This window comes from Dipteris shenzhenensis, chromosome 20, assembly GCF_047967505.1.
Source record: "Dipteris shenzhenensis isolate YYH24624 ecotype China chromosome 20, Dip_SZ_1.0, whole genome shotgun sequence".
NCBI lineage: Eukaryota > Viridiplantae > Streptophyta > Polypodiopsida > Gleicheniales > Dipteridaceae > Dipteris > Dipteris shenzhenensis.
The window spans coordinates 43833771-43899351 of NC_141615.1; the positions used below are offsets into that span (position 1 = coordinate 43833771).

Here is a 65581-nt window from a genome sequence, read left to right on the forward strand (position 1 = left end):
CTTGTCAAGCGGGAACGCCACAACCTCCTCAGAGAGATAGATAGTCGATCGACGTATTGTGAAGAGGTGAAGAGCGGAGGCTTACAAAAGCTCAAACTCGATTTGCATTGACCCACGAGACATCAAATCCTGACCCTGAATAGACAAAAGATGAGCATGAGGTTATGACAAGTCATAGGCAAAGTGTAGAGCTTCTTGTAAAGCTTAGCTTCTAAGATATCATTTTGCTTGGGATCCAAGGATCTTATACAAGTTCACCCCTAGCGGGCTCAGCTTTTGAAGTAGGGAAAGGGCAGGGGGAAGGATACGCATGTCACCATCAATAAAAGTACTTTGGACAATGAGAGAAACCTCTTAAAAAACAATTAAGTCCACGTTCTTGTAGAGAGTTGATAGTGCTTGAAGTGTTTCGGTAGAGAGGCATTTGTATGCAGAGGTCATGAGTGGGAAGTGAAGTGCTGAGTGTATTGTTGTCCCACCAACATTAAATGCAGCTTTGCATGTGTACGCTAGTACTAGAATCCTTGAGAGAATTGAGTCTAATGTGTCGTGGTGATGGTAGTGCCTAAGCAATGCATAGGTGAGGATGAGCAACATGAATATTTTCTTAGTGCCTGCATTCCCTGACTTGTAGAAACATGTGGATGGGGGTGGCAGGCCTTAGGTGTTTTTTGAGCAAGATGTCTTCTACTATTGTGTGTTGACTATCATTTAACATGTGTACCCATGCATGGTAATCATCATTTGTTTGTGCTTTGTATGTGAGGTGCCCATGTTGAATGAATAGATTTTGTTTAAAAGTTTTGGGAAACCCTACTTACAAGTCAAACTCGTTTATTTTGTCATGCTTGTTGCAAGACAAAGTTGTTGATGAACTTTACATATTTTCCTTGGAACTTAATGCCTTGAAAGACAATATTTTGCTGAAGTTGTTTCTATTTATTTCTAGTAAGTCTGTGTTCATCTAATAAAGATCGTGCCAAGTTGGGATGCCATTGCTAAGTGAGTGTTCATGCTTAAGGAAAGGCAAGTAAAGCAAGCACAATTCTCTCAAATGGTTCTCTAGGTCCTTTGTCCTATAATTGTAGTTGTTGAAGCGGATGGTTTTTCTTTGTTTACCATTTCGCGTATCAGTAGGCAGGTTGCACAACAAGCTGAGACAGAGCCGCAAATTCCAGAGGGATCTAGCCTCTCCTTATTGTTGCAGATTGCAGGTGGGCTGTCACGCGCATGCGGAGTTAGAGGAAAAAGGCACGTGGCACGTGGGCAGAGAGAAGAAGAGCTTGGAGTTGGAGGTGCACAGTCAAAGGTGCAGCATCAAGAATTCCTTCACAAATCTTCTCTTTCCAAGGTGTCCTTTTTGAGTACTAAACTCAACCTTAATGTCGCGAACTTTGAGGCAAGCTCTTTGAAGACTCTTATAATTCAACCACTCTTCTTCCCCTCCAAGGTAGACCACTCTGAGGAGCTCTTGTCCCACAATTTTTCTTTTCTTCCCTCCACAAGAGCGCGACCAACGCTCTAATACCACTGAAACCAAAAAGAAGTTCTTTCCACACAAAATTCACCACTTAATCAATTGGAGAAGAAGAACACAAATCACACCACGAAAGCGACAATAGACTGGGTACAATCTCCCCCCTTAGATGAGTGGCTCACGCTTCCTCATCTAGAGTATTTATGATATTTCATAAAAGCACAAGAAGCCAATATTTTCCCTCTCTTCCAAAATGAGGGATTTGCTTTACATAGCCATTTTTTGGCCCAAAATTGAATTATGTCCACTCCAAAATATATTGCTCAAACTTGCAATAATAAAGAAATATAGCATTAACTCCAATCCTCGCTATGAGTTCCATCACCTGTACTCAAGCTGCCAATTACATTAGTTATTAAGAATCGATTGCATAAATCACCGAATCAACCGATCCCAACATAACCATGCTCAAAGCACAATAATCAGGCACAACACCAATAACAATAGCAACATCAGTAAACATGGAATCACCCACAATGCCGACCATCTAGCACGGCAAAGAACAAGCTAGTCAGGCGTCCCCAACTAACCACACAAAGTATCCACTGGGACCTCCGCCACGTCCGATGCACTCCTATGGAGTACTTTGCCATAGTCACATGACTAAAATAATAATATCCTAAGCAAGATATATCAGAAATATAATTTCCATAATAGTGATGTTGTTCTCATGCAAAAAAGTTGTAGGCCATCTTCTGGTGGTTCTAGTGATGCCCTATAAGCCATGGTATGTGCCTTGTAGGCATAAATATAGGCACTTGTAGTGTTAGTGCCTTTTAGGCTGCATAGGACACTTAGTCCTATGTGACACCTAGCACACTTAGTCCTAGGTCTCGGTACAAGTACCTTGTACTCTCTATTTTCATTATCCTAATTTTGACGTGACAGTAGACTCTATCAATTCTTTGTACCTTGCTCTCTCTCTCTTTCTATTCATTGATCCTACAGTGGTATCAGAGCCCGCGGATCTACTTCCTGTCCTCGTACAGTCCGTACAACTGCCCGTACATTTTTGTACCAGTTGCTCATACATTAGTCGTACCTGCTCAGCGGTGTACCTACAATCCGTACACTCACCGTACATTGATGTACATGCGATGTCATAAAATGTACCTACGTCGTACGTCCGTACCTGCATATAGTACTATGTCGTACTGTGCTCCATTGCGCTGCACTTTTCGTAGAGACGTACACTGTGTTCTGTACATGTCCTATACCTATATCCATACAATATTACTACACCGTATAGTTTTCGTATAGCGTACCAACACTGTACCTATTCAATACACCATATTTACCTCGTAAATGCATCCGTACATCCGTACATTGCATTCAATTATCTGCTTCGTACTACATTCAGTACATCATACTTGTCCAGTACCTGCTTCCGTACAGGCATCGAGTATGTTTCCATACTGGCATCCGTACAGTTGTATTTGCTCTAGGATTTAGTATAGCATTTAGCACGTGTGAAATTTCTTACAGTCTTTTACTGTTTTTTTTTTTTAGTTTTTACTGTCAAACCCTAATTTCCAATAGAAAAATGTAAGGCTTTTGACATTTAGACCTTCAACCTGTCAATACAATACTTTGGACAAGGTTGACAACTGAAATCCTTCCAAAAATTGAAGTTTTTCAGTTAATTTCAGGTTCAGGACTGTCACATTGTGCCACCTCATCACTCAGGTCAACAAAATTTGGGGCTTTTGTGTTGGAAGCTCAATTTCAACTTGTGTTTGGGATAGTAACTCATACTTTTGCAGTTTCAAGCCTTGAGGCTATACATTGGGTCATATTAGCATACATTGGGTCACATTTGAAAAAAATTCAGCAAAATTTGGGGCTTTTCTACATTTGCCCTCTTTTTGGCCTATTTGCCCTCATTAAATTTGGGGCTTTTGCCAAATTTGTTGTTTTTGCAGTGAACATTGCCTACCACAGTCACATTTGGGTTAGATCTGCATTCGCCCTTTTGATTTGGGTCGGAAATTTGCAGATATTTGCTATCATTTTTGGACAAGCAGCTTTTTTCAGTGATAGCCTTGAGGCTTTTGGGCTTTCACGTCTTTTTCAGGGTATCACATTTGCTATGGCTGGGAACAATCAAGATTTATTTGGCGTTCTTCGTGAAGATGATAAGTTGGATGGCACCAACTATCCGATGTGGTCTTATCTCATGAAACATATTCTTGTTGCAAAACATTTGTGGAATATTGTTTCTAGAGTTGATCTGAGGCCAGCCAATGCTAAAGTGGTTGCCTCTACTGCTGGTCCCTCTGCAGGGGGTACTCCTCCTGATGCCTCATCTTCTAGCACTCGTGCTGCTGCTCTTCCAACTCAGGAACAGTCAAAATGGGATGCAAGAGATGCAAATGCGCATTCATGTATTGCTTTATCATGCAAGAGAATCATTATTCCACACATTTGGTCTTGCAGGATAGGAAAGGATGCTTGGGATAAATTGGCTTCTCTCCATCAGATTCGCAATGAGGCACGTGTTGCATATTTGAGAAGGCAATTACAGGAAGTCAGCATGAATGAAGGTGACTCATGGATGCATACCTGACAAAGGTCAAGGACCTCATGGAACAACTTGCCAACATTGATGAGGTGGTGCCAAATTCACAACTTGTCAGTACCACATTGAATGAACTGCCTTCGATTACTGGCCATGGGTAATCCAAACCACTATTCTTTTAATCAGCTAGTTACTTTGCTTTTGCAGGAAGAGCAAAGTAGAGCTAATAGACAAGCCATTATTCCTGATCATGCATTTGCTTCACAGCAGACAGGAAGAGGCAAGGCTTCCAAGCCTATGGGTAAGCCAAAATCTACACATAGCAATTGCAATTCCTCCCATGCATCTAAAAATACAGCTGATAAGTCAAAGAAGAAAAGATATGCAACTATTGTCGCAAGCCTGGACATGACATTTCAAAATGCAGGAAGCGCATTGCTTCAGAGAAAAAGAAAGCAGGATTGACAGTTAATGCCTCACATGCTATTGAATCCCATGAGCCAGCAGATGCTTCACATGCACATGCTCTTTAAGATGATTGGGCATGGGCTGTCCATTGCTCATTTGATCCCTCCAAAGCTGATGCACTCTTTACTGCTAATGATGCTCAGTCTTGGTACTTTGATAGTGGTGCTTCCAAGCATGTCACATCTTGTAGACAGTTGTTTCACTCTTTAGTTGATGCATCTCGAGGGGGGACTGTCACATGTGCTAATAATGCTTCATATGCTTTAAAAGGAATTGAAGATGTGCAGCTCACATCTATTTCAAGTCATCCTGTCACTTTGACAAATGTTCTCTTTGAGCCTGGAATTGAAGTCAACTTGATCTCAATTTCAACAATTGCTGCTTCAGGTTTCAGAGTCATTTTTGATGGCTACATATGCCTAGTTTATGATCTTCGTGATGACAATGCCATAGTTCTCACTAGCACTTTGCAAAAGGGGCTTTATCACCTTGATCATCACTCAACTGCACTTTCTATTAAAGCATTTGCTATTTTAGATTCACAGCTTGTTGAAACTCATCTTTGGCATGAGAGAATGGACCATCTCAATTATAGAGCTCTTGCAAAGCTACATTCACAGCAGATGGCAAATGATGTACCTCAAACTCACACAGTTTCCAAACATGTGTGTGAGGGTTGTCTTTTGGGTAAGATGCATCTGTTTCCTTTTCAAAAGCATTGTCCAAAACTCTCACAAAGGAAATTACAGCTAGTGCATAGTGATGTCTGTGGCCCAATGAGGACAAATGCCATTGGAGGATACAAATATTTCATGACTCTCATTGATGATTTCACAAGATATTGCTGGGTATATTCTTTAAAAGCCAAATTTGAAGTTTTCTGATGCTTTCAGAGGTGGTTGAATATGGTTGAGAATGAATCAGGATGCAAGCTTGTCACCCTCAACACAAATAAGGGAGGAGAGTATATGTCTAAGGAGTTTGATGCATTTCTATCTTCACGGGGCATCATTCACTCATGAACTACTCCTTACACTCCTCAGCAGAATCCTGTTTCTGAAAGGAAAAATAGGTCCACAATGGAGATGGCCAGATGCATGCTTAAGGCCAAGTCTTTGCCCAATAAATTTTGACTTGATGCTGTGATGTGTGCCAACTATGTGCTAAATAGATCACCTACACGGGCATTGAAGACTGTTACACCTTATGAAGCATGGAAAGGTAGGAAGCCTTCACTTTCACACATGAGAGTTTTTGGGTCTCTTGCATATGTTCATGTACCATCTCAGCTGAGACATACGCTTGATGACAAGGCAATCAAATGCATATTTATTGGTTACAGCCAGGAGAGCAGAGGGTATCGGTTATATCAACCAAATACTAGAAGGATTATTGTCAGTAAAGATGTAATCTTTGCTGAACATTTAGCTTCTCCTCTTGTGGACTGCAAAGCTAATCCAGATGTTGACATGTTTGGTACCTTTGAATCTTGGTTACCTCTGCCATCCTGAGAAGAGGACTTTAACCAGCAACATGAGCCTCCTACAGGCCCTCCACAAAGCAATAATCAGCCACTACCCCATGCTGATTTGCAGGTTTCTCTTCCAGCACGAAATGATTCCACTATTCATGATGAAGTCATTGAAGAAAGAGTTGTCAATAGACAGCAAAGTCAAGTTCCGAGATGGCTTCTTGATACATTGAAGGATAGCAAACAAGATCAGCCTTTTGCTGCCCGGACAAGATCAAGGAATAGACAGCATGGTCACTTTCTTGAATTTGCACTCCTTGCACCAGAATGTCACATACTGGCAATTGTTTTTTGCTTGGCAATTCATGTATCTCTTGGCTTAGTAAGAAGCAACCAACACTTGCCACATCTAGCTGTGAGGCTGAGTATAGGGCAGCTTTCACTGCTACAGTAGAGTGTATTTGGGTTCGACAGTTACTTACAGATCTTGGTATTTGCCAGACATCCTATTGTCTACACTGACAGCTAGAGTGCTTTGGCCATTGTGCATAACCCAGTGTTTCATGTGCGTACCAAGCATATTGAAGTTCACTATCATTATGTTCGAGAGCGGTTGTTAGTAAATAGAGTTGTCCTATCTTCCCACAGAGGATAACATAGCAGATATGTTTACAAAGGCACTTCCTCATCCCTAGTTTGAAGTCTTCCGACAGGCTTTACACTTGGTTCCCTTTGTTATATGATCTGACATCCCTTGTACATTCATAAGTGGCTATATCCTTTTGGATGAACATGTGCCACCATGACCAGAAAATACCAGGCATTCTGAGACGTTTCCAGAGTACTTCAGCCCATCCCATGGAGGGGGGTTTGTAGGCCATCTCCTGGTGGTTCTAGTGATGCCCTATAAGCCATGGTATGTGCCTTGTAGGCATAAATATAGGCACTTGTAGTGTTAGTGCCTTTTAGGCCACATAGGACACTTAGTCCTATGTGACACCTAGGACACTTAGTCCTAGGTCTCGGTACAAGTACCTTGTACTCTCTATTTTCATTATCCTAGTTTTGACGTGACGGCAAACTCTATCGACTCTTTGTACCTTGCTCTCTCTCTCTTTCTATTCATCGATCCTACAAAAGTGGACATACCCGATTTCATACCTCTCAACTTTGAAAGGAAGGCTAAAGTGTTGCAGCTTATGCAAGCTTTCCAGAAGGAGTGCATGGTCCATCTCATCTTTCTTTTCCCAAAGAAGGCTTGTCTCGTCAAGAAGAATTGTATGGTATTTTGCACTACAAGGATAGTCTACATGAAAGCTTTTGTAGATATTTGTTGGGGTTCAACATATTGTTTGGAACGAACAATGCAATTGTTTAGACAACTTAGTCAAGCAACTACATCTCAATGCTCTTGAAGTAGAAACATTTGCAACCATATTTGCAATGCTATTTGGCCTATCAATCTCATTGTTCCAATCGACATCAACATTTTTTAGGGCATTGCACGCGCAATTGCTTGAGTTAGCATTGTTTACAATGGATTTGTGACCATGATGAGTAAAGACTACTATGTTTGTGAAGGAATAAGATGAATTAAACATTTCACTATGTTTGTGTTATTTGGGTTTTCAATCACGAACTTTTCATTCGCTAGAATATCAAATGTATTCAAATTAGGAACAATTTCTCTTTCTAATGAGATATCCATGTAATCACAATGTATGTTTGCAACAAATAGTCTTCTTTGGAATGAAATGAATCCCTAAGTAGGTTGTGTTTGCTATCGTTAGAGGTTCTCAAAGGCTTTGCTTACTACTTATAGTATTCATCATGTGGAAAAGAGAAATATATTCCAAGTACAATAATTTTATGAGACTCAAATGATGCAAAAGAGAATAATGACTTCACCTCCAAACAAATTACAAGGCTTTCAAAAAGCATCAAACACTAGCCTTAAAACTAATAATGTGCCATGAATTGTTCATAGTGGAAGTTCCACTGCGTTTGGTGCAGTGTAACAATGAATGTATACAAAGGGTGCTTTCACTGTGGAGGTCTAGGAAAGGTGCCTCCAATGCTAGTATGTTGTCCACATGGCTACCACAAAGCTGGATAGTGACCTCGTTGTTGCCACTACGACATACTATCTTTCCAGTCAAGGCTGAGGTTCGGGCAATAGACTGTGCACGATTGCAGGTGTAGCAAAAAGGATGGCTATGGTCACGGCTCACATGTGTGCCAACAAAAACTTCGCAAAATAATATTTAATAAGCTGTATGTTGAGGTTTGTGAATTCCAGCAATCCCCTCACATACAAAACAATGACATCATTCCATTAAAAGTGTAACTAGCCAAAACATATTCAAAGCCAATTGGATAGAAGTTACCATGTGACCGTATCCAAGATTGTCAACTTGCATTATGAAGACTTGCATGAGATCCTCCTTCTTTGTGTTGTTAGGTACGTTTTCCAAGATGGTGAAGTCAAAATCACACAAGGTGTTTCTAACATATAGGAGACATTTTTCAATGTGTACATGGCACAATTCCTTCTTCATTGTACTCTTACACAAGCCGTGTGAAGAAGCCCTTGCGCTCATTGACAAAAGTGAGCTACAAATGAAAGTGTTTGTAAGAAATTTTCCATGCAAGGTGGAATGAATGGTGGTCAAGTACAATTCAGATAGTGGATTGACTTACTGCTACTCGGTCTTCGTTCTTAGGGCCATCTGCAATAATCGAATGGTCAGCAGCTCCTCCATCCATGTCAACTATGATGATCATGAATGAGATGGTGTCCATAGCCATATTAATTTGCTTTAATGACTTGAAATTCTTGGTGGCGACAAATGGCACATATGTTGTAAGCTTATGGTCATTCAAGAGTGTGGTGGTTCCTCCCTTTAGAACACTTGTTGCATCAAGGTGAATAGAGTACCTAGAGGTGCCTCCTTCTCCAATGTCGCGCTTCAGTATGGTAGGACCTTCTATCCTATAGAATCCATCCACTTGTAGCCTTTCCTTGAATTGATCTACACATGAATGGGGAACAACAAATGTCACTGTATCACAATTCTGCAAACATTTATCGTCTGGGACTATGGCTTGCAAGTTTTGGTTATCATAATTGAATGGCAAGGGTTTCACTCCATCTTCAATTGGCGCAACCATTGGGTGAACCTCATCATCACTATTTTGCTTTGGAGTTGTTGAGACTTTACTTGGCTACAATTAGGATAAAAAATTCCAACTAGCAAACACATGTGGAGTTCAAACAACTTTAATAATAATTAAGTGTTTTTACAACTTTAATAATAATTAAGTGTTTTTAATTAAGCTTTTGCACTATTTTCGCACAATCTTCGCACATGAATTTTGAATAAAGTAAAAGACATCATCACACTAAAAAATAACACAATCATAAACAAATACATTTTCCAAAACAAAGGCCTTAAAGTTCCAAATAACATAGTTTATACGATAGTTTAAAATGAAAACTCACTGCATACTTTCACGATAGTCAAAAAAGGAAAACTCTCTGCAGTTATTGTAGACAACAGTAAAGAGTGAATGAAGTGCTCAACGAAAACACTCAACATCTTCAACATAACGTTGCCTTCTAATGCCCTTCGTTGAAAATGGCTATTGCATCATAACGAAAAATGAAAGAAAACTAAAGGCGAATTACAAACGGCGTAAGCAAAAGTGCAGCATAGCGTCAACCAAACTCACAAATACTCGATCCATCGTTCATGATGCAATGTTTAAGTCACACTCTTTTACTTTCATCAACGAAACTGAAGGAATTCTAGTGCACTCGTTGTATGTACAACAGTATGTCCACACAGCCAGCTGTTTGAATAGAATGTACTAGCAGCAAACATTTACAAATGGTCGCAAACCTTACTCATGGTCAATCGCGACATGCCTACTTGCCTTCTGCATAAGCTTGCTTCGCTTGCAAGATGAACATTGAAAAGCCTTATGCAACGATCGTTTGGCAGGGTTTTCCAATACTCGATTGGGCCGCCAAGTGCGTTTCTCTCGGTGGTTTCCCTACAGCAGTAATCATGACGGGTGTTGCATGCGAAACGGCAGGAAGAGCACGGTCAATATTTCCTCATTCGATGGGCTCGGCGACTCTGCAAATCATAAAACCAGATTAAACATGCATGCTGGAATACAATTGACTTACAGATCGAAGATCTGCTTCTGCATGCAAAAACCACCTACCGTCAAACACACATTGATAGACCTCTGTGTCCGCTTCTTTGCCCTTGCCATATCACTTCTCTAACTCTGTTCACAATCGAAGGCCAGTGAAAAGCTTCGTTCAGCACGAGTTCGACAGGAGGGAGAAGCAAAGAAGTCATAAGTAGAAGTTGAAGAAGGAAGTAAACAAACCTCTTTTTGTTTCCATATCCATCGCCTCTGGTGTAAACTCCAAATCTGCCATCGGAAACAAACAAATGAATGCAAGACAAAGACCGAACGTCTGAATCCTAGCACAAACATACGCCAATTTATAGGCACTCCACAATGTCCACACACATTCGCTTCTATGCGCCTTTAGAGGTAAATCAAATAATGTTTCAAGATCTCGATCTTCGATGTAGTATCTAGTCACAGAACGAACAAACACCCACAAATAAACATGCAGTTCCACACCTATTCTACACAAATGTAGCAAAAGACAAGCACAATGAAGAGGTTTTCCATATATTGAAGTCTCAAGCCCACCTTCTAAAAGCTACATATACATGAAATCAAAAGGTCAAGTTAGCATGTCCTTGGAACTTCTACTCCTTAAACCTTCAAGAACATAGTCAAAAACATCAATTTCTACTATCCTTGAATACAAGGACATTCCAAAGGCACAAGCAAGACATACTTTCCAATCAAAACATAATCACCTCGCAAATCCTTTGCCTTCAAGAAATACATGGCCAACAATGCAATGACACTAACATCCCTAAATTCAAACAAATAATAGGAACAATGGGTCTACACATTGCAACTTACTACAAGAGTGAAGTAAACCTCAGAGAGAAACAATGCTACTATCGCGATGGAGTCGAATGCTTGCTAGCAATTTTCCAATCTCCACTCCTCCAAACAACAGCTGTAGTAAATATATATACAAACAAAGACACTTATTGACTTACTTGAAAACATCTTCCAATACTTGGACTCAAGCATTCACACATACATCATCAAGGATTTCAACATAGACTACCAAAAAAAAAACAATGGACATGCAAAAACTACTTATCCTCATGAACTGCCAAAACATGCAACAATCAATAAAAGAGCCCACTACAATACACAACAACACATTGGACCATATTTGGATAAACACACATATTGAAAACTACATCACTGGAATGCTATATGCATATTGGACTAACCATTCATTAATGTATACTTTCCTTTGAAGCATGTGCTCTTCAACTTGCACCAACCTTTGGTAGGCCTCATGAATGTAATTCAACTTGTTACCCATTCCATTGACAAGTTTTTGCATGGTGGAGGTAATACAATGGGTTGTTGATGGAGAAAAGGTATGCAAGTGGGCTCACATGGAGAAATTTGTGCTGGTACAAGGGCAAGCGATACTTCAACTCATAAGCTATGAATGGCAAAGCGATGGATTAGCAAGGAAGTATCGTCCATAAAAATGATGAGGTTTGCAATTATGGGTTGAAAGGGTGAGGAGAAGGGCCAAGCCTCCTCATTGCATAAGGTGGTCTATAGGATGTATAGAGACGATTGCAAGGGTCATGTAGCGTGATTGCATAGTGTGGTTTGTAGGGTGTATTCCATAGTCAACTACCTCCTAACCTGACCATTGTAGGTTCTATACCAGCCTGGCAATGCTTGTCCACTCATCATACCTATTATTGGTGTACTACCAAGCTATCATTGTCGTATTGCCAACCTGTTGTACATCTTCAATACCTATTGTTGCTGGTGCTGCTATATGAGGAGGTAGTATGCACTTTGTGGATTACATAAAGAATGCCTGGTGATCATTCAAAGGAAAAGAAATTACCACCAATTGTATAAATTCATGCACAAGATGGAGCACATCTTTTCCACCACAACCACAAATGCACCCACCACAAACCCTCATACTATGTCCTCCATTCTATCCAATTCTATACAATCCACGTCTTTCATTTTTGCATGGAGTCAAGGGATATCCTCCATCACATATGCACCAACCATCCTATTATTCATTTCTTGCATGCCCTCTATTACATTCACATTCATCATCCTACACCCCATTTATACCATCCATTGCACATCTGTTTGTGCCACTCACTACACATCCGGAGTTCTTTCCCACTTTTGGACCATCTTCTCCCATAGATGATGCATTATCTCCCTCACACTCAGGCACACCTACACCTTTAGCCTCTCCATCACACCATCAATAGTGGAACTTGCTCAAACTATAGCATCAACACATCTTGCTCAAGCCTAGAGAACGCATCAACCACAACTCATGCTTCTCTAACATCGACATGTGTGATTCACTCCTGATGTAGCTATGGGGATAGGCTCGTGTGGCAATATTAGGAGGTGCACACACTAGAAAAGCCAACCGAGTGCAAGTGATCCAAGGGCAATCGATGACAAAGCCACCAAATGAAAGAACAGGAATGAAACTACAGTATTCATATTATGAAGTCAAAATGGAAAGAGCCGACATTATGAAAGAAGAGAAAAGATAAGAGAAGCGACAGACGAGAAGAACGAAGAAAAGACTAAAGAAACGAGAGAAAGGGAAAAAGGTGAGCTCAAAAAGGCAAGGCTATGAAGGCGATAAAGACGACAAAGACATCCAAGTCAACATCACTCCACCAAGATCCCCAAACCAAGAACAAGGATCAATAATACGAGTGAAGTTCCAAAACTTTTAATCCTATGTTCAAATTTTAATCCCATGTTCCAAAACTTCTAATCCCGTGTTCCAAAACTTCTAATCGCATTCTCTCTTTTTTTTTGGATAGCGACAATCTTGTGAATCCTTTGCAAGGAAGAGTAATTGATGTACTTTCCCACTATCTTTGCCAAGAAATCCATCAAACGGTAAGACCAATACCCTAATGGGCAGTTTAGGACTTGGGAGGAGTTGAAGGACACATTCTTGAAAAGATTCCAACACAAATTCAACAAGGAGGATGTACTATTGAAACTGAACAACCTCCACCAACGAAAGGGCTAAGATGTGTATGGTTTTGCAACAAGGATGTGGGTGCTCACGAATTATCTCAACAACGTGCAAGACAAAGCAGCATTGACCTACACAACATGGAAATAACATACCTAACAAGGACGTATGACGAGTCGCTCAACAAAGCAATTACGTTAGAGAAAGGGAACATAGAAGCCCAAAGAAGCTTGTTCAAGAACCATAGAGCAACAAAGACAAAGAACACAAAATGATGGCAAAGAAGAACACCAAGATCGAAAAGAAGGAGCTCAAAAGGCTGCTCAAGGAGATGGATATTGAGACAACCTAGACAAGGCAAGGGTCTAATGCCACAAATGCAAAAAGTGGCCACAACCAATGAACATCGGGCAGAACATTTGCAATCAAAACCAGGCCACAACCCTGAAAGACTGTTGGTACAACAAACACAAGCGCATGCCTGAAGTCAATCAAGTGGTGTGAGAACCAAAGAAGGTCTATCAAGGCGAAAGAACAAGAATAAATAGTACATCATGCTACTTCTGTGGAAAGGAAGGCACCACAAACGAGAATGCCAGCTATGGAAGTAGCAAGAGAGTAGCAGTGGAAAGGAAGAGCACCACAGAAGAGAATGCCAACTATGGAAGAAGTAGCTGGAAATGCTGCAAAAAGCATGCGACGATGATGACTCGGAACCCCAAGCAAGAATGGCAATCACCAAAATAGATGCCAAGGTGGTCATGAGATCAAAATGTCCATTCAAGACTGAACTCCAAAAGACAAGGCAACCCTAGTTTAGATGGAGGGAAGGAAAGAAGAAAATGGCAAATATCAATCGAAGCAAAAGGTTGCCGAAGTGGTGGCAAGAAGAGGAGGCAAAAGACCAACGGAGGGCAACAAATTTTGAAAGAAAGTAAAGAAGACAGCCACCTGATGGAGTAGACGAAGATCGAGTTGGTGTGGGCCATGTTCAAGGAGCTTAATGTCACGATCACCATCAGCCAACTAATGGAGCTTGCTCCCCATTGCATGAAGTTCTTCTAGAGCCTAAACCTTGAACAATGACCTGCAATCACACCACTTACATCGATCACCTGAGTGATCGAAATCACAATTTGGGACAAAGAGGTACCCGTGATCAACATCGAGATTCGAAAGCACGTTGTCAAGGGTGTGGTGATCGATGGAGGCTCGAACATAGACATAATATCAAACAAAGTCCAAAAAAGTATGAAGCTGAAGAATTGAAAGCCTTCACCTTTCAAGATTTGAATGGCAGATCAAAGGCTGATCATGCCGATAGGGATGCTCAAGGACATCTGTGTCAAAACCAATGGAGCATACTTCACGACGACCTTCATCGTGGTAAAGATGGACCATGCAGATGGGTGCGTACGCGATGTCGTTGGGCCAACCATGGCTTAACGGTACTAAATTGCTTCACAAAGGGACCAATCCTAACAGTAACCCCGGAGGGGAATGAAGTGTGAATACCCATGGGTAAAGGCACAATCAAAAGTGAATGCAAGCCACAATGTCTAGAGGTAGAGGAAGACTACGCCTCCGACATCAAAAAAAAGCTACTCGCAATGGATATTGTCCCATCACCACGAGTCCAAGAACAACCTGCAAGCCAAATCAATAAGATCAAAGGCAATGGACTAATCATTGAAGGCCAAAGGATAAATGAAAACCTTATCACTGAATTCCTCACAATTGCTAAAGTGCTCTTTCAAAAGTACGAGTGGTTACACAAAGTTTGATCCAACATCGAATCCCCCTCATTCCGATCGGAAGCCCATTTGACAACAATACCAAATGAATCCTGATAAAGGTTGAGATAAGACCAATTGCTTAAAGTAAGGTTTATCTACCAAGGTGGACAAAGCACGTGGTTATCTCCAATCATTATTGTGCCAAAGGAAAATAAAAAATTAGGAGTCTATCAACCATCAAAGGCTGAACGAGCAGACCGTGAAATACCCATTCCCACTACCATTCACAGACATGGTCCTTAACAAGGTAGTGAGACACAAAATGTATTCGTCCTTGACAAGGTAGTGAGAGACCAAATGTATTCATCTATGGACACAATCCTTGACAAGGTAGTGAGACACAATGTATTCATCCATGGACGAGTATAGCGGGTACAAGCAAACCACCTTGGTCGAAGAGAACTAGGACAAGACAACCTTCATCACCAAATGGCGGGGCTTACTCCAGCACAATACTGCCATTAAGATTGAAGAATGCATCGACATCGTTTCAACGGTTTATGGCAAAAACACTCCTGGACTACATCAATGAATTTTGTGCCATCTTCATGAACAATTTCTCATTCTACAACACGAAGTGAGCACACTTGAAGTGCCTCTGAAAAGTATTTTTTAAATGTACAGAGAGGAATTTTCCTCCATCCATAATCCATAGAAGTGTGTTTCTGTGTGTTCTCAAGTGTGTTGGTGGATCAGGACTTTCGATGAAGGCATCATGACTGGAAGAAAAAAAATTGATGCCATACAAAAGATGGAAGAGCTGACATACGCTAAGCAAGTGCATTTATTCGTGGGGTACCTCAACTTCGACTGACGATTTATCAAAAAATTCGTATGTATCACTAAGCCACTTCACCAATCCGGGCCAATGCAAAATTCAAGAGGAGCAATGAGCGTGACAAATTCAAGACCTTATAGGCAATTGTGGTCATCCACGTGACAAATTCAAGACCTTATAGGCAATTGTGGTCATCCTAAGAAAGCCCAATTGGAACATAATTTTCCATGTGCATGTCAAAGCATCGAGAATGGCTCCAAAGGAGACTCAGACTTCCCCATCTACTACATTGGCAAAATGTTCTACCCTTGATGGTGTACAGTTTACAAATTTTCTTCATTGTCTCCTCACTAACACTTCATTTTCATGCGGATCATCAAGAGCTCTTGTACTTCATCAATAAGACCATGAAGCCGTGTTTCATTCGTTGGTTGCTCTTGCTCCAAGAATTCAAATTCAAGATCATGCACAAACCTGGTCCGTCACATTGCGCAGCTGATTTCTCATCTCAAATTGAAGATGAGAAATCTCACTACCAAGGGGTGATTCTAGACCTGAGACGGGAGCCAAAAAACTTTCCTCCTGAGAACAAGCCAAAAACGAAGAGCTTCCATAGTGAGAACATGATAGAGCCAAGCAAGTGCCGAGTAGGGGTAATTCTTTATATACCTTTGGAAGACTAGAATATATCCAATCATACAAAGCCAGAAAACTTTCCTCCTGAGAACAAGCCAAAAACGAAGAGCTTCTATCCTGAGAACATGATAGAGCCAAGCAGGTGCCAAGTAGGGGTAATTCTATTTTTGAGATGGGAGCCAAAGAGCTTTCCTAGTGAAAAAACAAGCCAATAATGAAGAGCTTCCATCATGAGAACAGGCACAAACATGATAAAGCCAAGCAGCTAGGAGAGACAAGAGGAGCCAAAACTGTCAAAAAAGATTGCTATAGCTTAAACAAGACATGCAGCTGTGGCTGCCACAAACACATGAACAACACTAAAATCTTGACAAGCATGTCATCAAAACAAGCTACCAGGTCAGCCACTTACACAACCAACTAGAACAGTAAAAAAGAGGACAACATGAAGTTTTGACGAAGCCAATGGAGATGTAGTATGTTCAAGAGGGTGCTCAAAGACCAACATTGACACCTAATAGCTGCAAGACGATCAAGTAGAGACATGAGAACTGCAGATTCACAGGCCATGTTGGTAAGGCAAAGATGGAAGAAAGGGAGGGATGACCTTGCCAGCAAGCAATTGGATACACATAAGATCTTGCTACAGGAGACCAAGTAAAGAACCTCACAATAAAACTTGTCTTAAGGTACATAATAAAAGGAAGTACAAATACAATTTGAAGGCTTATGATTTCATAACATTCCTCCACTTTTGGCAAAAACAACTGGATACTTTGAGAGCTCCATCTTGATCTCCCCCGTGAAAGCGACAGTCACTTGGCATCCCATTTCAGTACTTGGAGCCCTATCCTCCAAACAAGAAAGCAAACTGAAAATTCAGGATCATATCTTCCATGCATAAATCTCTTGCACCAAGCCTAGAGACCAAGCAGCTCCTAATAAGCATCATGAGATATTCCATATTGGACAGAATCATCCAAAAGTGTTCTGACAAACCTCGGCACATGCTGCTCACGACCATGTCCAAGCAGAAGAAAAGGACAATCATAAAGGGAAGATGTGATGCATTGAAGAGAATTTACAAGATGAGGTGGAAGAGGAAGGTAACATCTGATTGAGAAAGAATGGAAGAGAAAAGGACTGAGAATCAAAACAATGCTAGCAAGTGAGAGGAATAACGCAAGAAACGATGAAATGGGAGGCTGGGAAAAAATTAGGAAAGGGGAAGAGTTTGGTGGGGGAGGATCAATTATATTAGCCACAGAAGATAATTGAAAGCTTGCATAAGAGGCAGAACAGAAAACTATTAGAAGACTCAATTATAGCTGGCAAGAAACAGAGAGAAGACCCTATCTATTGATTTATGGGCAAACTTTTAAGAGGTGGGTTTCGAGCTGCAGAGAGAAATTGATAGGTCACTTTTTAGATCAACTTTCAACACCCTTGTTCACGTATAGTTTGAAGACTTAACATAGTAACTGATTACACGTTCCATTTCAAACTGGAGATCATTCCACGCTGGTGATAAATCACCAGTGCAAGAGAGCATACATACAAGATATTAATACCATATTTTCCACTTGCTTAAAATAGAGCCCACCCATCCTGTAAGTTCTTTCCCATGGCTGCCAATTATATCAGAGCTTATTGCCACACACTTAACCTCTTTAAATTTAAATCACTGCTGATATAAAATCAGAGCATAATCATTACCCCTAGATGATTATACTTGGAACAAGTCATTCGAATTTGAAAAAGCATTGTGTGAACCATGGATAAGATTTGAAAATCTTCTGTACAGCTGTTACATATGGGTGGCTGAGGGTGCCCAAGAAAAGTTGAGAAGAAAACCGTCAGACCTTATTTCCGTGGAGAAAAGTGTAACGCACTCTACCACAGCTTATGATTTCAAGAGATTAGATGTCACTTTGGGCAAGGAAAAAATGACCACCCAACAGCTAGTAAGCAAGTTGACATGAGGCCGATCTGACAATGTGCCAGAAACTCCTAAAATCTCAAATGCTCCTCAAATCTGATCCTCTGAACCAAAACGATATGATGACTGAAAGTTAAAACTGCTTCCATTTTTGGAATTCTACTACAGAACTTCCTTGATTTCGTTGGATACCTCCTTGGGTGATTTCTCTGCATGCAAGTTTGCAACAATACCTTTCTTTTCATAGTAGTCAATCACCTGCAGACCAACAAAAGAAACCTTACACAAAAACAAAGGCATGCCATATAAAACAAATGTGCATTCAAACGTGTGTGCATGCATGCGTGGGTGCCATGTGTGTATATGTGCCTGCACATGCACACTAGTGTGTGCATATATAGATATAGATGATATAGATGTTACTCTCTCTCTCTCTCTCTCTCTCTCTCTCTCTCTCGCCACTCAAACACGTGTTTCTACATACATATAGATACACATGCAAGCACTGATCACAACACCCAACAAGCCACCAAGGGCCCACACCCACTGGTTAAAAGGACATAATCTCCACCAAAGCAACCAAGTATGCTCGGCTTCTTCTTTCCCCTACAAATACACTCACCTTGAATGAAACATTCACCGGCCAACATGTTGAAGTAACATGGAGGCAAAATCAGCCATCTTGAAGGTTTTCGGGTGGGTCAACAACCGGCCAATTAAGGTTGCACTGAACAAGCAACGGATATCATATTGGGAGCTTCGTGGTGGCACCACTTTTAGCTATGACCCAATAATTCGACCAAAGGTTTGAATTTCACCATTCGAACCATTGGAAAGAAGTTTAGTCCTTGGCTTCAAGACATTTCTCCGCAACCATCTAGCTAGCCAAAGGGATACGTCGAGGTAGGGAAGTCAACCAAGATGTGCATGGATTACCGCAACTCAAACGAGCTCATAATGAAGAGTTATTTCCAATGCCCCAGATCGATATGCTCAAACATCTTGGAGGACCTCAATGGAGCCAACATGTTCTCAAACATTGATACGAAGAGCATGTTCCAAATTCTGTTAGAAAACGTAGAGGTAGGTTGTTTGCTTAGGGCAAACATCACTCCGCAGTGGACAATACACCCCAAGATCACAAAACACATAATGAGGATCACAACTCACTCCGTGTGAACACTTCAGATATGGAGATAATACACACACACTCAGGCAAACAAAAACTCATATATAGAGTAATGTCCAAGCACAAAATATAGAAAGCAATTGTGACAATATCTTCAGCAAACAGGTGTTGAGGTAAGCCACCGAGAACAGACACAGTTTCCATATCCTTCTGTTGTAAACCCCGCCTAGATCACCGTGCTTCCCTGATGGACTTCAGTAGCTCTACGTTGAACACTTCCACAAAATTCTACTACGGAGTCCACTGCTGATAAAGCCCCTTCCTCTGCACCTTCTTATGCTCTCCTACAATCTGCAGGTATGCACCTAGATGTGCTCTGGATTGCTGGACTTTGATCTCCTATAAGAACTCTTTCGGTATGTATGGTACTCCCACTGCTCTACACTCATGTGAGTAAATTATGTCCTGCTATCTTGTCATAAGTTCCAAAACTCATAGGTGGAAGCTGATGCAATCATCAAAATATGTCACAATTTTAAGACGTGTATGGGTGGGATGGTGCCAAAAAGTAAGCAGGAAGCAATTCACAAGCTGAACACTAGGAGCCATCTAGCAAATTGTGATTAAAAGAACAGCAAGGGCTGTTAGTGAGCTCTCTAGGAAGGGGATGTGTAAGCCATTCGCATGTTGATAGGTAGGGGAGTTTGTGGACTTTATCCAAAAGCTAATGTTGCGAAAGCCCCTAGAGTTGTGGTGAGGGCATATTCCCAAAAACGAAATTTAATCGAGTGGCGAGTGAGAAGACTTTGTAGCCACTCAACCTGCAAATTGGGTAAGATTAGAACAACAGCTAAGAAAAGCAAGAAGTAGGCTACCTGAGGGTAACGTTGCAGATTCTAACATCTGGCAAATAATTCTGAAGCAAACCATTACCTTTTTAAAAGATTATGGAGAAATCTTAATCAGCCATGTGTTTTTCTAAACTAGCAATTTGTTTGGCTAGGTATGAGTTAAATGATCCAAGAATATGTTGTAAAGTGTGATGTTAATGAAGTTGACTGTTGTAAGCTAGGTTGTCTATTGCAGCCAATGTGAGAAATGGAAGCGAGGTGCATGAAGATGGAGAAACAACTAGCTGAACTGTTGTATTGAGAAAGAATGGTTGAATGAACCCTCGGGCGTAACCCTAACCGGGTCAAGATTCTTGCAAACAACTAACTCAATGGCTAACTATGGTTTAAAAAGAAAATTCGATGGGAAAAAAGTGCCGCTAACCTTATTACCAACCTAACATTGACCATTTCTGAGTTAGTGTGTTGGTGAACATGTCAGCAACTTTTTGATGTGTTGTGCAAAAGTCTTCCCTAGACGTAACAAATGCCTGACATAATAATAGTGAATTTCAATGTGTTTCGTTGGGCATGAAACATAGGATTCCATGCTACTTGCATGAATAGATGAGACATCCAACAACTTGACTGTCGATAGTGGCATCAAATGGTTCACAACCATCATGCATGGATAACTTCAGCCCAGGCTTCATGGGAATAGAAATCGGCTTGCAGTCTTCTAACCTGAATTGCTCTAACAGTCTTTGTAATGTACTTTGATTGTGTCATAACAATGCTAGAATCATTTTGCATAACCTGAATCCCCAAAAAACTCCAAATCTAACACTGCAAATATCAACTGTATTTCAGTTTTGAAATCAGCATCTTTCTTTGCATTGGTGCCCGTGAGCAGCATATCATCTCTAATCTCTCACAAAGGATAGGTGCACACACATGCTGAGACCTCACTCAGAAAACACAGCATGAGAGAAGAAGAAGACAGACTTTACTCATCCACAAACTGGGGAAACCTGCTCAGAGATGAGCTAAACACATCCAGCAAAAGGGTGCTGTGTAAAACTGCAATCAAGGATGATTGCTCTTGCTGAGATCTACAGAAAGATATCTCTCCTAACACTTGTTCAGTCTGCAGTGCCTTGGACGAATTCAGTGGCTGATTTGATGTGCAAAAGACCTTCCTTTATATAGAGGAGGAGGCGGCATAGAGCCCTCCCAAAACTGACCAATTCAGTCAACAGACAGGCCAAACCTTGTCTGCAAACCCAAATCTGCCAACCCTGTTTGCTGCCACCAGTCAATGGCTGCTTCTGTCCTACTGCCAGGCCTATAAATATGCCCTGGTAGTGCCCTTCCCGGCTCTTTCCTGCCACTACGCAGCTCTTCTATGCTACACCTACAGCCCTTCTGTCACAACAGATGCAGAAGCCTCTGCAAACAGCTCCAACATTGCGCAACAGCTCCTAGTCCTACCTACCCTGGGTCACTAACCCTTTGTCCTCCTCATATGGCAGCTCAGAATAGGGTTAGTGACCGACCTCAACTCCGAGCCGGGCTATGGTGCTGCATGGACACCTTCCTAGATCACCCTTAGGGACTGCTGAGCTGATGCTGTCCAGGGGATGTTTGGAAGGGTTGAGGGCTGCAACAGGCTGGAGACTGGAGGCTGACTTGCTGGGGAGCTAGATGGGAAATGAGGCCAGCAAGCACCCCTTTAAATAGGGGGCTGCGGGACTGGTAGGGCTGAGCCAACCAGCCTGAAATGGCCAACCAGCCAGTTGGCTGGTTGGCTGGCTGGTTGGGCTTAATTTCCCTAGCCCTTTGCTGCCTAGGGAGGCGCACAAGGCAGCCCTTCCCAAGCCCACTTTCCCTTGATGGGAGGTCACTTGGTCCATGTGACATGCAACGGTAATCTAATCGTGTAATTCACAGCAAGACCTTCTTTAAACCTTTAGCGAGGAATTAGCGCAATCCACTATAGAGAGAGAAAGGAGATGAGGGTAGAGAGAGGCTAGAGTCGACAATAGATTGGGTCCCGGTACCCACTGAGGGCCCCCTCCCCCAATTAGGGGAGAATTTGCTTTATACTTGGAGAACTGAGAAATACAAAGAACACTCTTCGAGAGAGCACGGAAACGTGCTTCTGAAGAGCTCACTGTGCACACGTATAGCAAACCCAAAGACCTGAGAGGCAACACCGACCCATACCTAGACCTAACCATTGAGAAATGCATTCTTGACATCGAGCTGATATACATTACATTTGATGAGTGTCACTAGTGATATCAAGAAACATATGGAATCCATCTTTGCTACTGGAGCATAAGTCTCATCATAACCTTGACCATATTGATGTGCAAATCCTTTTGCAACTAGTCTAGCTTTGTATCGTTGAATACTTTCATCTAGATTGTACTTCACTTTGTATACCCATTTGTTTGCTATGGCCTTCTTTCTTGGTGAAAGTCGCATAATTCCCAAGTATTATTCTTGTACAAAGCATCCATTTCTTCATTCATAGCAGTTTGCCATTCTGGCTTGTCTACTGCGTCTTGGAAGTACACTGACTCTTTTGTAGTCCTAACTTAGAAAGCACAAGCATACTCGATCAAACTCTCTCTCAGGCTGAAAATGCCATATCAACTTTGAGGTAGAATTAGAGAAGAAAGGTGATCCCCTCCATACTTTGAAAAATATATCCCTCCTAGCAGAGGCTATTCTCGATGACCCCTGCATGCTCGTCCAAATGGCCATCAAAGAATGTATAGTATCAGTCCATATACCGGCCAATGTCTGAGAAGGGTGAACCTGGGATCCATCCAATGCCTCTGTACATCTGACTCACAAAATAAGCCATCTTGCAATACTAGCCAGAATCTCCCATGAGGTATCTACAGAAGCATGTGCAGCTCTGAAAGGAGTGAATGGAACATCCTAGAGAGAACATGACTCTGATACGCGTCGTTGGACGGAAAAAGCCCCATCTGCGTCATGTCTCTCATAGAAGACCTGAGGCCTTGTAAGAGATAGCCAAGCAACTGAGCTGCTGAAACAAACCCCAAAACTTACTCCGTTCGCTGTCCCGACTCCCAGTCTGATGCGCTGCATGAACACCTTCCCAAAGGGCTGAACTGATGCCAAAGGCTGAGGCTGGTCAGAGGGCCACTGGGGGTGAGTGTCAAGCTGTTCAGAGGGGGCTGAGGAGGAGCTGTAGGAGGCTGAAGTTCAAAGGGAATTGAATGAGGAAGGAGGCAAGGGGCTCCCCCTTGAATAGGGGGCTGGGGCTGAGCCAACCTGCCCCAGCCCTTCTCCCCATAAAATCCCACCTTGGGTGGGGTGCAAGGCAGCCTATATAGGGCCTAGGCAGCCTATATAAGCAGCCCTCCCTCAGCCCATTCCCTCTCATATGTTCCAGGCCTGAGGGGGCCCACTCCTATCCTGGCTGGACCTAGACCTATCACTAAACCTACGATGTAAGCACTAACCTACTGTTCTCCAGTGGGTACCAGTGAACAAGAACTGATCTTTTGACTTGACCTAAGGCTGAGAGACTGACTTACATAGCTTGTGCCTGACTATCCCTGGACAAGGGCTCACAAAGGGGTCACAGCATACAACAAAATCTCCTATTAGGGAACTGTTATGCACTTGTTGATGTAGCCAATGTGTCACTTTGCACCCAAGTGCAGGGATGCATGTGATAGTCTAGCCCTTTGGGGGCCCTTCTGGGCTCCTAACCTAGGCAGAGACCTAGACCTAGCTAAAACCCTAAGACGGAAGCACTAAGCTATTGTTCTCCAGTGGGTACTAGTCAACAAGGACTTGCTTTCTGACTTTACCTAAGGCTGAGAGACTAACCTACATAGATCGTGCCTAACTGTCCTTGGATAAGGTCTCACAATGGGGTCTCCGCATACAACAAAATATCCTATCATAAAAACTATCTGCACTTTGTCGTGAAGCCAATTGTCACCTTGCACCAAGTGCAGGGGTGCATGTAGCATTCCCTCTTTAACTTGGCAGTAGTTGCATGTCCTGCAAGTAGTCCGTCAATATCTATGGGAACTCCTGGAAGAAACTTTCATCTAGCCACACCGCTTCATGGGTTCCTCTCTCTCGAAACTTCGTGTAGAATTCGTGGATCCGGCGTCCTAACCCATGCTTCCATTTGTAGAGAAGAATCTGCTCTAGCTCAATGACTTCTGCATCGTCGATCAGCTCAGGCTGCTGCTCATCAGGCAAATTGTTGAGTGTTGGGCCAATATATGGCTTCAATCACACCACATGAAAGACATTATGTATCGTCCAATTGTCTAGTAACCGCAGCTTCATAGAGACGTCATGATGAGGAATGGTCCGAAACTTCTGAAGGATAGCTTGCGGCATCACTTGCCCACCTGTTTTAGTCTTTACTTGATAATCCTCAGATAAACCCAATCACCCTTTTTTTTAATTGACATCTCCTCGGGACTTATTGGCTTGGCACGTGTACGTTGCTTGTGCTTTGGTAAGGCGGTCTTCACTAACTCCATGATCTCGGCCATGAATTCTGTAGTTTTGTTGGCTTCGAGAGATAGGGATATCATCTTGGTGAGGAGTGAAGAGAACCTCCTACCGAAAGCGGCTTCATACGGGGTACACCCAATACTTAAAGAATAGGTATCGTTCAATATGGCCTGCACTAATGGAAGGTACTACTCCCAGTTGCACTATGCATCATGATAATAAGAATTTAGTACATCAATTGTATACCTATGTTTGCCCGTCAATTTGCGGATGAAAATCATTGGACATCTTTGGTGCCAAAGTTTTTGATTTGCCATAAATTTGGCATCTCTCCACATAGCTATATTTTGGTCTGGTAAAAATATCGCTCTAGTTTCCGGTGAGGGCGTCATGGAGCAGAGCCTGTGCCACTTGTCTTTGAGCACACAGAGTATTTGCTTATAGAATAACCGACCATCTTGGATTGAATAACGGCCAAGCGCAAGAGTCAAGGCAAAGTGATATTGAGTGCCAAACTATGCGGAGTCCGCGTACTGTGTTTTCTTAGAGTCAAAGTCCTTACCTTTAATCTCTAGTACAGTGGACTTTTCTATTGTCTGAATGGAGGCTTTCCTACTGAGAGCATCGGCAATGGAATTATTCTTGCCAAGGACATATTCAATCATGTCTGGAAGACCTAAGTCCATCAGGATTGCCGATCGCTACACTCGAAGCTGGGCATTGTCTGCAACCACTTTAAGGCTTGGTGGTCTATCTTGACTATGAAGGTCCGTCCATAAAGGAACGGCTTCTTGAAACCGGCCTTTGATAAACAAAAGGGCAGTGATCTTCTTCTACTTAGTCATAAACTTCATAAATAGCCACAATGCAAGCTTCAGTCACTTAAATCACTTAGCACAACTTAGAAACAAGCTTCAACAACAACAAAGGTGAGGCTACAATGCCCCTGCTCAATGAAAATAGTACACAGTGCACCCACTAGCCCCAAATGCCTTGGCGCCCCTTACGGTATTTATTTAATGCTTCTAAATGGAAATGCTTTACAATAGGGATTCAACCCTGCACTGTTCCTCTCTGCAAATCCTCTACTTGTCTTCAAGGCATCTAATCCCAGTGCACCACTAGAATTCCCACTAGCAAGGCATACTCAGGCATTCACTTCTGATCTGACACAACTTAGAGGCATTCAAGCATCCAAACCACTGGCAAACTGAGCTCAAGGCAGCCTCAAGGCTATCACATGCATCCACACTGTCCTTAGGCCTTCCACAAGATCACCCTTGCCTTTGGGTGCTTCCTAGAACCTGTTGGAGTCCTGAAAGGACTACACACAACACACATGCACCGCAAAAAGCTGCAAAACAAGAAAGAACAAGGAAAAACCAAACCTGGAACCAACTCCCGCTGTCTATGGCAGAGGGGCAAGCTCCTTCCTCGCACCTATCCTCTGTCCAGGCTCCCCGCAGGGTGCAGGTGTCTTCCAGCAATCAGGAGAAGAGAGAAATGAAGATAGAGAGCGAAGGGTGAACAAGAAAGAGCTGTAGAGGAAAGATGGTTCACAGATCTGTCCCAAAATGATTGCCTCGGGATCTGTGCCTTAGTCCCCCTAAGAGAATGTAAAACACACTCTGTTTTTCTCTCTTATAAGATCACGGGAGTAGCACCATTCATTTCCTCCCAGCCAATTCTTGCTAAGGCTCACGAGCCAGAAACAGAGATCTTCTTTTCAAATTCCACGTGAATAATAATCTTCTCTTCTCTCACTAGCCTTAGCAAACCCCAATTCCCTAGATAGATCTAGATGCCACATGTCATCTATATAGGGCCTTCCTAATGCAACATTTCACCCCTCTCTTGGGATGCATTTAATTCCTTGCCCCTAGGCACAATCTCAGCACTAGGCCCTTGGTCTTAGATCTATCTAGTCTGGTGCTATCAGCCCTCACCTAGGACCTTGACATTAAATCCCTCCCGATCATTTACATGAAGCGCAAACACATATATTACAGAGATAGATCCTATAAGGGAAATGTCAACTGATTCTTCCGAGGTCATGCTACCTCGGCTAGAGCGTAACATTCCTTCCCTCTTCAGACATCAGCGTCCTCGATGATAAAGTCTGGGAACACTCTCCGCAACTGATATACGGATTCCCAGGTAGCTTCGGATAGAGGCTGACCATGCCATGCAACCAACACCGTGGGTATCTTTCGATTTCGTATTTGCATTGTTCCTCGGTCCAGGATTCTTGTTGGTTTGCGCCTTGCAATATCCTCTATCTCCTGAAACAAAACCACACCTTCGATTAGTGAGTCACCTGTATGTAAAAATTTCTTTAAGCGTCAGACATGAAAAACCGGGTGCACCTTACACCCCTGTGGCAATTCTAATTTATAGGCTACACTGCCTATTCTCTTTAGAATTAACCACGGTCCACAGTATCGAGGTGATAACTTAGCACACTCTCCTGAAGTCAACGACTTCCAGTGCGAAGGAATTCTGAGAAAAACTTTTTCTCCTTCTTCAAATACTCTTATTGACCGATTTTCATCCGCATAGATCTTGGCTCTATCCATAGCCTGGCGGATATTAGCTCTCGCAAGTGCTAGCATCTCCCGCATCTGAACTACAAAGTTCGCGGCACTAGGCACTTTCTGAGGTACTCCAACTATAGTCGGATTGGCTGGTCTATAACCATAGTTCAGCTCAAACGGACTGAACCCGGTAGATGAATGTTTCCTATCATTGTAGGCAAACTCCAACAATGGCAACCACTTGTCCCATGTATGTTGCCTCAATGACACATATGCTCTCAGCATATCCTCTAAAGTCTGGTTGACTCTCTCCGTCTGACCATCCGTCTCAGGATGGTCCCCACTACTCATTCCTAACTCAGTCCTCAGTGTCTCAAATACCGCTGTCCAAAAATGACCGGTAAATCTGACATCTCTGTCTGACACTATGGATCTAGGCAATCCATGCAGACGGAATATATGTCTAATAAACAAATCCGCCACTTGCGGGGCACTAACAGACTCTCTAGTCGGAATGAAGTGAGCCATCTTGGTTAGACGATCAACCACCACAAGGATAGAATTATACCCTCCTTGTGTTGCAGGTAGCCCTACAATAAAGTCCATGGAAATGCTCTCCCACTTACTTAGTGGTATTTCCAAGGGCTGTAAAAGTCCGGGTGGCTTCACCCGCTCGGCCTTACTTACCTGACACGAGAAACACCGTGTCACATACTCATGAATATGCTTTTTCATCTTTGGCCAAAAGAAATCTCGCTTCACGAGATCATAGGTCTTCTCGACTCCTGGATGTCCCGCACACGGGCTATCATGGCATTGTCGAATGACTCTCTGCCTGAGATCATTCTGACCAGGTACTACAACCTTGCCATTTCTAACTAGCATACCATCCCTTATGGTATATCTTGCATAAGTTTGGCCTTTTCTGGATGCCAGGTCATCCTTTTCACTTTCCCCGGGTTTTAACATATGAGCCTTAGGCCATAAGCTCTGGACAAACTCGTCCACCCTTTGAGTTTCTCTTATCTCGGTCATTAGAGCACTCTCTAATACCGTGAAACTCAGGTTGTGCATAATGCGAGACAACGCATCAGCAACCTTATTGTCTTTTCCTCTTCGGTACCGAATCGTCAAATTAAATTCCTGCATGAGCTCTGCCCACCTAGCTTGGTGGCCCCTCAAGTCAGGCTGTTTACAAAAATGTTTCAGAGTATCATGATCTACATCCACATAAAACTCTGAACCATACAGATAATGCCTCCATGTTTTCAAAGCATGGATAACTGCATACAACTCCAATTCATGAGTTGGCCAATTCGTTTGAGAGGAAGAAAGCTTCTTGCTTTCAAAGGCTACTGGCCTTCCCTCTTGAAGGAGGACTGCTCCTACCGCAATGCCACTTGCATCGGTTTCTAGGAACAACGGTTTCTGGGGATCAACTATTTTTAACACCGGTCCTGAGACCACAGCTTGTTTTATGGTGTTAAAACTTTCTTGTTGATTCTGCCTCCAAATAAAAGGTACTTTATCTGAGGTCAGATCAGTCAATGGCGATACTATTCCGGAATATCCTTTGATATGTCTTCTATAAAACTGGACAAATCCCAAGAATGATCGCAACGCGGTCAGACTCTGAGGGATTGGCCAAGTTAGTATCGCAGCCACTTTCTTCGGATCCATTTCTACCCCCTGTGGAGTAATTATGAACCCTAAATACTCAAGCCTAACCATACACAGTATAGTTTTCTTCTTATTCACATAGAGACTGGCTTTCCTCAAAGTACTGAACACTATTCTTAAGTGTTCATGATGCTCAGTAACACTTTTACTGAATATCAAGATATCGTCAATAAAATGTACTACGAACTTTCCGATATACGGACGTAGTATATCGTTCATAAGCATGACGAAGGTTGCTGGAGCATTGGTAAGTCCGAAAGGCATTACCAAAAACTCATAATGACCAAACCTGCTTCTAAAAGCGGTTTTATGCACATCCTCGGCTCTAATCCGGATCTAATGATAGCCGCACTTAAGGTCTATCTTGCTGAAAATCACGGCTCCATGTAATGCATCTAGCAAATCATCAATCCGAGCCATCGGATACCTGTGCTTAACAGTGATATTATTCAATGCTCTGTAATCTATACAGAGGCGAAACGTATCATCCTTTTTCCTTTTTAATATCACTGGTGAAGCAAAAGGTGAGAAACTTGGTTGAATCTGCCCCAACTTGAGGTATTCTTCCAGTTGTCTACGCACCTCCGCCTCTTCAGTAAAACTCATCCTATAGGGAGGTCTATTTACAGGTTCTACCCCCGGGATCAGTTCAATCTTATGCTGAACTTTTCGCTCTGGAGGTAACCCATAAGGTAGTTCATCCCTAAAACATTCAGAGAACTCCTTTGTTATAAGATTAGCCAGCTTGGCCATCTCACCACTTTGCGTAACATCAGTGCTAGTCGAAGAATCATCCACCGACTCTACCGATGCTGTGCAAAGGTACAAAAACTCTACTTGAGCCTTTCTGATTTCCATCACGGAAACCAACGGTCCCTGAGGTATATCTTTTTCACCTCGCAAGACATAAAGCACATCATTCATCTTGAATTGATATACGTGCTTTTTCCAATCAATGGCTGGATTCTTCCTAGAATGCCACGCCATTCCCAGGGCTATATCCGCATGAGCAAGCTTGGTCATTTCAAAATCAAGCTTCTCAGTATAGTCCTGAATCCGAAGCTCCAACTGGGTAACCCTTTGGTCCCATACTTCAGTTGAACTTCCATCTGCCATCCTGACTGTGTACGCATAGTCAGATGGACTTGTCTTTAGTTTCAGCCTCTTCACGAGCTTGGAGTTAATCACATTGTGAGTTGACGCTGAGTCAAACAACACAATGACATCATGACTGGCCACTTGCCCTTTCATTTTAATTAACTCCGTATCATTGAAGGCTGTATACCCCGTTGCTGCGGGCTTAGATAGGATGTTATCAGGTGCACTCGTCACTAACTTAGCAACAGACACACAGAACAAACAAGGTACTAACCTCTGAGAAGATCCCGCTAGCTGAATCTGCATCTCTTCCGCTCTGGGACTTCCCTGCATCTCCACGTCGCACTCTGAGATCACCATCTCAGCCATCCGACGATCTTTATTACGTGGACAATCTCTCCACTGATGAGGTTGAAGGCAACCAAAGCACAAGCCTTCTCTCCTCGCTTTTTCCCGCTGTTCTGGGTTCAAGGGAGATTTAGACCAAGCCCGGGCTGCCATTGGGGTTACTTTCCTCTTCACTCCAATGGTGGTACTTGGTTTAGGAGTTTCAGCCGGTCTCGCCTGCTTGGCTTGACCACTCGGCTGCGAACCACTCCCTCTACTAGCCCACTTCTTCTTAAACCCAGATTTCTTCGGATACCCATACTGGGTCCCGACCTGTGCAAACCCACTTGGCTTGCTGCCCTTGGCATCCTCGTAGTTCAGGGCTATAGCTATTGCATCATCTAGCGTGTTCGCGTACTTAGCCCGAACTTCCATTTTTATTCGATCATTCAATCCAAATATGAAATCTTTCACTTGGATTGATTGAGGCAGGGGTTCATCAACCTTCATTACACTCTCTCGAAACTTATCAGTGTATTCTGCCACTGATAAATTTCTCTGACGAAGGTTCCTATATTGATCCCACGCTCGGGATGCTTCGTCAGGAGGTAAGAAGTGTTTCCTGAACTCTCTCTTAAACCCCTCCCAGGTAGTGGATGCTATGCCATCTGTTTGTTGCTTAATCCACCACCGATCCGCTGCCTCACTAAACATATGGGTGGCCTCGCGGATCTTTTTGATGTCATTTCTGATCTCACAAATGGCGAACGCCTCGTCCCATTTGTGTAACCAGGTCTCAATGACATCGGAGCTACGGTCATTCATCCGACCAGAATACTTTTCCGGTCTGTAATTGGCAATATTTGGCACTTTAGCCTTCCTAGGCTCGACCGTATGGACACTAGACTCCAGTTCCATTGGAGCCTTTCCCTTCTCTTCTCGAGAAGGTCTGGCAGACATACTCTGTAACGCTCTCCTAAGTTCAGACTGCCCTGCGTTGGCTTATAATTGCTGCGCTAACAACTGTTGCAAGGCATCCTCAAGCAATGCAATCCTGCCAGATAAAGTGTGAGCTACTGGGCGCGATCCCTGCTGGGCCGGACTCCTGATTCACCAGGGTCCCTCCTGGAAGCCCCTTCTTCTGCTTCCATTTAGTTCAATAGGTGTTTTGTTTTGGGATTTTTATTTTTTTTTAACACCTCTAGAACACTGTAATCACAAGCTGACACAATTCAGTGTACCGACACTCTGACACAATTCCCTATACTAGGGAATACCTGCAACCTCAAATTCGCACTAACTACGCATTTGACACAGGCATATATCCAAATAGCGCTTTTCCCTATACTAGGGAAATTCCTGCAAACTAACTCCGACTGAAGCACACAGGCATATGCACAGGCATAATCTGTCCCTGCTATAGCATCATAAACTGCAAACACTGCTACAACCACCAAAGCCTAATCTGCTTCTGACAAAACAGGAATGACAGAACAAAAGGGAAAATGAGTAAAGTGCTCCTTGGTCTAAATCTGTCTGAGGGAATCCGTCTCAGCTCCACATCGTTCAAGCCCCTACGCTCCTGCGACAAGTCTTCAGCCTAGAGCTTTACTTGAGCATCGATCCAATATCTGGTTACGTGCTGTCAGCGTGGCGTTGGAGGGCTTGGAGAGCTTTCACGTATGCGGATATCCCGCAGCTTGCAGCCTCCACGTAACTTCCCGATCGCAAATAATACGTCTCCGCCTACGAGCTGTTCACGTGACCTTGGAGGGCTGTGACAGTGATTCCGTTTCACGAGCCCCTTGGTTGGCTGGTCGGCGTCGTGCCTTCCAGAGGCCCTTCTTCCGTCTGACTTACGGGAACCCTGCTCTCCGTTCCTCGTCAATCAATTTCTCCCAACCTACGGGCTAATTACGTAACGCTAACGATCCCCTTTTTTTTATCCCGTCGACCGTCAGGCCACCACGCTATTCTGCGCACACCCGTCCAACCTGCCTTACGTAATTCCTTCGCCAAGGATGCACAAAAATCCCGATCGCCATTGCAGGAGGGCCACCAATATCAATTCGTCAAGTCAGCCCGTCTGAGAAGAACTGGAACGGATCAGAATCTCTCGTTGGTCGTCGGAACCTCCGTCTTGCCCATTAGCCCAGTGATTCTCACACATAGCGCTTCGCAGACATTTGAACATCAACGTAATTCCTCGTCTTGAATCGTCAGCCTCTTAAGAAAGACCTTGATCCTGCGCTCTGATACCAATTGTAAAACACTCTGTTTTTCTCTCTTATAAGATCACGGGAGTAGCACCATTCATTTCCTCCCAGCCAATTCTTGCTAAGGCTCACGAGCCGAAAACAGAGATCTTCTTTTCAAATTCCACGTGAATAATAATCTTCTCTTCTCTCACTAGCCTTAGCAAACCCCAATTCCCTAGATAGATCTAGATGCCACATGTCATCTAACATTTCACCCCTCTCTTGGGATGCATTTAATTCCTTGCCCCTAGGCACAATCTCAGCACTAGGCCCTTGGTCTTAGATCTATCTAGTCTGGTGCTATCAGCCCTCACCTAGGACCTTGACATTAAATCCCTCCCGATCATTTACATGAAGCGCAAACACATATATTACAGAGATAGATCCTATAAGGAAAATGTCGACTGATTCTTCCGAGGTCATGCTACCTCGGCTAGAGCGTAACAAAGAAGGTGCCAAAAGCAACAGGGAAAGTTCCTCCTGCAGCCTGCACTGGTCCAAAACAGCTCCAAAAGCCACCACGCAGCCAAAAACATGTGCACAAAGCTTGCAACAGATGGCGTTTCGTCATAGCCCGAAAGAGAACGAAAGGTGGTCTTTCTTGACTTTTCACGGAGCGCCCTTTTATGGGGGAAGGCAGCCGTGGGGAGAGACAGTTCTTGGACAAGATGCAATTTGTCATAGCCCGGAAGAGAAGGAAAGGTGGTCTTTCTTGACGTTTCACGCAGCGCCCTTTTATGGGGGAAGGCAACTGAAGGGAGAAAGAGTTCTTGGCCGAGAATGAAGGAAGATTGTCCCCATCCGATCCGGCCCATAGTTGCACCGGCTGATAATCACATAGCGCGGGCCGTGAGAGAGTGTATTTCGTCTGCCTAACAGAGACTCGTGGTTTCTGGCTGAGAAGAACAAAACTGCGGAAGACCAAAGAATTCTTGCAGCTGCAGCAGCAAGGAGGCTGCGACCTGGACAGGGTGAGGAGCAAGCCACTCACCTTGCCTGGAACTGGACATGTCTGTACGGACATCCGTACATTCGTACGGACATCCGTACAATCCGTACAAAAATTTCCAGAAAGTTCAGAAATGACTTCTGGCACTTCCTAGAAGTGCGTACTAGCCTTGGAACAAAGTTGCGCCGGTTACAGATATCTTTTGTCATCAAGTCTTCACTCCTTTTAACAAGTCGGTTAAGGGTGTTGTCATTGTGGAGAATCCAGGCGTATGTGAACTGTAGGCTTGGCAAAGCCCTACGAAAGATCACATCTCCTAGGCCACCGTGGGGACTGGCCAGCTAGTGATGGCTTGAATTTTTTCAACGTCCAAGAGAATGCCATTGGCACTGATGATGTGTCCCAAATATTGGATTTCCATCAAGACGAATTCACTTTTCTTGGCATTGAGATATAATTGATTATCGCGCAAAAGCTGAAGAGCTTTCCGCACATCTTGTATGTGCTACTCCACTGTGGCTAAGAAGATTAAGATATCATCTAGAAAGATGAACAAACACACTCCTACATGCTCAACAAAAATCCACAACATCATCTTATTTTGGAGCTGGCTGCACTGAATTTAGCTGATAGTGAACATACACCAGTGCACATACGGCACCTTTGCGAGCAGCACGGGCTGCTTGGATGTGGAAGATCAGAGGGATACCATGAAAGCTTCATCCCCCCTGAATGATGGCTAGCTCAAGTAGTCCTTCGAGAATTGTGAAGAAATCATGCCGCCAATCAAGCATAGGTGAATATTCTTGGAACTACTAGATAGCCAATATCATGTCGCAATCTAATAGTGGTGTGAGGATGAAGTCACACTGAAAAGAGGCCTTTTGAACTATGAAAGAAAAAATTTTGGCCTTGAGAGTGATCTGAGTACGTAGCCTGGGAGTGAACCCGTCCACCGCAAGCTCATGAGGCACAAAAGTGCACCCCATCTTTTTGGCGAGCTGAGGGGAGATGGCGCCGTCTGAACTCCGAGCATGTAAGGCTTAAGCAATCATAAAACGATTGTCTTAAGATGGCCACGCGTGCAGCGCGCGCACACACAAGAGTGCACGTGCGTGCACACACACGCACATATATATGTAGATAGATAGATATACGTGTGTACGCACGCGAAATCATTCTTTAACTGCCTGCATGCACGAGATCTGGATTATCTTGCCTTTTTTGTCCTTTAATGAGATTTTTTAATGTTGTAACTACTTGTCCCCTCTTTTTTGGGGACAGTTTCACAATTTCTTGTAATATAATACAAATGGATTTCACCCCAAAAAAAAGTGTGTGTGTATGTGTGTACGCGCGCATATCATATGTCTATATGTACATATAGAGTGTGTGTGAAAGTAAGAAATTTATCCTAACAATGTCTAGCATGCAATGTAACTAATAGATGTGTAATATACCCAAACCTTTTAAATTAGAATTAACAGGCATGCACAAGGCACACACCACCCACATATACATCCCTACACACCCATATACACACGCACCGACACACCCATGCCAATATCCATCCCTGGATAAACGATTGTTCAAGTTTCTTGTATTAGACATAGCATGCGGTTAGATAGAAAACAACAATCTAAGCTTCAAGAACCACATATATAGTTATGGTACACAGAGCAAATCTCAAATTTCAGATAAAAGCTGTGCATAACCATGCATGGGAGTATACCGGTTTTGTTTGCTTGTGAAAGGCCTCTAGCCTGCTTTTCAATACTTCCGCATTGTCATCCTTGCGTTGAATCAATGGTTCTCCAGTAATCTGAAAAAGTTGCATTGGCTTAAACATGCCACTGTCCAGAATTTTTCTAGAACATATGCCATCAATTATGTAAAGAATTGCCGCAAAATCTATGATATAATGTCTTAAAAAACAAGGAAATTCATGCAAAAAACTCTGCCTAACATTGTACCTAAAATATCTCATGTAACAGAATAAACGAAATATGGTACAGCAAGGATAAACCAATATAAAGTGCCTTTCAGATGCTTGAATGAAACTAAGAGTCCTCAAGCAACTGTTAATAAGGAAGCCAAAAGATGAGATAGCATGCCACCCACATCATCTTTGCCAGGGACTTTTGGAGGTGCAAACTTGGAATGATACGATCGTCCACTTGCAGGGTGGATCCAGCGACCAGTTATCCTCTCCTCCAGAATTGAATCGGCAATGTCAAAATTTAAAACTTTGTCGACTTTCACTCCCTGTTTCTCCAGCATTGCATCAAGCTGCAGCATACACCAGGTTGCTCATCTTAAAGACTGAACCGTTTAAATCAAGCCCTGTTCAAAATAATACAAAGAAATCTTCATATAAATAAGGTGGTTTCTGCATTCACTCGTCTGTGCATTCATCCCTATGCATGCAATCGCATGACTCTTGACATATCCAATCCTTCCATCCCAGACATTCCATAACAGAAAGAAGTAATCAAAGCAACCTGTTGACGTCAAAGAATGAACCCTTAAAATCAGGCCCTAATCAAAGCAACCGAAACAAGGCTTCATACAATTAAGACAGCATTTGCATTTACCCATTTGGGATGTCATCCTTTGGATGCAATAGCATGACATTACCATATTCAATCCTTCCATGCCAGACCCCATAGATTGTTAAGATAACTTGCAAGGTTGTAACTAGTGTAGATGCATGCCCAAAAAAAGTGGATGAAGGCCTACCTTCAAATGTATTTGGATTGCCTCAGCATTAAGATTAATCAATTACACTTAATATTGCTAGAAATTCGAACGTCAAGACAGCAACTAACACAGGCTTAGTCCACTACACTAAAGAAAAACAAGCACACACAAAGTTGGCCACGTTAAGGATAACAAGCATACAGGTTCCTCCATGTCATGCAGCACAAGATACAGAAATATAGCATAGAATTGCCACAAGAGCAGTGTCCCTAATATCAAAGTTACCAGAACTCTCAGTTAAGACTCGCTAGTATAATTTATCAGCAAGCAGCTAAATGGCTTGTTAAAGCCAGAAATAAAATGCAGGATTCTGTGGGATTCAGGATGCAGAGCCTAAAAAATCAAATACAATGTCAAAACTTGCTCGTTGAAAAGAAAAGATATGCCGACATCAATGAGATTTCATGGTATTCTAACGTGCACTATGCAGCCTTACAATCAGTACCTTGCTTGCCTTGATTAACAGCTGTTGTATAGCATTTTTCAACACATATAGATCACTCAAGCACATTTCAACTACTTTAGGGATTGGATTTTTAAACATCACCAACAGAAAAAAGAACAAACTCAAACAGCAAGCTTATTGCTATGTTGGGCTCATTATGCAATAAGCAGTGACATTGTTCTTCTCGCTTGGCAAGCTCGATTCTAGACAGCATGTTGATCTCCAAAAAGCCCGCCTACCATGAGGGTCATCCCAAATAGAGCCAAGAACATCTGAAGCAAAGTCAATCTTACAATAAAGCAAAGAAGTCCAATTTTTCCTTAAAGGATGTTCAATAACTCGTGCACATCAATTAGTCTCTCTGTTATCAGGTTGGGCAATGCAAAGGTCTAGGACATCGTTCAATCAGAGGTACCCACAAATGCACACAAACATTTTCATGGAGATTTCCCAAGCCACCCACAAACATATCAAGGACTTGGCAAAGATCACTGTTCCCATCACCAACTTATCGTAGGGAGTAAAGACAAGAAGCAGCCCATCATCCTTAAAGCCTTCGATCTGGTGAAGGAAATTAAGACAGCCCCGTGCTTGGCTCTAGCACAGTGGGACCAGCCTCTTGATGTACAAACTGATGCCACTGACGATAGTACCAAATTATAGATATGACTTAAATCGGAACCTTGACTGAAATGATACAAGATCAGTTCCTTTCAGGAGTGAAAACCATCTAGTGACACTTAGAAACAAGTAGGCAAGGAGTGTCATGTCTTTCCTCGAATAAGTTTTGAAAGTCTCCCAAAGACCGCAATATCACCATGAATACAATTATACGCATAGCCATATTTGAACTTTTTCATTTTCATGGCTAGATTGAGCCAATCCCACAAAGCACCAGAGCAATACGAAAGAAGTGTATCACAAGCATGCTTGCTAATCATGCATGGTGACACAATCAATAAATTAGAACTAACATCTAAAAGAATGTAATATCCAAGTTGAGAAAAAAATGAAAAACAACAATCATTGTTGATGTTCGAGGTGCACATAGTAACTGAATTCATGAACAGGACTTGTATCTAAGAAGATGTGATATCCAAGTTGTGAAAGGATGAAAGAAAGACAAGGTTTGTTGAGGTTAGAGACGCAACAATATAGGTGTCCTAGAAGCATCAAAATCAATTACATTCTAGAACAAGACATGGTCGCTACCAAACAACTCAATAAAGTCATTCGGCACTAAGTTGAAGTAGGCAAATATAAGAGCAACTCCACCTTCTATCGCAGATCTTTGCCTTGGCCTCCTCTTGTACCAACACAGAACCCGGCTCCTCAAAAGTGAGCAGCTTTGACCTTTCCAAAGCCGTAATATTGATCACATAATTTTTTAAGCTCTTTCGCAGCACGACAAAAGCATATGCAATTGGACTGGGTCCACCTTATAACCAACTGCTACCTGATCCCTAACTACATTCACTCTCATGAGGTAGTCATGCACAGCATCTCCTTCCTCCATCCTCACGATGAACAGTTAATTATGGAATTTGAGAATTCTCATAGACTTGTTTGTCTCGTACAGGTCTTTTAAGATAACCCATGCTTTCTTTGAGGAGTCCAACAACTGAATGTGCGTGATCACCGCATCTGCTGTCATTACAATGATCATAGACAGCGATGTTAGAAAACAGAGACGGAGGTTGCTTGCTGTAGCCAACACTCCCACAGCGAAAGATTGCTTATAGAAATGCAGCCCAGGAACAAATAGTAATTAACTCAAATCTCACTCCTTTTCTGTTGTGCACACAGAGTAGATAGAGATAGATGCAGACATAGATATTGAACCATGCACAGTAGAGTAGAAACAGTCAACATGTATTGCTCCAAAGACGGACTAAACCTCATACAAAAGGTGTGCTCGGTGTGCCACCATTTAGCAGATAAGGTAATGCCTAACCTGTCACCTCAGAACTGTCTTCCACCTCTTTCTTGCACCTCTAAAACTTTGTCAGCCTGCATCTCCGGTGGACTCCTCTGATGCCGCTTCGTCAGACCTCCTTGTTGCTTCGCAATGCAGCATATGGTCAGGTACTTTTCTTGTACTGATTCTTGACCTCCTTGCTGCTCACGCACCTGGACCATCAACACTATCTCACCCATCCACAAGGCAGGGGATCGCATGAACCTGGAGAACTACAGGACCATTATGATTGGGCATGTCATGTCCAAGATTTATGCATCAGTACTTGATTCTGAGGTCAGCAAATTTGCGGAGTGTCAAGGACTCAGAGCAGCGGGACAGGCCAGTTTCAGGCGGGATCATGGAACCATGGACCACATTCTCGCGCTCAGATGTATCATCGAGGAGGCGAGGGCATGGAAGCAGAGAGTTTACTGTTGCTTTGTGGATTTCCACAAGGCATTTGACACCGTTCCGAGAGCCCGCCTCATACGACGCCTACAGGATATGGGTTATGACCAGGAGATCATTTGGGCTGTCATGACACTTTATGAGCAAGTTTCAGGCAGAGTCCGGACAGGATCTGGATGGATAGACGAGACCATGAGCACTATCGGGGTCAAACAAGGGTGCCCATTATCACCTACCTTGTTTGGCCTCTACATCGACGAGCTCGAGACAGTGATGCAAGCACAGGGTGGGGTAGGCTGCTCTCTCGCGGGCACACTGATCCAGATTTACTTTATGCAGATAACGTGGCTCTCTTGTCTTCCTCAGCTTATTGACCCCCACAGCTCGCATGGTTACTATCCGGACAGTGATTGCCCTTGCTGCCCAATTCCATTGGCCTATTTTTCAAATGGACATGAAGTCTGCATTCCTTAATGGAACCCTGGAGGAGGAGGTGTACGTCGAGCAACCACAGGGCTTTCAAGATCCGGTGTCCCCATTAAAGGTCTGCAGGTTGAAGAAGGCGCTATACGGGCTGAAACAGGCCCCCAAAGCTTGGTAGATGTATTCTTTCAGAAGATAGGGCTAAGTCGGAGTCCTTCTGAGGCAAACCTCTACTTGTTCATTGAGAAGGGGTTGCGATTGGTACTCATTCTCTATGTTGATGATCTTATCTTGACAGGTGACCATGTTAAGAAGATTTCCCAGGTCAGGCAGCTACTCATGTCTGAGTTTGAGATGACTGACCTTGGGTTATTACACTACTTCCTTGGGATAGAAGTAAAGCAGGCCAAAGACAAGATCTTCATTTCACAGGAGAAATATTGCAGAGAACTTCTGAAGAGATCCCAGATGGAGGATTGAAGGACAGCAGTAACTCCCATGGAGGTCGGACTCAAGCTAAGTGTTCACGACACATCGCAACCGGTAGATACTCCTTTGTACCGACGATTGGTAGAAAGCTTGCTTTACCTTACCAATACTCAACCTGATATTTGTTATATAGTTGGGCTATTAAGCCAGTTCTCTGCTTCTCCCAAGAAGAGTCATTGGGATGCAGGTTTACGGGTGCTGAGGTATCTAAAGGGTACTTGCACCTACGGGATCACCTACACCAAAGGCATAGAACTAGGCAGGTTCTGTGACAGTGATTGGGCGGGTGATGCTGACACCAGAAGATCAACAACAGAGTATTGCTTCTTACTTCCATCTGGTGTCATCTCTTGGCTGAGTAAGAAGCAACCCACAGTGGCCCTTTCATCTACACAGGCAGAGTACAGAGCCGCGTGTACAGCAGCTTGTGAGACACTGTGGTTGAGATGGATTCTGGAGGACATGGACGTGTGTCAGGAGGACACAACAATGCTGATGTGTGACAATCAGAGTTGCATAGCCATTGCCAAGAATCCAGTGTACCATGCGCGGACCAAGCACATCGAAGTTCATTACCACATTGTTCGAGAGCTCATCATTGACGACGTGATCGAGCTCATGTGCTGCCCGACCGCCGACAACTTGTTCGACCTCTTCACGAAGGCACTCCCTCGAGAACAGATGGAGCACCTCATCAGACGTATGGGGATTCGCCCACAGTTGTCACATTGAGGGGGGTGGTTAGATTCTCACTGTGCCCACCTGCCAATTTGAGGGGACAAGGGGCAGTGCGAAGTAGGAGGGCTGGGAGAGAGACTCAGGCCAAAACCAGAGGGAGGAGAGCATGGCAGATATAGGCGACCAGCACATGGGCTGGTCGCAGCCTGCAACAGCAGGTAAAAGGGGGCTTTAGGCCTCACATGGAGGCTCCTGCAGCAGCGCAGACTGGCTGCACAGGGCACCCTTATATAGGGGCCTGTGGCAGGCCAAGTCAACCCAACCAGGGCCACCGACCAGGGCCAACCCTGGTCAGTTTTATGGGGCCCATGAAGTCGGCCACCAGACAGGGTACCGACCCTGCTGGTCGGTCATCTGAAGGGGCCTGGGCAGTGCCTATAAAAGGCCCACTTCTCCATTGATACCCGCATCTAGTGCACTACAGAAAGCCTTCTCCAAGGCAGCGTTCAGCACTCAAATCTGGGAGAGTTTGTGAGAGAGAGTTCATCAGTTTGCTCCAGCACCCTGCTGTGATTTGTACTACTCCCTTGGAGCCATTTTCTGCCAACCATCCTGTGGATGAATATACTCTCTCTCTCCATCTATTCTTGCTGTTATCTCTGAGTGTGTTTCTGTTGCATCTGTGGCCATCTATCTAAGCTGAGTGTGTAAGAGTTAGAGAGATCTTGGGTGGAGGATTGAGTGATTCATTCCCTCTTCATTTCTAACATGCTGGAAAGGTCACCTCCCCATCTGTAAGCCCCCAAATGAGGAGCGTGGGGGAGGTAGACCTAGGGCAGGATGTGCCCAAAAGAGAGAATACCTGGATGTGTGGATCTAGGAAAGATCTAGAGCATTCATGGTTGGTGGGGTATCCCAAGGAAGGAGGGTACCTGGCTGATCTGCGAGAGCATAAGGCGGAGCAGAGGACAACAGTAGGGACCCAAGAGAAGAGCCCAGGAGCTCACACAGTGTGCGTGTGGGGTGTGGAATCACAAACTTCTTAACTTATGTGCATAAAATAGATGTGCAGACTCATCAATAGACAATGAACCAGCCAGATAGAGAAACCACCAAAATATATTTCCGTCCAAAACTATGGACACAATACAAAAGATATAGATCCAGAGTCCCACCAATGGTGTGGTCCTCTGATCTTACCACAAGGTCCTTCTTGTATCAGCCAGTTATCTCTAGACTCAAGTCCGCGTGCTCCACCTCGAGCGTCTGTAGACTTTCCGTCCAGTGTGTTCTTCTCCACCTTACTGCCTGTGAATCAGCCTAGGTGGGCAGCCTCTGCCAAGCTTTGTCTGCAGCACACAGGTCCCCTTGGTCCTCCTGAATGTAGGCTCCAAGATAGCTGTTCCACTGCTCCAACCTGCTTGTGAATGGCTGCTCCAGAAGGTGTGATGATCTCAGCACCTTGCTGCCCTAGAAGACAGCCAAGGTCCAGCCCAACCTGGCTAAGTCTGCAGCCCTTGTTGCACTCTCTCACCTCCTGTAGATAGGCCCAGAGAGTAGGCTTCCTGCTGCTCCTTTCTACCCTGGAACTGCTGGCTGCTGGATAATGAAACGAGGCAAGTGCCTCTCCTTTTATAGGCCTCAAGGCCCTTTCAAATGGACCGCCCAGCCAGCCCTAAATGGGCCGACTGGACAGACCTGGTTGGCTGACCCAACCGACCTGGTTGGCTCAGCCCAACCAGCCCTATATAAGGGCCCTAGCCAGGCCCTTTTTTTCTGGGCTGCTGCTAGGCTCCCCTTTGCTGCTGCTGGAGACCCTGCTGCAAGCTGTATACCTGCCCATAGACCCCCACTATGCTGTGCTATTTCTTGGCTCCCTGAGCTGCCCACACATGTGTGCCTCAGTTCCGTACTGTTCTGTACTGTAAATGGCTCCAAGGGAGCAGTACAAATCACAGCAGGGTGCTGGAGCAAACTAATGAACTCTCTCTCACAAACTCTCCCAGATCTGAGTGCTGAAGACAAAACTTGGCAGAGGCTGCCCACCTAGGCTGATTCACAGGCAGTAAGGTGGAGAAGAACACACTGGACGGAAAGTCTACAGACGCTCGAGGTGGAGCACGCGGACTCGAGTCTAGAGATAATTGGCTGATAGGAGAAGGACCTTGTGGTAAGATCAAAGGACCACACCATTGGTGGGACTCTGGATCTATATCTTTTGTATTGTGTCCATAGTTTTGGACGGAAATATATTTTGGTGGTTTCTCTATCTGGCTGGTTCATTGTCTATTGATGAGTCTGCACATCTATGTGATGCACATTAAGTAAAGAAGTTTGTGATTCCACACCCCACAGCACACTATGTGAGCTCCTGGGTATTACTAGAAGTCTTCCGCTGTGCGTACCCTCTGTTGGGTCATTTCTAACATGGTATCAAAGCCCAAGTAGGAGACTCACAGGTGTGGGAGCCTGAAAGCAGGGACCTTGCTGAAGGACGACCCTAATTCAAAAGCTCTAGGGAATCAACTTCCATGACTGGAGGATTGTGCCCTTGCGAGAAGGAGGGTGATTCAGGTTCAGTCAGGTGCGTTTAAAGTTCGCAGTCCAGGTTAATACTTCGGTTGCAAACCTTGCCAAAGGAAGGACAGGTTGAAACAGACCCTCAGAGCATGGTGCCTGGAAGACTCCAGGTTGTTCACTCATTATGAGGGGGACAATTGGAAGATCGTGACGGCTGGATTGCTCGAGTTCAAAGGCAGGAACGTGACTGAAGGAGGTGATGCCAGGAGGTGCTACCAGAGATGGACCTGTGTACCAGGATGGTGTGTGGAAGCGGAACCAGACCTGGTGGGGCAAGAGCCACTGGATGAAAAGCCAAGAAAAGATTTCGACATCGAAGAGTTCCAGAGGACTACAACCAAGGAGTTACTGGAGCGTCGTCATCGACGTGTTGGCATTGGGCCGAGATGTGTCGGTGAGAGGGGGTGTTTGAAAGGTCACCTCCCCATCTGTAAGCCCCCAAATGAGGAGAGCGTGGCGGAGGGAGACCTAGGGCAGGATGTGCCCAAGAGAGAAGAAAGAGAGGGGGCTACCACATGGGCAGCACCTCACAGAGACAAGCATGGCTGCAAAGGACGGAATGTGTGGAAGGAGCAGTAGGCGGGGACAGCAAGCCCTAGATATGACCTGACAAGAAGCGGTAATGTCAGCAACAGTACGGCACTGCACACGTGGCTGGAGAAGAGCCTGGCAGAGGGCAGAACCAGCAGCAGCAGGGTGAACAGGGGCTGACATGGCTGGGGCCTGGTGGAGCAGCAAATGAGGCTGCTAGTGGCCAGTGCAATGTTTTATATAGGCTGGGCCCTTGCCTAGATTGGAGGGCCAAAAGCCCTAGAAGTGTGGGCCAAAAGGCCCCGGGTTGTGAGCCCTTAAAGGGCTGGACCAGCCACAGTCTGGTCGGCCAGATTAGGGCAGGCTGGTCGGTTTTTGGACAGGCCCCCTAGGTGTCACCAAATGTAAATATCCTAAGTCAAAGTACAGTTGACCATTTATTTGATCATAATTAAAGAGTTTTATATGTGTTAATTACGGTCAAAGAGTTATTTTAATGGTCAAAGGATTGACTACGGTCAAAGATACTTGACTCTAGTCAAGTAAACCTGACTATGGTCAGAGAGCGTTGACTTCGGTCAACAAGACTTGGCATGCGCCAAGAGGGGTTAACCCCGGTTAACCAAGATGTGCCAACCTCGGTTGGAGAGACTTGGCTATAATTAAGGCGCCCTGACCTTGGGTCAAAGCTCTTTAATTATAATCAAGAGTGTTGACTCCGGTCAACCAGAGAAAATATATATATATTTATATATATATATATATATTTGTTTAGATGTGCACATGTGTTCAGTGGGGACGCCCACCGTGACTAGGATTAGTCCACAGTGTGTTATTTGCATGCAAAGCGCTAACAATTAATGGGTACCATGGTGGTGCGCTTTAATTGATTGTTGCAGGTACTAGAAGGATTATTTTTTTCCTAAGCGAAATGGGAGCCTAACAAGCATTCAGGAAGCGGTTCGTGTGACCGAGAGCTTTGAAGACTCCAGAATGGCCCTAAGTGGCTTGTAATAAGAGTTAGTCTAGATTGTAGACAAGTGGCATGTTGCCAATTTGAATGGGGTTTGAAGCCCTTGTAAAGAAGGATTTCTTTTCACGTAAAAAGAGAAGAGAGAGAGACTTACGAGACAGCTTCCTGCTGAACTTTTGTAACAGTTTTTTTTTCTGAAAGTAATAAAGACCTTCGGGGGGGTCCAGCCCGACAATTTGTCCTGGGCCCTAATGTATGATCAGAGAGAGAGAGAGAGGGAGAGCTGTGGACAAGGGAGAGCGGTGGACAGTTTGAATTTCCGTCGTTGACGTGAAGCCTTAGTTGTTTTATTTCCCCTCCAGTCGGTTTTATTGGTACCAGAGCGTTAAGATCTCCCTACCTTCCATGGTGGGAGCGATCAAGAGAAAAGAACCGCAAGCCATCGCATGGGCAGCGAAGCTATTGTGAGCAGGAGCAAAGGGGTGTCGGAAGTGCACCGTCACGCTGACTGGGCTGGTGACACCGTCACGCTGGCACACAAGGCGCAGTGCGTGTGCTCGACGCCAGCGCTCATAGGCTAAGCAACTGCTGAATTGCCAATAGCAATGAAAGAGGTTCCGTGACCACGAATCAATGAGCAGACGGCTGCGTGATACCCCTGACGGAGAGTAAGCGCAGATGGGAGCGATTCTGGTGATTCTTGGTCTCTAAATTGGCGAAGGAGTATCAGGGAGGTCGCTGGATGGTATGCCCAAAGGAATTCGTGCAGATCCTTGAAGACTTTGTGAAGGCAATGCGCGGTGAGCTATTCCGCTGTCTAACAGAGATGCTGACGAAGACCTTCAGCGAATCTTCGTGAAGGCTTAGATCGATGGTCATCAAGGCGCAGGCGCGACGCGCGATGATTTCCTGCATAGCCAAGGTTTGAAACCTTTGGCTGTGCTGACGTGGCCAGGGTGCCACCTAGGCAGACACGTGGCATACACAGAGCTGACGTGGCAGACACGCGTGGGTGCTGACGTGGCAGCATATGCATGGTGATGACGTGGCAATACACGTGGCCTCCAGCTCAGAGCTGACGTGGCGCAGGACATGTGGTGCAGGACACGTGGCAGAGGTCTTGCAAGATGCTGACGTGGCAGCCAGCCTGGCAGACCCATGGTTAAGTTAACCCGGGTACAGTTAAACCCTGGTTAAGTTAATCGCAGTCAGTTAACTCTGGTTAGCTGAACCAGTATCTAGCTAGTTCAACTCTGGTCCAGTTCATCTGGCCTAACCAGATCAGTTTGGTTGGTGTAACCAGAACCAGTTAGTCTGGTTAGACTAACTAGCAGTTACTTCATCTGGTTACTGTTTTCACCCAAAAAAAAAAAAAAAAAAAAAAGAGACAGTTTTGGCTATCAATTTTCTCCTGCCTGTCAGACTTTTACTGTCAGAAAAGTAGTAGAAAACCAGAGAAAAGCAGGGAAAACAGAGCTTTGCAGAAAAAGGAGTATGCATGCCTTTGAGCAGTCAAAAGAGGGAAAAACAGATGCCTTTTGAAGCCATCTGCAGCAGCCAGAAAAGGGCAACATAGTTGATAATGCTTTGACAGTTGTATGGGTACATGCCTTGAACTGACAGCCCGTACTGGCGTAGATTGTGAATGCAAAACACCTCTTGTTGAGGTACCTTTTCTGTTGGAAAAGCAAAGGTAGTGTGCATTAGTTACTTGCACAGTGTGAGAAAAATCTGCAGATCTCAGAATATGGATCAATCACCTATCCAGTGGGATTCTCAAGATAGGGATGTGCATCCAAGACAGAGGAATGTGCCACAAACTCAACAAGAATTTGAACAAATGGTACGCACTCGTATACAAGAGCTGGAAAATCTAAAAAGGGATCCCAGGGCTCAGCATTTGTTTCCAGCAGAGGCTATGCCTAATCCAGTATATGACGTGCCAATGCCAGAGGCACACTCTCGTGTACAGTCTGAGAGAGAGAGATCTCATAGATCTCATAGGAGACGGTCCCATAGTAAAAAGAGATCGAGGCATCGTCACCGATCTCCTAGTCCATCACCGTCTACCTCGAGTTCGACTTCTATGTCTTCTTCTTCCTTATCAGATAAACCATCCAGGAAAAGAAGGAAACACGAGAAGTCTGGGAAGAGAAAATCTTCCAAAGCGACCAGGGAATTTAAAGAGGGAGGAAAATCTGTTAAGTTTATGACCTACAATGGACAGTATGGTCATACAGACAAAGCATTGCAGTTTATCAGACAGTTTGATGCTGCATTCGGTACAGAGAGATTTTCAGAATCCTCCAAGCTAAGAATGGTCAGTCTACACTTGACAGCAACGGCTAGTGCATGGTGGAGTGCACTGACTACAGATGGGTCAGCCCCAAGGAAGTGGAAGGGCTTCAAGAAAGCCTTCTACCAGTAGTTCATGCCTAAACAGTTTAGAGACCATGTTCTTCAAGACTAGGACAGCTTGCACATGGATGCAGGAGATACAGTGGATGGGTACAACCAAAAGTTCTGGGATGCTTATTTGCAGGTTGCACCGTTCAAAAAGATCTCCAAAGGTACCCAGATGAGGAAGTACAGAGCAGGTCTCACTCCAAGAATTCAGGCAGTAGTAAATGCTTTGGGGGCAAAGAATATTCAAGATCTTATGCATTCAGCCTCAGTAGCGAGTCTTGTGCCGCTACAAGATCCATCTACAGTGCCATCCTTGCATGCAGGACGTGCTGATAAAAAGAAAACTGATTTTCAAAAATCAGAAAAGAAAGAGTCCCCTAAGGCTGAAAAGAAAGGGTTTCAGCCTCAGAAGCCGAGGGGTACTCAGTTCTCGAAGACCTATAAGGGCAAATCTCTATTTACCCCTGAACAGATAGCGGAATTCCGTAGAGATGGGAAATGCTTCAGGTGCGGTAAAGAGGGGCATGTGGCTGCCCAGTGCCCAGAAAAGCCTTCATCATCGAAGGGAAAAGAGGCAGAGAAGCCACGAGGACCGCAAAAGCCAATGGCAGGGGGAATTCCTGATATACTGGGTCATGCTCTGAACCCAGAAGAACGAGAATTGCTGCTATCATGGGGCAAAGTTAGAGACTAGCAAGCGCTAATTTTATTTGATCCAGGGGCTACTGATAATTTCATATCAGAGGATCTAGCCCTGAGGCTGGGAATAAAGACGGAAGAGCTAGGCAGGGCTTTGGATGCTGATCAAATGTTTTGTGGGAATCCTGTGCCAGTTACTCCCTTGATAGGGAAGCTCCGTCTACATATTCAGAGTTATGTGGATCAGGAAGACTTCTTCATTTCTCCACTGAAACATTATGATGTAGTTTTGGGGATGCCTTGGTTTCACCGCAAGGCAGTGAAGTTGACTCTTCCTGAAAGAGTGCTGGAATTTGTGCATAGGGGGAAAAATCAGCGTGTAATTGCCAGGAATAAAGGGGACACTATCCCCATTGTATCTGATGTTTCATGCGGTAAAGCAATAAAGTCTGCAATTTCTGCGTACATGGTTTTTGTAAAAGAAAAAGAGAATGATATGCATGCTGAAATGAATGATGCAGACAAAGACAAGTTTCAGTTTCTTGTAAACTTTAAAGATTGCTTTTCTGATGTCTTGCCAGGGGAGTTACCCCCAGAGAGACCAGAAGATCATCAGATAGAGTTAATGCCTGGTAGTGAGCCACCAAACAGACCCCCTTATAGAGTCAGTGCGACTCAGAGAGAGGAGATTATGGCTCAGGTACAGGACTTGCTGTCCAAAGGCTTGATTCAGCCCAGCTCGTCTCCTTTTTGTTCCCCTGTACTGTTAGTACAGAAGAAAGATGGTTCATTCCGGATGTGTGTGGATTATCGCGCACTGAACAAAATGACCATCAAGAATAGATTCCCTATTCCGCGTATTGATGATGTCTTGGATCAGTTAAATGGAGCTTCAGTTTTCAGCAGGATAGACTTGAAGAGTGGCTACCACCAAGTAAGGATACAGCCTCAGGATGTGCATAAGACAGCATTCCGCACAACATTCGGGTTGTATGAATACTTAGTGATGCCTTTTGGATTGACAAATGCTCCAGCCACATTCAATAGAATGATGGATCGCATCTTCCGGAAGTACAGGCATTTTACGGGTACTTTCTTTGATGATATCTTAGTTTTTTCTAAGACAGAGGAAGAGCATAGAGAACATCTTGCTATAGTGTTTCAAGAGCTGAGAAATCATCAGCTCTATGCAAACAGCAAGAAAAGTGAATTCTTCCTGGAAGAAATCCACTATCTAAGGCATATAATATCCAAGAATGGGATACAAATGGATCCAGCGAAGATCCGTGCCATTCAGGAATGGCCAGAGCTGAAAACTGTGCATGAAGTTCGAAGCTTTTTAGGCTTGTGTTCTTACTACAGAAGATTTATCAGACATTTTGCTGATATCGCAGCTCCATTACATGACCTCACTAAGAAAAATGCAGCTTTCACATGGGGATTATCACAGAAGAAAGCATTCAATACACTCAAGGAAAAGTTGACTACAGAGCCTATTCTGGTAGTTCCGGATCTGTATCAGTCTTTTGATGTGGATTGCGATGCTTGTGGAGAATGTGTTGGGGCTGCATTGCATCAGAATGGTCATGTAGTAGCCTATGAAAGCAGGCGACTTCGGGATGCGGAAAGATATTTAGGAATCTATGAGAAAGAGTTATTGGCTGTAATTCATGCTATCCATACATGGAAACATTATCTTTTGGGTGCAGATTTTACTGTCAAAACAGATCACCAAAGTCTGAAATACTTTTTGACTCAGACCAAGCTTTCAGAGAAGCATATGAAATGGGCAAACATGCTGTCAATGTATCATTTTCAGATTGTCCATACCCCAGGAATTCGGAACAGAGTGGCAGATGCCTTGTCCCGAAGACCCCAGGTCAATAATGTAACTATTGCATATCATCAGGACCTGGAAGGCATGAGGGAACAATATGCTCATGATTCTGATTTTGGTGAAATTTTACAGCAGATGCAAGAAGGGCAATCCACCAGTCACTATTCCCTGAAAGATGGGTATTTAATGAAAGATGATTGCCTATGCATCACCCAGGAGATGAGGAAAAAGATTTTGGGAGAATGCCATGCACCTCCCTATGCTGGACATAGAGGAATTACAGCAACAACTCTAGCACTAGAGAGGTATTTCTTTTGGCCAGGAATGCGCAAAGATATACATCAGTTTGTTACTGAATGCCTTACGTGTCAGAAAATGAAGTATGATAGACAGAAGGCACCTGGCCTACTTATGCCTCTACCCGTGCCTCAGGCACCATGGGACAATATTACAATGGACTTTATTTTTGATTTGCCGAGATCAAAGTCAGGAAATGATGGGATTTGGACTATCATTGATAGATTCAGCAAGCAAGCTCATTTCCTTCCGGTTCGCAAAACCATAAAGGCAGATCATATGGCTAAGCTGTTCATGGCACAGATCTTTAAACATCATGGTATGCCTAAGTCCATTGTTAGTGATCGAGATCCCAGAATGACCAGTCTATTCTGGAGAGCTTTATTTGATAACATGGGGACGAATCTGAATTTTTCTTCTTCTTTCCATCCCCAGACAGATGGTCAAAGTGAAGTAGCAAATTTTACCATTTTGGATATGTTGAAATGCTACGTGGGTGACCAAAGTTCAGACTGGGAAAAGTACCTACCGTTAGTAGAGTTTGCTTACAATAATACAGTACATAGCTCTACAGGGAAAGCCCCTTTTGAAGTCATATATGGGAAGGTGATTTTGCCACCTATATTGAGGACTAAAGATGAAATATTTGCAGCTGATCAGTTTGTAAGAGACCTCCAGACAGCTTACAGCCAAGTCCGGACAGCAATTGAAAGGTCTCAAGAGAAACATAAAAGGGCTGCAGATAAACATAGGAGACAGTTGGATCTCAAGGAAGGGGACTGGGTACTTTTAAAGTTTGAAAAAGCTAGGCTCCGCAAGTTTAAAGGCAAACAGAAAGTGTATGCAAAGTTATCTCCCAGATACTATGGCCCTTTCAGGGTTACAGAAAGAATAAATGAGGTTGCATACAGATTAGCATTGCCAGAGCATTGGAGGATTCACAATGCATTCCATGTGAGTCTTCTAAAGAAATTTCAGGGACCAGAGCCTACAGAACCAGTATCAGAAGATCCACCAGAAGTGGATGAGCTGGAGGAAGTCCTTCAGCCAGAGCAAATTGTGTACCATATTGTACGTAAAGGCCCTCAGGGTAAAGAATTTTACAAGTATCTTGTAAAATTCAAGAATTATACGGCATTAGATGCCAAGTGGATGGACGAAGACATGTTATCTGATCATCCACAGCTTTTGGATGTTTACAAGGAAGCTTTTCAGTTGAGGTCAACTGAATAGAAGCCGAGGGGATGTCACCAAATGTAAATATCCTAAGTCAAAGTACAGTTGACCATTTATTTGATCATAATTAAAGAGTTTTATATGTGTTAATTACGGTCAAAGAGTTATTTTAATGGTCAAAGGATTGACTACGGTCAAAGATACTTGACTCTAGTCAAGTAAACCTGACTATGGTCAGAGAGCGTTGACTTCGGTCAACAAGACTTGGCATGCGCCAAGAGGGGTTAACCCCGGTTAACCAAGATGTGCCAACCTCGGTTGGAGAGACTTGGCTATAATTAAGGCGCCCTGACCTTGGGTCGAAGCTCTTTAATTATAATCAAGAGTGTTGACTCCGGTCAACCAGAGAAAATATATATATATTTATATATATATATATATATTTGTTTAGATGTGCACATGTGTTCAGTGGGGACGCCCACCGTGACTAGGATTAGTCCACAGTGTGTTATTTGCATGCAAAGCGCTAACAATTAATGGGTACCATGGTGGTGCGCTTTAATTGATTGTTGCAGGTACTAGAAGGATTATTTTTTTCCTAAGCGAAATGGGAGCCTAACAAGCATTCAGGAAGCGGTTCGTGTGACCGAGAGCTTTGAAGACTCCAGAATGGCCCTAAGTGGCTTGTAATAAGAGTTAGTCTAGATTGTAGACAAGTGGCATGTTGCCAATTTGAATGGGGTTTGAAGCCCTTGTAAAGGAGGATTTCTTTTCACGTAAAAAGAGAAGAGAGAGAGACTTACGAGACAGCTTCCTGCTGAACTTTTGTAACAGTTTTTTTTTCTGAAAGTAATAAAGACCTTCGGGGGGGTCCAGCCCGACAATTTGTCCTGGGCCCTAATGTATGATCAGAGAGAGAGAGAGAGGGAGAGCTGTGGACAAGGGAGAGCGGTGGACAGTTTGAATTTCCGTCGTTGACGTGAAGCCTTAGTTGTTTTATTTCCCCTCCAGTCGGTTTTACTAGGCCTATAAAAGCAGAGGCACTTGCCTCATTTCATTATCCAGCAGCCAGCAGTTCCAGGGCAGAAAGGAGCAGCAGGAAGCCTACTCTCTGGGCCTATCTACAAGAGGTGAGAGAGTGCAACAAGGGCTGCAGACTTAGCCAGGAAGGGCTGGACCTTGGCTGTCTTCTAGGGCAGCAAGGTGCTGAGATCATCACACCTTCTGGAGCAGCCATTCACAAGCAGGTTGGAGCAGTGGAACAGCTATCTTGGGGCCTACATTCAGGAGGACCAAGGGGACCTGTGTGCTGCAGACAAAGCTTGGCAGAGGCTGCCCACCTAGGCTGATTCACAAGCAGTAAGGTGGAGAAGAACACACTGGACGGAAAGTCTACAGACGCTCGAGGTGGAGCACGCGGACTCGAGTTGTCATGATCTGTGACGTATTCCTTTCTCTATATCTAGACTTATGGATGGTTTGATGAATGGACACTTGTGGAAGGGTATGCCCTTTCGACGGGACACTTCCTATGAGGCACAACCCTTCACAAGAGACATTCTATTGAAGAGACATTCCTATTGTAATGTACCCTCTCATCAAGGGTCACACCCTTCACAAGGGGTACACACCTCTTCATGCACATACACTTTGGAGTACACACCTTTTCATGTGTGACTCTTCACTCCCTATATAAGAGAGGCCCAATTGTATGGATGACACACTACAGCTACGTTACAGACACTCAAGCAATACAATTATTCCTTGTTCTCTGCTATTTCAGTCTCCTTTCTGTTCCTACACCATGTGTTCACACACTCACAACCTTAGACCTTAGGACTCTAGATATGATCCCATTACATCAATTTGTCCTTCATGGTCTACGATTTGTGCATAGGCAGCGATGACTTTTGGGCTGATGCATCACACTTGTATGACTTATGTAAGCCGATTGTCTTGTTGCTGAAAAAGGTTGATGGAGACATGCCTTTTATTCTCCCATTCATGCAGCTGCATTTGTGTTGGACCCAGAGTTTCAACACAAGGCAACTGCACAACAAAGTGATGCAGAGGTGGTCCGTGGTTGGAACCTCACTCTTCAGAAGATGGTGCAAATGCCAGAGGCTCGCCGGACAGTGAAGGACCAGCTCGCCAATTACCGCCATAAGGAGGGCATATTTGGATGGCCAGATGCCCAGCATGACAAGTAATCTTAACTCATTTAAATTCTTAAATTTTACTATTTAATGATTCATAATTTTCAGATTTCATGAGCTTTGCCATAAATATGAATTTTATGAGCTTTAAAATTTCAGATTTCGAGTTGGGTCTGTTACATGATGGGAGGATTATGGAGCTGATTCCCCAAAGCTGCAATCGCTTGCCATTCGGATTCTCAGCCAGGGTTGTAGCTCCTCCTCTTGTGAGCGCATGTGGAGCAGCTTTGCCCACATCCATACAAAGAAGAGGAACCATCTCAAAGCACACAGGGCGAACGATCTTGTCTTTGTTAATGCAAACTTGCATTTGCTTAACAAGATGAGGCAGGAGTACACATTGATTTTCATAAGCCTGATGACGCCCTCACTGATGATGAGGAGGAGGGGGAGGAGGACGACGATGATGAGGAGATGGTAGTGGAGGAGGAGGAGGAGGACTCTTGAGCAGCTGAGCTATCTAGATTCTAGAATCTACATTCTAGATTTTGATCATATCATCAGTGATGTAGCCGCTGGCCTTAAGGCTTAGAGCCTAGGCTTTTGGGAATCTGAATTTTGTACTTGACTCTTGAGTCTTGAGTCTTGACTCTTGACAATCAGACATATATGAATCATATATTATATTGCCTTTGGCATTTTGTAACTTGTCAATCTTCAGCTTTTCTCATTAATTTCAGATTTGTCATTTATATTTGTAATATGTATTGCTCACTGCTAAGTTAACTTATAAGCTCTAAGTTCTAAGTTATAATTTGTAACTTGTTCCACACTATGCCATGTGGTAAGTATTATGCACTATGTTTTAAGTTACAGATAGGCTGTAGGCTGTAGCATTCTAAATGTGTGTGTTCTCATCTAAAAACCCCCTTTTCTAAAACCCCCCTTGCTGACGTGGTGTTTCCCTGTTTCAGCCCTCCCAGAAATCCCGAAACGTTTCCGTTTCCGTTTCTGTTCCCCGTTTCCGGTTCCCCTAACCGTGGTTGTACTGTCCTTCGTGGCCATATGGCACTAACCGTGGTTGTACTGTCCTTCGTGGCCATATGGCAGTCTTAGACCTGCCTACTGCTAGAGCCATCTGCTGCAAATCCACAGCCTCCTGCCCACTCTAGCCACCTGTACGTGCTGCTGCCGACCAGGTACAGGTCCATTAACGGCCCCGCATAGTCTGTCCTTCCGCCATACAAGTTCCGTACCAGTCTGGTATCCTTTGCAGCTCCTGCTGTAGCACCTCTGCATGCTGCCTACATGGCAGGCTGCATGTAATCTCTGATCTGCCCACGAGGAGACTTTAGTCCTGTCATGTGGCCTCTCTCAAACCCAATCCCTGCTGCTGGTACACCTCCACCATGTCCTCCTCATTCGGGGGCTCACAGGGGGGGAGGTAAGCACAATAATCCAAACAAACACCTTAGCATCCTTCTCCTCCCACTCTTCCATATTACCTTCCCTGTCGCATCCAATGTGTACTGGGGTTCAGTCCACTCCCATCACCAACTTCCTCACCTTCCTTTCCACCACGTGACTCCACAACTTCAACTTCCAGATCAAGTAGTCATGCCCAATCCAGTTTGCCTCCCTCCCCAAAGTTTGGAAATGGCATCTTTGAAGCCATTGGAATGAAGATCCTGGAATAGACCTAACACCAAAGATGCAACTGATACAAACTCTGCAATTCCTATTTGACAAAGGCACAATTATCTTATTCTAGGTCACCCTTCCTTCTTGCAAAGGTACCTCTCCTTCAGATGTCAGAGTTGATCTTGAATTCTGCACGTCCTTAATTTAGGTCACCTTTCTTTCAAGCAAAGGTCCTCTCTTCCGTGCAGCACACACTTGTGAGTCTCCCTCAGGGCTCTGATATTTGTTAGAATAACAGATGGAGATTTCTTGCCGTAGCCAACAGATGCCCAAGAATGTCACACGTCCTGTAAAACAAATCTCACTCCATCCACAATGCACAAGTATTACTGAGGTAACTCACAAGCAGATTTGCTATCACTATAAAGCCAATAAATAATATACTGCAATTTTTGCCCAAAGCCCAATGCATGCATAGTCTACCAAATAAAATCCCATTGGACCGTGTCAAATGCCTTGGGAATGTCAACTTGTAGTAACAAAACATCCTGCTGAGTATATTTGGCATATTCTATTCCAACGTAGGCGTTTTGCAATATTATCAATAATGTGCCTACGAGGAACAAAATCATATTCGGCAAGATGAAGGCATTCAAAAGAGTGGCATCCTCTTTTATGGCCGGGGGAAATTGTTCCACCAAATCGGATGGTTCGTCATTTGGGCTATCCTTTGGGTTGGTCGATTACTCGTCGCCAACTAGCCGATTGGCTTTTAGCAAATCTGAAAAAAAAACTTGAATATTGGAAGCTAGCAGCATGGCCACTACATGTCAGGTTACGAATTGTTCAATCGATTCTGGTGGCTTATATTCAGTTTTACTTGCCTCTCATAATGTTCAGCAAGGCAGAACTTTCTTCTTTTATGTCCACCGTTCTAATAATTTTTTGTCCATTCAAAACATGGAAAAAAGAGTTTGAGATGACTCTCGCTACAGCATCTCTGTTCGCCAAAAATGCACAAGGGTTGAATATACATTCAAGTGCATATTCTTGCCCATAAGGGGAAAATGATGCTGCAGTTCTTACGGGGGTCTCAGCCTTAGGCTGCTATGACACGTCATTTGTTTTTAAAGCTCACCACTCTTGCTTTTGGATATTGGCAGCCTACACAATGGGATTTCATTTTGGGTTGTATTGAAAGATCAAAAGCTGTCCTTTGGTCTCTCATATATCACTGGATTGGAAGCATGTCCTCTCTCATTTGGAATGGCATGGTCGGGATTCTTTGCAGGGAAACTCTCTCAGAGAAAAGAGCATATACATTGGTCAAAGGCTTTTGCCCCTCCATTGGCAATGCAAGAGCCTAGACGCTCATATTTTCTTAGCTTGAAGGGGATCCACTCAGTTGCAGATGTCATTCATGATGATGGGATTCCCCTTTCTTTTCCTTTGGCTACTGCAAAATTTGGTCTTGGCATGCATTATAGATTCATGTGGCAAACTATTACTGGAATGCTTCAGCCTTTTCAGCCCATTCCGCCTTTGGAGCTCATAGGACGTCTTCAGGACTGGACACTTTCTTCTCCAAGGTCATCTTGTCGCCCTTTGAGGCTGCCACATATTACTGTCTCTTATTTATATAAAGTGCTTTTTCCTCCACCATGGGTTTCTCACAAGGCGAATCAGCTTTGGCGAATGAATTGCACTGCCAAGTGGTGGTAGAAGAGATTCGGACAGATTCAGAATTCAAATATTCCACTCTGACAACAGGTCTTTTTGTGATGAGTTTTGTTGGGAGTGGGCAACTTTTGACACACAGGAATATTGCTCCGACTGTTTGTCGCAGATGTTTCGCTCCACGGGATTTTGTGCCTCATCTCCTTTGGCATTGCTCCCATACTTGTGATTTTTTAAGCTTCCTTGGGCAACATTTGCGAGCTCACTTTCCAAATGCTACCTTTGGAAAGTTCTTTTGGATCTCGATCGGTTTTTTGTTTGGGTTCGCTACTGGGCACTCTAGACTCTATGGAAGGCTAGAAATCATAGAGTCTTTGGTGATCCTACTTTTTCACTTTTTTCTTTCTTCACGCACTCTCTTCAGCAATCTTTCTGTGATTGCTCGCAAACTAAGTACATAGATCCTGATGTGTATCTGTCTTATACTGAGATATTCTCGTGATGTATTTTTCCACATCCCATTTTGGGATAGTGATTATGTAATATAAAGCAACAAAATTTTCACCCAAAAAAAAATGTGTTTTTGTATGTTACACACACACACTTCTTTTTTTGGGGTGAAAGAACCTATCATTACAGGAAAAAAAGTGTGTGTGCACCGACTCATCAGCACCCACCGGTAGACAATAGTATTTCCTTTGTCTCTCCTAAACAAGCAATTCTAAGCATAAATGTTCAAAAAAAAGATAGCTAATAGGGGCAATGCACCACGTAAAATAGAGAGAAATAGGACTACTACAAATCCAAAAATGCCCGAGGAAGATGGCTTCCCCATCCCAAACATTGGAAGAAACAGGGGAAAGAGAAACCACCAAGGGGACAGTAGGAGTGCCAGGAGAAGGTGTCCACACCTTCCTCAAAAGGACCAGCCCAAACGATTGGCATTTGATGATTGACTCCTTACTTAAACAGTGCAAGCGGCAAAGACGTGGCTTTCTGGATCAACTGGAACAATAGTCCCCTCAGAAACACCAAAATTCAATTCCAAAACCAGTGGAAGAACAGATAATTCAGGATGTGGATCTGGAAGATACTCCTTCAAGCATTACAGCATCCCGATCCAAACAAACACCCATCTTTTCACTCATCAACCACATTGTGCATAGAATGAACGAGGAGGCCTCTATGGTTTCAGCTACATTTGTAACTTGCCTCATATTTAAAGCCCATTTGTTGTTGTACTTCTAGTACAAAAAGAGAAAAAGTGGTCCGAGCAAGTTGCACTAGGATTCAGATCCCAAAAATAGGACAAAAATAACCTCTTCATAATCTCATTACCTACTCTCCGCCTGTAATTTCCATCGTATTCGTTGGCTTGCAGGTGTGGTAAACCCTTAAGCCAATACGCTAGATATTGGAGCAGTCAACCGCTTCCGTAAACACAATGTGCACTCTGTGCCTCACCCCCATCCTCTCATGACTATATTCCACTCCATGCAAGAGCAATGGACTATAATCTTATTGAATGAAGAGTACTTGCAGCTCTTGCAAGCCTTTTGTAAGGTGAAGTCTGGAAAAAATCCAATAAATATTACCACCAGTAAATGCCAACTACTGACGGTATCATTATTGTATTAGCAGTATTTATACTATTATCACCTGTAATAAACAACCCGCCAGTATCTAACCTATCACTGCCAATTGTCCAGTTATACCATTGGTAAAGTTAAAATTATTGACAGTATTGATCTTTATGTTCCTAAAAAATCATATTTTGATTCGGCTTCAAGCGCCGGATCTTCGATGACTGGCACTATCAATACAATTTTTGGATCTCAAGAACGGCATTCCAACAAATTTGCCAGCGGAACATAGATCAGAATTCTAGCTCTTGAGCCAACCTGCCATGCTTCAACTATGCCCTCTTGCACCATTACACCACAGACCGAGCCTTCTTTTCTACATCCTTTAGTTGAGCCTTCCAGATAATTCCTGAAGGGTGCTTTAACTCCAAGTGTAGACTTCAGAGACATCCCCTCACCTCTCTTCTCTTATATCTACTATGAAAATAGCAAACCAACATGTAAATTTGTTTGAACCATCACTGCTCTGCCTGTCGGCTGCATGGCCAACCAGGTACTGGCACTAGGCAGCCTTATTTCATATAGCAACTGTCGAGTCATGCAATTCCAATTTGACACATAGCCATATACAGATAGTCAGTCTTGCATGTAGCATTTCTGCAGGCTGTGACCTGAGAACTGACTTGTGCCATCTTTCAAACCCAAGAGCAGAGAGAGTTCTACGTAAGAGGGCGACTGCAAATCAAACTCTTTACTCCAAACTGGTTAGAAAGAAGGCAAGCCAATCAGAAGATGGCCCTTTCGAACTTCAAATAAAGTTCTCTTTGCATGATCTATTGTGCAGTGCGAGACTCTGGGTCCGCTACAAGTGCTTCAAAGTTCATCATACATCTCAAAGGCAAAGTGCAGAGTGACTTCTGAGTTGAAACGTGCAAAGACCAGGCTGAATGCATACAACGTAATCTTCCTGCATAGGTTTTTCATTACATGTGCACGCATTATAAATCACTTTCCTATCAGTCACAATCCCATCTATTACCCTGGAGCAAGACGGATGAAAACAAAACCTTTTCGGCCTGACCGACAGTTCTTGGGAACCCATCCAGAACGAATCCTTTCTCGCACGATGTTCTCTTTATGGCTTCGTCAATGATACCGACCACTAATTCATCCGAGACGAGGTCCCCCTACAGTTCCGTCATTGAAACTTATGTTCAAAACGCGAAACAAACGAGGCTTGCAACCTATTTTAGCAAGAATTGAGGTTAGGTGAGTCCCTACCTTGTCCATAGCTTCTTTAGCTTTCATTCCCAAAGGAGTCTTCGCAGCCACCGCTGATCGAAGCATATCTCCCGTCGCCAAATGACAAAGACAGTATTCTTCTTTTAGAAGAGGTGATTGCGTTCCTTTCCCACCTCCAGGAGGACCTGCATGCCGATTGATATCTGAGAGCTGCATTTACGTTTATCCCCACCCACTATCCTGAACAATAAATAGTATCTGCGTTGTCTGGCGGAACTCGCATGTCTGCGCATCGGTGTCCAGTGCGACCGAGTTGAGGGTAGGAACGAACACTAGATAGCAGCTCGGTCAAAATGAGCTAATAGAAAACACACAGATCGGAATTGTCGAATCCAGAGCATTGAAATACTGAAGCAGAAGGCAACGGAGAGAGGTACCGATGAGAATGACGCGCTTGTCCGGCTTAGGCGCACATTTCAAACGGCGAAGAAGCTCTGTCATGAGGTCAGTGGTGTGAAAATCGGCCAGATCCGCGGAAGAAGCCATGGTGAGGATGCAAACACCTGGAGAAGAGCTGTGGGGTGTGATGAGAGGGGAAAGGCAATCAACAAAAAGCAGAGGGGGACTACAGAGATTGCAGGAAAGGAAGAATGGAGGATTGCTGAAACAACGAGCTAAAAATTCTCTCTTCTTCTCTACGCTCTGTCTCTCTCTCTCTCTGCCCAACATGGGTTTAGTGCCTAGGCACAAGTAAAACATGGGTACACAAAAGCCAGACACGCCCAGATGAGATTTTCCAACACCAGCAATGGACAGGCAGGCCAATACAGATTTGCAGTTGATGTGCACTTGTCCAAATGAGAGATGGCAGAGTATATAATATATACCTGCACCAAGATATCGCACAGCTTGAGGAGGCAGCAGAAATTGAAGGGGCAGTGTGGGTGAGAGTGTCTTTGTTTCTTTTCACTCCTTTTTTTAAAAAAGAGTGTCTTTGTTCCCCCCCAACAAAAAAAAAAGCGTGATCTCCGCGGCCACACAAGAGCCGTTGCAAGCACCTGTAACAGCTGATGTGGCAAACAGATGGCAAATGGAAGACGAAACCTTGCACAAGTAGATAAGTGCCCCGACAACCAATAACAAGCTGACTCTCCTTGAGTATGTGCCTATAAATCCATCAAGGTCCAACATACTTCAGGCAGGCATGTGCCCCTGATTGTGATACCTTCCACCAAGCAGCCCATGAAACGGGTGTGCACATCTACCCTCCTTTACAAATTGAGGGCTATGGTAAGTGAGTAAATACCAAGTAAGCTTGTTGTTTGTTGCTTGCTAGGTTGGTGTTTTCAGGTCCCTTCTTTATGACTTTACACACTCTCCAAACATAAGAGCCTTTGCACACACAGCGTGGAGCGCACGCAGGGGCGCTTTGCTTTCATTCATGCCCCAAAATATATAAAGGGCACTTAGGATTTGTGTGATGCATCCTCGATACTCACCTTGGATTTCTAGAGTGCCAAAAATGGCACCCATGCACAATTCCTTGATGAGAGTGACTAGGAACAACCAATCACACTAGAGGCCAAAGACGACATATGCCAGCATGTGGCATGAATTCTTTGAAAAATGGTTCATTAAATACCCTTCAGCTCCGGTCATCACAAGAGGCGAAGAAGAGTCGTGAGCAAAAATTCCTCCATTTGGGATGTTGGCCAACCACATCCAAAGCTGCACAGGCTGCACTCAAGATGTGCACAGGCTGCACTCTGTGATTTGTTGTGACTCCCCGAGTTAGTACTACCATTCACACTTGGCTACATGTAATTCTTCTACAAGCAACGCCTTGCCTTGGCATTGCATCATTGAACTTTTAGCCTTGCTAATAGTGCAAGGACCGCCTCTTAATCTCCAATTCTGGATCAAGTCTGGCAAGCATCACCATAGGCCATTCTTGTTCATCAAGTCTAGCGACACGATTTGTCTCAACAAAGCTAAGCACCTTGCCCTCCCATGAGAGGTATGGTTTACCCTCAACTTAAAGATCCTCACCTATAAAGTTCAAGGGCCTACTTGCATATAAGATGTCCTTGTGCGATATGAGAAGAAGGTGACCTTACAATGCACTTACAATTGCAACATGCATGGCATGTGCATAAAGGAGCTAGACATGAAATTCACATGATGGTTTCCCAATTGCATGCACTTACAATTGCAATGTGCATATTCATGAAGGAGCAAGACATGGAATTCACGTGATGGCTTTCAAGCTATAAATAGAGCATGCTACCATAAGTGGCTATGTTGTAAATGTTAGAGACAAAAGCAAAATATAATACATCCTATGATCTCATGGAAATAAAATGTCCTTTCTTCAAGAATAAACTTTGGTGGTCCACACTCTCCTTTGTAATCCTTTGTCTCCCAGATGTATCTAACAAAGTTATTAGAATAGCTTGAATTTGACTGTTTAGTCTCCTAATTACAATGTCAACACAAAGATCATGAGAGATGCCACACTAGGCTCATCCTTACCGAGGTCTATAAGCATCATTATTGGACATGTCTCACATATATAAAAAACAAAGTGATTCCTCTAGGGGGGTGTATATAGAAATTATGTCATCCCCACTATTGATCTATTATGTTAACCATAAAGAGTATGAGACATTTTAGAGGCATTGGACATTATCTATATTTGAGGAAAGGCTTAGTTGCCCTTGTAATTTAAAAAAGCATTAATTACCTTCACATTTTGTTCAATTCAAACAGTACAAAAGTTTTAACCTTTCAGCTTAAAGTTTGGATACAAGTGATAGAACCTTCATAGATGATTTAGTAGTTTGTATGATTTTGAAAGGGTATTAAAGTTGCATTTAAGTTTAGGATTCCATATATTAAATGCATTCAATGTGTTTTGTACATTAGAGGCAAGATGCAAGTTTCTTGACTTTAAAGAGGAGCATCTGACCATGGCATAGACTTCAAGTTAAAAGCCCTTGTAGGTACCTTCACTAAGATCACAATCCTTCCCCCAAGCAAATGAATAGATTTAGTGAAAAACAAGATAAATCTTTATGAACACACCTCCAACAAAAGACTTTTTAACACTCAATTTCAAAATATAAGACTAAAAGTTTCTAGGATTTACTATAGCTTCCTTTATAGATCCTACAGTGTATAATTTTAGATCTAACAACCAGTATGAGAATTTCTCAAGAATTAAAACAAACTATATTTTCCTTCGATTTGGCAAATAATATCAGTTTAATTGCATATATGTCCTTCCACCTATCATCTATTGCCACCTACAATATTAAGAGTAACGTTAGTATGCTTTACAACATTTTAGTGGATCAAAATTTCTTAAAATGAACTACTAATTCCTTCCACCTTAAAATACTATTGTTTTTGGCATACAAGCCCTTTCTTTGATAATGCAATTCAAACTGATAGCATGGCTATGCCACCTCCTCAACTCTACAACCTTGGCTGTAGATCTTGTTGACCTTATTCTCTTGCATTTTTTTCAAAAGCCATTCTTAATCTCTTTGAGTGAGTCATTTCCTTGCATGGATGTACTTACATCTTGATTTTATTTACCAAAATACGTCCATAATCTCTGAAACATACAAGAACATCTTCTAATAACCATTGCTCAAGAAATACCGAAACATACAATTCCTCATGTAGATGTTCTTAAATCGAGATTTCCTATTTATCAAGATACATCTACTAACGACCACCAATCAAGAATTGATACATTTGTCAAAAAAGGCTCTACAAACTCTTTGTCGTATTTCTTAATCGGGCATGGGGTTTTCTTATGGACGTTAATATTAATGCCCAATCATGTATATCCAAAATCCCCCAAAAGATCAGTCGTGTACATTATATATGCACATAGTAATCAATCCACAAATCTTAAATCAATGAGGCTAATTGTTCTTAAATCATTTGAATTGTATGTATATCCATGATAATGGCATTGTATTTATGTCCATTATAATGGCACTATAGTGTAAGCATGTTGTACTCTTGTTTTTTTCCTTTTTAAAAACATGAGAGCTTTTATATGTGAAAGAATGGAGATTTTTGTTGTAACTTAGAAATATTGTAGTCAAGAGAGAACCTGAGATGCGGGTTTTTTTTCCTCTAGAGAAATAAAATTGTTGATCAAGTGGTCAGTAGCACCTATTAAAAAAAGAAAGTGGCCCCTCACTATAGTGAGACATGCATCTAATGTCATTGAGGTTGGTCTCATTACTATCATTAGTTGTGCTTACATAAATTAGCAAGCTCTTTTGGCTACCATATTCTATTAAAGGCGATTGTTACTCTGAACAATGTCTTGCCACACAAAAGTAATGGTAGGTCCTATAAAAAACACACAGTACAATTGCCCCAATAGAGGAGAAACAATGTATGTCCCCTAGTAATAAATGATATCTCTATATAGGCTAACCCACAAATCTAGCTCTCATAAATACAATTGCATATACATTGGTCCATATTGCTCATACTTTGAGCATTGTGTGTCAACTAGAAGTATTCTTAAAATATATTAAAAGCGTAATGTGTAAGCTATAACTTTTCTTAACAATGACTAAATTAGAATGTCAACATCTAATGCTAATCTAGAGTTTAATAGCTCTAAACAGACCCATAGCAATGGAATTCAAGATCACTACATAAGCTATTTGCTACTCTATATGATATATTTTTTATATTCTTTTTATTTTTCCCAAAATAGCTTAGGTGTATAGGACCCTGCCTAGCTCGTAAATATTATTATGGTGGGTAGGTCAACCTCTTACATATTCTATATACTTAGCATAAACAATAGGAGGATGTCACAACGGGCCACATAGTTGTGCCAATAGAGAAGAACATATGTGTGTCTCTTGCTAAACAGTATGTAGGCTAGCCAATAAATCTATCTCTCACAATCACAATTGTGTACTATGGACCAAAGGGTTCATGCTTTGATGCCCTAGGGTGGCAACTAGAGTACTCCTAAATACTACAAAGTATAACATATACAAGATATATGGCTTTTCTTAACAATAATCATACTAGAATCTCAACATATAATGCTAATCTAGAGTTGAACAGTTCTAAATAGACCCATAGTAATGGAATTTAGGGGTCACTAGTAAAATTTATTTGCTACTAAATAGACTCATAGTAATGGAAGTTAGGGGTCACTAGTAAAATTTATTTGCTATTAAATACGATAAATTTTCATATTCTTTGTCTTCTTTTCTAGTAGCCTAGGTACATAAACCCCCTCCTAGCTTGTGCAAATTGTGCTTGTGGGCAACCTCTTAGATATTTTATATTCTAAGCATAATCTATAAGAGGAGGTTGGTAAGGCAAGAAACTCCAGAAGGAGAGAGAGCATAGTGAAGAAAGAATGTTTAGTTTGTTGTTTTGAGGCATGGTCAAAAAAAAAATTTAAAGAAAGAATGTTGATGTCGTTAGGAAATAGTTGTGCAACAAGCTACCTTGTTGGGAGCATCATTAGATCCACTTTCCATATGCTTCTTCCTTCCTTACAACCCACGTCAATACTTTTGTGGCAAGTAAACAATAGCTAGTGCAATGGACATTCCTATCTAACATTGATTTGCCCAAGGCAAAGGTCTCTTGCATGGGCCTTCCAAATGAAGTTTCATACTTCATCCCACGTTGCCTTCTATTTGTTGAGAATGGTGTAAATTGCACCATAGTGTTCATGGGATAAACCCTTACCCTAATAGAGTACAATTAGTCATCTATTGTGCAATCCTCTCTCCCCCCTTGGTCGTTTGACATGGAACTAGAGCCTATGGTGCTCTATTCTTTGTATAGAGAGCGTAAGCTCTTACTTTTTTTAGTCCAAAAAGCTCACAAATCCACTTTCTGGAGCTTGAGTTATCATATTTTGAGTGTTTGTGTGCTTTGAAAGCTAACTTGAGAGATAGTATGAAAGGATTTGAGTGAGGAGAGAGTCCTTATTGCAGGTTTCGTGTTTATATGTCCATGGTTCCAA

The 65581-nt window shown here is 43.3% G+C and overlaps 1 protein-coding gene and 1 long non-coding RNA gene across 6 annotated transcripts; both read right to left on the bottom strand.

The window, feature by feature from the left end:
• Nucleotides 1-10073: 10073 nt before the first annotated feature.
• On the bottom strand, nucleotides 10074-10454 carry LOC147889708 (uncharacterized). Its single transcript, XR_015542882.1, has 3 exons — nucleotides 10399-10454; nucleotides 10228-10293; nucleotides 10074-10136 (listed from the first exon to the last, which is right to left on the bottom strand). It is a non-coding gene; the product is annotated as an uncharacterized LOC147889708 (long non-coding RNA).
• Nucleotides 10455-17864: 7410 nt separating this feature from the next.
• LOC147889709 (adenylate kinase 4-like) lies at nucleotides 17865-60483 on the bottom strand. Of its 5 annotated transcripts, none has more exons than XM_087391405.1 (7): nucleotides 60438-60480; nucleotides 59988-60124; nucleotides 59590-59735; nucleotides 59376-59495; nucleotides 35771-35938; nucleotides 35382-35471; nucleotides 17865-18578 (listed from the first exon to the last, which is right to left on the bottom strand). In XM_087391405.1, exons 2-7 carry the CDS (start codon nucleotides 60094-60096, stop codon nucleotides 18483-18485), a joined length of 729 nt encoding a protein of 242 aa, XP_087247531.1. In that variant the 5' UTR covers nucleotides 60097-60124; nucleotides 60438-60480; the 3' UTR covers nucleotides 17865-18482. The 5 variants fall into 5 exon arrangements, with proteins under 5 accessions (XP_087247531.1, XP_087247529.1, XP_087247530.1 ...); XM_087391404.1 differs by having other exon boundaries at nucleotides 17866-18578; nucleotides 59988-60113; nucleotides 60438-60483; XM_087391403.1 differs by lacking the exon at nucleotides 60438-60480 and having other exon boundaries at nucleotides 59988-60363.
• Nucleotides 60484-65581: the final 5098 nt, after the last annotated feature.

Bases quoted from the DNA above. Each gene is read 5' to 3' on its own strand.
- LOC147889709 (XM_087391403.1), bottom strand. From the start codon at position 60,309: ATGTTTTACTTGTGCCTAGGCACTAAACCCATGTTGGGCAGAGAGAGA. The intron at 59,736-59,987 runs GTACCTCTCTCC...ATCGGCATGCAG, and splicing joins CAAGCGCGTCATTCTCATCG to GTCCTCCTGGAGGTGGGAAA. The intron at 18,579-35,381 runs GTATACTCCCAT...GTTGGTCTGCAG, and splicing joins TTCACAAGCAAACAAAACCG to GTGATTGACTACTATGAAAA.